The sequence below is a fragment of the Atractosteus spatula genome, chromosome 4, assembly GCF_055471065.1.
Source record: "Atractosteus spatula isolate fAtrSpa1 chromosome 4, fAtrSpa1.hap1, whole genome shotgun sequence".
NCBI lineage: Eukaryota > Metazoa > Chordata > Actinopteri > Semionotiformes > Lepisosteidae > Atractosteus > Atractosteus spatula.
Genome location: NC_142709.1, coordinates 23,602,290 through 23,674,378, shown reverse-complemented (window position 1 = coordinate 23,674,378; position 72,089 = coordinate 23,602,290).

Here is a 72,089-nt window from a genome sequence, read left to right as displayed (position 1 = left end):
TCATGCAGCTCTGCCAAAATCATGCCCTGCTGACTTCAGTCTTTAAAACAGTCTGTGCACAGTTTATCTTCTTGAGGTTCATGAGGTAGACAAACGTGGTTCATTCTGTGCTATAGTTCAGAATATTCTGAAAGTCAACAAAAAGAAAAAGAAACAGTCTAACTGTCTAATTTCATTGATTAGTTGAAAATTACAGTGGGTGCATGAACACAAGATTTCTTCTGTTTCAGAGAGAATGTTGATATTTTGAAACTACATTAAAATTTGAGAATCTGAACAAATAAGCAGCACAAATGTGTACAATATTAGAATTGCTTCTTTGTATGATTGTGTAGACATAAGCTATTCCTGTTCCAAATCCCATCTTGGAAATTGTTTGCAATCTGAAGAACTGAGTTATGATCATAAAAACACAGCAATTAGCAAACTGCATTTTCAGTTTATCTTATAACTGTTCAGAGCAGCAATAGGGTACTGTTTTCATGGATGAGAGGTTTTCAAGCCACTGGTTTTCTCATTTTTGACTAATTAATGTCAGTTAAATGAGTTTTACTATCTTTTTGAATGATAATTAGATGTTTTTTTCTGATTCAGTGCTTGTGTGTCACCACTGGGTATAAATTAGCTCAAGTCTTTCTAATTGTGTTTAAGTACATCCAATAAAACCATGCAACATGAAAGAGATAATTGCAAAAAAAAAATGTTTACAGTGGGTTGTCTCAGATTCTACTCTGATGAACAAGAAAATTAGAAAATATTTTTGGCTAAACAATAACAATTTATCAAGTGAACAAAATATACCAGTATGTGATTAAGCCATTTAACATTATCCAGAGAAAGGTATTTCAGCATAAAACATCCAAAAAATACTCAAAGCTGAATAGACAGGTAATGAAAGGGGGAATACTGAACATTTTTGTTAGCTGAAGAGTAAAGATACTTCAGTTCTTTGTTACAGCTTAATTACTTTCTCACAATCAGCTTTATTTTTTATTCCAGAAGCTGCCCTTTCCCTATAATGTAGTATATCAAACAGTACTAAAACACATTTTATTTCTCAACATTTTATAGAAGGAATCAAGGTGAAGACACAGGGGACTGATGACTGCTTAAAACCGAAAAGGATTGCTGTGTCAGGTGAGCAACATCCTGCATTTAAAAGACCGTTCTTTTAATGCATAAATGCTACTTTTAGCAGCACAAACCAGCACAACTAAGCACTAACAAACGTGGTTGGTTTAATCATGTGTGCTGTTTGTAGCGGGGCCAAGTTAATGGAGCTCTGATAACATCATAAAAATATTTGCAAAGAAAGCATCAGTCATTTTTTAAATATAATTTTTCAAATGTATCACATCTTGGGTTTCTAAGGTTTCTAGTTTTGAGTAACATTTGCAGTGTAAAGCCATTGTACGCTACATTTTAGGCTGCTTGAACTCAGAACGTGCTAGAATAGGGAAGGACTCAAACTGGCTGAAGCAAAGCTTCTCAAATAATTACACAAAGAGTTTAATGAGGTCAGTCACAAATGTCATGGAGATAATGCCCAAAGGGAATATACAATCTACTATGATTTGAAATTTACTTATAAAGAATGTGTTCCATAACTTACTATTCCAGGCCTATCAAAACAGACTGATATTACAGCTGACTGGAGGCTGTTAAAGTCCACTATCATGTGTAAATATATAACACAGGAGAATATATATAAGTTAATGAATTAAATGATTTAATTGTTCAAGGGTTCAGGGGGCACATACTCACATGACTGTGATTAAAAGAATGTTTGGTACATAAAAGGCCTCACAGTGTTAATTGCTGGTGAGATATGAATAGCAAATGGTGTTTTATACTGTATGTTGGCTGCTATGCTTATGAATATAAATTCCTTTACTGCACTCCTCAAGACCTTGTGGGGCAATTGCAATGAACTTTTGAATTAAGCACGCAGCTATGTAGTGATGTGTGCACTTATTCTTCTGAATACCAATCTTTATTTATTATTATTTATCAAGTGAAATTAAAGCTGCTATAATATATATTCAAATTCAGACCCTCAGCTACTGTTCTCGTTTGTTTCATGACAAATTGCAACTGAGTATTGTATTAGTAGTTACGTACCCTCATATTGTATATTTTAGCATAAATTCATGAGCCAGACAAAGTAATGAATTTATATTCATGTGGTCTTCACATTAATTTACTGATCAGGTTAATTGAAATGTTCTTATTCAGAGCCCTGCAATTTGTGCTAATTAGAACAACAACAATGTTGAGCCCTTAGCATCATACTAAGCACAAGTTCAGCTAGTCTTCAACTTTGCTCTGCACATTTTTCATTCAATTTGAGTTCAGAGCTGGAGATAATCTCTAGATACTGCATTAACTAGTCTGCACCTTAGTACGCAGCTGTGTGCTTAATCCAAAAGTTAATTGCAATTGTCCCACAGTGCTCAGTATTGTTTTCCTCTGTGTTGCCTTCCAGATCATGTTTTTTTTTTCCTAATTTAAGTATTTTCCTCTTTATCCTGACTCAAGTGTCCTTCACTTCTTAACTTAGTTTTTGTTTTAATTATTCCTTTCATTTTAACTTCTTGAATTTTCACTGTTTACTGTTCCCTGCTCCTGGTGTTTTGTTTATTTTCACTGGATTACTTCCCTGGTTTTGTATTTTGACTAGTTTCAATACTTCACTTGGGATTGTGTTTTATTGTTGTCTTCCTGGATTACCTACCTGGTTCTGGACTTTGGCCTGTTTCAAGACTTCGGTTGCAGATTGTGTTTTGTTGTTCTTATTTGGACTTATTTGACTCTTGGAACCCACACAGGGCCCTCTACTTGTTATTCTGAGCTGTCAAGATGACCTTTACAAGAACAGGTTTGGTACAGATCTGCAGACTAATTGCAGCAGCCAAGTTTGTTTCAATTGGTCTTAAGGTTGCACAATAGTTTAGCACGGTGCTGCTTGCACCTTTGATAATTTAAAATCACTATGCTGACCACGAAGTATGTTTTTTTATATAAAATAATCAAATATATGCATAGAATTTCACAAAAATACTAAGTAGTGTGCCTATTATTCATATTAATCTCTTAATGACATGCAAAGTATCTTACTATAAAGGGAAAACAGTTTTGACTTTGATGCCCCAATACTTTTTGAGGGCACTGTAACTCAATTAAAATCAAGAATAAAACAGGATGTAAAATATGTTGCATATAAAATAAGCTTTTCAAGTGACATCAGACATCAGGGCACATCAGGGTTGTTAACTCAACTATCTTAGTGAGTTAAGTGGTCTACAACACAGAAATTAAATGTGCCTTAATTAATTTAATTATACATTTAAAATATTTCCAATGTTCCACAAATTTCTTCTGATACAGAATATAAATAGAAAAGCTTGTGTTTGAAGACGAGGTTTCTTAGTAACTATACTGATTATCCTGTGCAGGTTAACTGTGACAGAAAAGGCATTAACAATGACAAAATCTGTATCAACCAATAATAATAATAATTGCTTACACTTATATAGCACTTTTCTGGACACCCCACTCAAAGAGCTTTACAGGTAATGGGGACTCCCCTCAACCACCACCAATGTGCAGCATCCACCTGGATGATGCGACAGCAGCCATAGTTGCGCCAGAAAGCTCACCACACATCAGCTCTCAGTGGGGAGGAGAGCAGAGTAATAAAGCCAGTTCATAGATGGGGATTATTAGGAGGCCATGATTGGTAAGGGCCAATGGGAAATTTGGCCAGGATGCTGGGGTTACACCCCTACTCTTTTCAAGAGCGCTCTGGGATTTTTAATGACGACAGAGAGTCAGGACCTCAGTTTTATGTCTCATCCGAAGGACGGCGCCTGTTTACACTATAGTGTCCCCATCACTATACTGGGGCATTAGGACCCACATGGACTGCAGGGTGAGCACCCCCTGCTGGCCCCACTAACACCTCTTCCTTAGTTTTTTCCCTAGGAGGGCTCCCATCCAGGTACTGACCAGGCTCATACCTGCTTAACTTCAGTGGGTTGCCAGTTGTAAGTTGCAGAGTGATATGGCTGCTGGCCATAAGATTGGCCAGCAGCCCCCCAAGATTGTGGGGTGACCCATGAATTTAAAAACCCATTCAAAATTATCATGCAAATTAATGTACAGATTGAACAGAACCTTGAGACATTTCATCAACAGCTAAAACTTTTACAAGTCTGCATCTGCAAATGCATGTTTTGGACAATTTGGCACATCTTGTAAACTGTTGGTAAATGTACTACATATATGGTGTGATATACCTTTATATATTATTAGAATTATTATTCTACTACCATGAGTATAAAAATGCAGTTTTTCTTTTTTCTTTATTGTCAATCTATGGCCCAGACATATAGTATAAACTTTTGCTTTTTGAAAACCATATGACTAATAAACTCCATACATAGTATTCTAATGAGCAAACCATTAATCTCTGATGTAATTCCTCCATATAGTGAAATGGCTCAAATTGAAACTAACCCTAACCCTAACCCAAACTGAAACTTAAGAGGTTTCACAAAAAATCAAAGCTGCTTAGGATTTACACCACACAAGTTGTTGTATTCTTGTCTGCAGTGAGACATCAGCCGCTAAGAGAAATATGGCTTCTTAAAAAACTTCCATTCAAAGGACTGTTTGGTAAATTACCTCCAAACTTATTACAGTATTCACAATACAAGTAACATTTTTTTCAAAATGGTGTTCCTGCTTAAACTCCTGTACTTTCTACAATATTGGATGTACAATTGGGCAAGATTCATTAACAATAAAACGCAGGTTTAGACTTGCACCTCACATGTAGTAACACTACCACTTACTGTTAATTGTCCTTTAAAATATTTTAAGCCACTGAGCTCTAAAAGCTTGGGCTGTGTACAACAAACACCTAACCTTGAACTTGCAGAAGCTTAACACACTAATGAACATGGGAGAGACATACTAACAAGGAACGTGCAAGAAACGTAGCAAATGTAAAACAAAGGGATTGTAATTGGGAGGTAGAGGACAAGATGTTCTTGACTGGGTTCCTGAGATATTATAATGAATAGCAAAAACATCCATTAGAATGAAAAGCCTTTTGAAATGAACAGCTTTTGTGACGTAAATAAGGTGTACATAAGCAACCACATCTAATTTTTGATTTTTGAGAATTGTTCATGTGATGGTGGACTCTTTATAGTCTCCCTTCCAGCATATTGAATAAAGCTGGCTTTATTGAAACCTCTTTCAAGTTTTCTTATTCCTTGTTTGGATTCTAATGGCTACAAACTTGGTAGGGATTATTCTATCTTCTTTTAAGTTTACTTGAATTTTTAAAGTAAAGTATGATTTCATCTTCCTGTTGCCGTCATCTTTCAATCTCTTTCACAATCTAGATTTTGTAATTTTACTTGCTTGTATTTTTCTGTTGCTCTGCATGGGTAGGTGTTTGTGTGGTTTCAAAGCTCTTTGTAGAATTCTATTTATCTTTTTATTACTTCAAGGTGAATAGGCTTTTCTTTTTTTTTTTGCTTCAGTTATTTGGAAGTGCTTTGCTCCCAAATCCTATCTATGTGTTTTATGGTGAGGCAATTATTTTGAATTTTTATACCAATTTTCTTTGTTATTTGCTCCACTGTGACATTCTATTAGAAATACTGGTTATAATTGTTTTAACTTCAGTTTAACTGAGGTCATAGTTCCTTTATTTGGTTTTCTCATTTTTTCATGCAAATATGTATTCTCATCCAGAATAGAAAATAATCATTCACGCAAATGTTAAAGTTAAAAGTTTTTTAGGTGAAATGACTTTATCATAATAATTGCATTAAACAAATTTGCTGAAGCAAATAAGACCATTATTCACAGCTGCCGGAAAACAGTCTTGAAAGTCCCTCTATTTTACATTATATATTTCAGTGCATTATATATTTGCATGGTCCATCCTTCCAAGTTCATTTGTCCTGTCAGGGGGCCAATTGAAGTCTGACTGAAAAGCTTACAGAGGAATCAGGTGCCCTTTGCAACATTGCTGTAACATTACTGATCTGTGGTTTTTCTACATCATCCAATCACAGTGCCCTTGTTTGATTATATCAGAGATGTAGTTTGATGGGAGTATGTCTTTGCATGGAAATGTTGGAGGAAAATAAGGGATACCTTGAGCCTTGCTCACCCTGAAAAAGGAATTTATGTTCCTCACATTGACTTCACATCTCCACTCAAGAGATATTGACCTGAACTGGGGTCTCCTGCAGCACCATCTGAGCCACCACACTGTTACAATATGAGTAAGGGCCTTCTTTTTATGTTATTGAATAAAAACAAATGTCAAAATAATTAATGCAAAATAATGTTCAAGCTGACAAGTTTGTTTTCTTCCATAGCGTGCTGTTGTCAAAAACCAATAGCATTAATTGTAGAAGTGAATTTATCATTGATTTTTATTGCTGATATTTAGCAAATAGTGATCCAATTTTCAAATATTATTTTTTACATAATAATACTTTCACTTTGCTGATTCTATTTCCCAGTTAAATACACTGAAATCCTTTGAATTACAAAACTAATTCTTACTTTATTTCACAGGTAGTGATGAGTTTCTTTTTTAGTTCCTCGAAGGAAATGCTGATCCGAGAGTATTTGGAACTCAATTTTATTTTGCTTACCAATTTATATATAGAACATACAGTATTGTATACATCCATTCCTAGGTTTACAAAGGTACAAAGTTGAGCTCTGTGTGATTTGTGCCTTCCTCATGGCACTACCTTACTATGTCCATGATTCTCCCGTTACAGTGCACAACTGACACCTGTGGCCTCCCAGCCTCTTGCAGGCATACAGTGTTGTTGGTGAATGAAGCGCCTTTCCTTCAATTCGCTCTCTTACTCCAATATGGGGCTGTTTATGGTTGTCATGTGTTAAGAGATGAGTGCGTAGTATTTGTGCTAAAAATGCATGTCTCTGAAGTCTGCAGATAGATACAGTGGAGTTTAAATTAAGTAATTATTTGTTTATTTAATATTGTTACAAATGGGGGGGGGGGGGGGGGGGCTTTAGTGAGAGGAGTAATAATCCAGGCACACTTGGTTAAACAGATATTTATTACAATGACAAGACACAAACTACACTACACACAACAAAACATAGAACACACAATATACAGATGCAGCCATTCAAAATGCACGGGCGATACCGCATTATTTTCCGGTACGCTGTACGCAGTCTACCGCGAGTTACCGGTAAATACCGCTAGTTACCGTAAATTCTCCTATAATACCGCAAGCAAAATAATAGTATCCGGAATTTCCGCAAGGTGGAGCTAATAAAGCTCAACCTCTCATGTTTGAGCTGTAGCCATCAAAGTCTTTAACGAAGATATTACTAATAGTATTAATAATGAATGACCTTGGACAAGCTGTAAGTGTAAACTCAAAGTATTGCCCTGGTCCACATTCTTTTTTTCATTGACCGTCTTTGTAAAAGTAACACCACAGCATTTCGCAATCACGCATTTTTTTCCAATCATGCAAAGTACAGTAATTTTTGAGAATCGATTCACCATGCCTTTCACATGCTCATAAAAGAGATTGATTTAGGAACATAAACATATTACCGTATGCAAACTGTACTGTATATAATATGTATATGTATATTTAATGTCTTAACTGTGCCCGTTTAAGTATTGAATATTTATATGGAATTTTACCACTGAAGGGAAATCTTAGTGCCTGAGCATAAAAAGAATAGGAGCATACTGCAACGCGTGTGAAGGCCATAAACGATATTAATTTTGGAACTTAAACATACAGTATATGGCTGGTCTCGGTACTTTAAAGAAAACATACACGAAACATGGTTTCATTATGACCAGAATCGGTCTTGAGATATTTTTAACTTGATTTACAGTATTTGAGAGGTATGTCTTGACACCGATACTACGTAAATACTGCTCACGTACTGTATATGTTTCTAGGTTTATATTATGCATTTCATACGGTCAAATTACTTTTGAGCAACTGATAAGAAGCGCGAAACGGTATGCCCAGGGCGTTTTAGTTTTCGTTTTGTTTTAATGCAGTGTGGGGACTCTGCTTTAACTATATCGCCGTGGATTGATTAGAGATATCAAGTACATACAAGTCATTTTTTAAATGTTGTAGTTCGTCTTGTAAAAATGTTACGAGTACATCATCTGTCAACAATTACACAGGTTCTGTTTCCATATTGCGGATTTTGGTTACGTAATATTATTTTCTAATTTCACGTTGTGAATATATGATTTGGGCAAACAGAGCCGCAAAGAAGTACATTATGGGTTGTTGTTTTTTTTTGCAGTTTTATCTAGAACAAGCGATGCTTAAACCTTTGTCTGATTCTTGTGAAACTATCCACACGACAGTTACCTAGGAGTTGACTTCAGTGATGTCACTGATGGGATGTTTCTAAAAATCCATCCACTGTAAAACGTCTTCTCCAGTTGTCCTGCATATGTATTCGCTAATGAAGCTGTTTGTTCTGAGCCTGGTTCTCTACATTTCTGTATGAACCAGCTTAGAGGGCTAAAGACAGCTTGTGTTTAAATTGAGTGTAAGGTAATTTTTGCTTCTGTGTATAATGTTTCTGTAGTGCTTTTTCAGCACTCTCCATGTGACTGCGCTGGTGGCGCTGTGGGTTAGGTTCCTGACTCCCATGTTACATGGTCTGTGATCGAATCCCACTGGAACTATGACTTCTTTTTTTAACAAACATTTCTTTGAAAAAATGAAACGTTTCCCTTGGTCAGAGATTAAATAAAACCTCACTCGCACCAAACAAATTTATATTTCTAAATATCACAACATGATCGAATTTAAGTCTTTTTAATAACAATGAATAGTCACCTATGCATTACAAAATAAACATTTATATTGATTTGAATTGCGTTTTGATTTAAATCGTAAACACGTGTTTAAATATATGTGTTTTAAGGCGATATATAAAAGCGCTGATTCTTGTGGAATGTGTTCCGCCGGGGACTCAAAAAAATTATTTTTTTTAATCGCGTATCCAAGGAAAATTGCGGTATAACTTTGTTGTTGCACAAACAGTGGCATGTTACATTATTAATTTGGGTGTCTCCTCTTGCCAGAAAGCTCTAAATTGCATTTTGAGTGCGGTTTTTGACTTTTTCTAAATTGCAACCCATAAATAAAGCTGATACAGTTTAGACTTACTGTATTTTAAACTGTATTACAGCAGCACATTGGACAATGCAACGTAAATTGCAAAAATGCACTTGGAATCTGTCCAAGCCCTACTACGAAAATTATTTAAACTGCGACACTTATCATTCATCTTTAAATAAACTTTATTTTATATAGCGTTTTAAGCGAATAGGTAATTAGATTGCTCATAAACCTAATCGCTTTTTCTACATAAACACAGCGTGATTGCTCTCTGAAAATGCTTTTTATTTATATTTAGGCTCAGATTTCAACTATAGATCGTATTATTATAAACTTTCTTGGAAAAATGTCTTTTATGTAAACCATGTTTGCTATTAATTCATTTAGGGCTAGAATACGTTCATTGTCTTCCAATCGAGTCGAGTTGACATTGGAAGCTTGCCACGCCCGGACTGTTACACCAACGCATTAGCATGTTAAAGCGATTTCATTGAGGAGCCTAGCTTTCTTAACTAGTAAGTACTGTACTTCCTACTTTGAAAATACCTATGAAACCGGTTTAATTCATCACAGCCAGCACTCCCGCAGAGAGGGGGGTTGTACTCGTTAATGTCTTAGCACAAAGCAGAAACTTCTTGTATTTTCCGACGACATACAAGTGGAAAGATTACAGATTTTAATCGTCTTTTTTCTGAACCACGGAAAATCTGATCATGTTTCTCTATAACAATAATAAAAAAACTTTTATACTAAAGAATGTTACTTAGTAATATTAATCATCATATTACTACCAAAAAAGTCGCCCCATCAACAAAGACATGATTTCATCATAACACCCTGCCAAGTGGCGAGATATGATTCCTTTGTTGTTTTTGCATAAAGGTTTAAACGATTAACGTGTCGGTGTCGAGATTTTTTTTTTATGGTTTGGTTAATAATGCAGTTTGTAAATCCATATTTACCAAACAAACGATAGCTGTAAAGCCTGCTGTTATCGAGGGCAAGCCTGATGTGGAAAGAAGTTGTTACTCTACAAAACCTTTTTCGTTTAAAGCAACAGGTGGGGTCATCTGCCTTTGGGAAATATCATCCCGCAAAGGATATTTTATTCTTAAATTCAGGTTTGGGACCTCGTTAGGACAAATAGGGACTTTGTTAATTTGTTTGTCACACAAATCGTTATCTTCAAGTATTAAGTGCACAGTACAGGGTTCATGTTCTGCTGTCATGGTGGTCTGAAAATGATTTCTTTTTGTATATTATCTCTCTTCTCAGTACACCGTATAGTTCTGGCTGTATGGAAGGTTTTGTGTTATCCTGAGGTATGCCAGACTATAAACATCTCTGAAGACAATTCCTTGGTTTCATGTTTCAGCAGGTTGTTTTGAATGTCTGAACATTGTCTCTTTGCACCTGTAGTTATTTGCAGCTGGGAAAGCTAATGATTATGATCTGGGAATGTATCTGAGATTTTTTTCTCCATAATAAGCAGCTTTGCAGCAGGTTATTTGTTTTCACTGCTTGAGAGGTATTGGAATGCTGCAAGCAAACATGCAGCTGTAAAGTTGAGCAGTTTTTAATATCATGCTCTTAAGAAATAAAGCCTTTAGACAATTAGGAGGTACTGGTATTCACAAGGTAGAAGGTGGTGTTTTCAGAGGCCTAAAGGGAAACTGTTATACCTAATGATTAAATACTTGATGAGACATTTTTTTACTGCATTGTTTATGTATGATCTGTGTATCTCAGCTGAAAAGCTGAGATAAAATAAGATGTATGCATCTAAATAACTGGACCTCAAATAGCAGACCTTTTGAGCAATACTGTGTGTATTTATTTAAAATATTTATAGCTCCTCTGGAAAGTTGGTGGGGGAAAAAAAAACTGATGTGCTGAAACAGTACAATTAAACACGCTCTGCAGAAAAGGTGATGGTTGTTAGGTCAGCTTCAGTTTTACACGTACAGTACACATTTGATTTCATTAAAATTATGAGGTACCCTGTATCTGCAGGACTCAAGAGGCTCTCAGTCATGTCACTTTGCAGTTGATGTCTCCTAGAGGTTCCTAGATTCTTATTGTAAATAAAAGGAACAGCATACAGTGGGACTTTTTCAAAAACGGGGAACAAATTTCAACATCTGACTGCACCGAGCACACAAATATTGGTTCTAGGCTCCTGAATCACCTTTGGTCCCTGGATCATTGCTTTTAACCATTTACACAAGGTTTTTACTGTAAAGCACTTTCACAGCTCAACATAAATGGACCTTCTGGGGCACAGGCTTTAAAGGAGCTTTTTAAAAAAAACAGATTTTGCATTTCCTGTTATAAGCTATTCTTTTAGCATATGACAAGCATGCCCTTATTATGGCGATATCCTCCTAAACATTGGAGAAATAACTCTAGAAGTTCAATTAAAACAGAAATGCTTCAAATCACTTGGGATACAACAAAAAAAGTGGTGTATTATAAAGTGTGTTAAAAATGTAGCTAGTTTGTTTTCATACCTTAGATTATAATAAAACCTCACCATTTAACACCAACAGGTGTTTTCTTGAAGTCTGCTAGCTTCAAAATTTATGGTTTGGCTTTTGTGTATAATGATAGTGAACCGCATTGGAAATGTAGGAAAGTAAGCATTAATAAGCAGGAAAATTAAACCAAGAAACACCTAAAGTACTGGACTATATTGCAGATAAACTACCGATCTACCTTTTAAGCCTGTACAACCTGCAGAACTCCAGCTTTAATTGATTGGACTCAACAGCCTAAGTTTTAAGGTTATCCTTACAAGTGTGGAAAAGCATGGGCGTAATGTTGCAGCCTTCACTGTTGTTTTAGAAGTTTTCTCCAGCTGTACATGAACATTTCTGTCTTGAGTCTTTCTTAACAATATGGTGTAAACAGTGTCTGGTTTCTACTGTGATTATTATTTCATTACTGAAGTAGCCTTTTGATATTTGCACAGTAATTTTTGTTGTTATGGCTGTTTTCATATTCATAGTTTTCTTCTGTTTAAACTTAAAATCTCTCGCATTAAATTGGCTACAAATGCAAGAATTCAACCAGATATTCTTACTTGTAAAATGTATACTGTTGCATTGCAGTTAGTTAATGTAGTTAGTCCATAGTCAGCAATCTAAACTTTATTGTTAAGCTTTAATGATTGATGTTGTACCAGTAACCTTTAGAAATACTATAGTACTTCACAAATGCTTTGTGTGTTTGGAAATCTTTTGAGTAAAAGCCTTATAAAAATAGGTTTAGTTTTTACAGGACATCACAAAGAAAAAGGATGGTATAATTCTTATAATTGCTTAGTGATTTTATTTGGAAGATTATGGACTAAACAGACTTAAGGGATGCCAGTGGAACATTGTGCTATTTGGAATTAATTCCAAAAATCAAGTGACCTCTTTGCTGTACTATTTTTAGTATTATTTATTTAGTATTAATAAAGAATAGATTTATTAAAGTCGTGCGATGTGTAAGCGGGATATGTAAAATAATGTAAAATAAAGTTTTTTATTATTGTTATAGAGAAACATGATCAGATTTTCCGTGGTTCAGAAAAAAGACGATTAAAATCTGTAATCTTTCCACTTGTATGTCGTCGGAAAATACAAGAAGTTTCTGCTTTGTGCTAAGACATTAACGAGTACAACCCCCCTCTCTGCGGGAGTGCTGGCTGTGATGAATTAAACCGGTTTCATAGGTATTTTCAAAGTAGGAAGTACAGTACTTACTAGTTAAGAAAGCTAGGCTCCTCAATGAAATCGCTTTAACATGCTAATGCGTTGGTGTAACAGTCCGGGCGTGGCAAGCTTTCAATGTCAACTCGACACGATTGGAAGACAATGAACGTATTCTAGCCCTAAATGAATTAATAGCAAACATGGTTTACATAAAAGACATTTTTCCAAGAAAGTTTATAATAATACGATCTATAGTTGAAATCTGAGCCTAAATATAAATAAAAAGCATTTTCAGAGAGCAATCACGCTGTGTTTATGTAGAAAAAGCGATTAGGTTTATGAGCAATCTAATTACCTATTCGCTTAAAACGCTATATAAAATAAAGTTTATTTAAAGATGAATGATAAGTGTCGCAGTTTAAATAATTTTCGTAGTAGGGCTTGGACAGATTCCAAGTGCATTTTTGCAATTTACGTTGCATTGTCCAATGTGCTGCTGTAATACAGTTTAAAATACAGTAAGTCTAAACTGTATTAGCTTTATTTATGGGTTGCAATTTAGAAAAAGTCAAAAACCGCACTCAAAATGCAATTTAGAGCTTTCTGGCAAGAGGAGACACCCAAATTAATAATGTAACATGCCACTGTTTGTGCAAGAACAAAGTTATACCGCAATTTTCCTTAGATACGCGATTAAAAAAAATAAATTTTATATATTGCCTTTAAACACATATATTTAAACACGTGTTTACGATTTAAATCAAAACACAATTCAAATCAATATAAATGTTTATTTTGTAACGCATAGGTGACTATTCAATGTTATTAAAAAGACTTAAATTCGATCATGTTGTGATATTTAGAAATATAAATTTGTTTGGTGCGAGTGAGGTTTTATTTAATCTCTGACCAAGGGAAACGTTTCATTTTTTCAAAGAAATGTTTGTTAAAAAAAGAAGTCATAGTTCCAGTGGGATTCGATCACAGACCATGTAACATGGGAGTCAGGAACCTAACCCACAGCGCCACCAGCGCGGTCGTATGGAGAGTGCTGAAAAAGCACTACAGAAACATTATACACAGAAGCATAAATTACCTTACACTCAATTTAAACACAAGCTGTCTTTAGCCCTCTAAGCTGGTTCATACAGAAATGTAGAGAACCAGGCTCAGAACAAACAGCTTCATTAGCGAATACATATGCAGGACAACTGGAGAAGACATTTTACAGAGGATGGATTTTTAGAAACATCCCATCAGTGACATCACTGAAGTCAACTCCTAGGTAACTGTCGTGTGGATAGTTTCACAAGAATCAGACAAAGGTTTAAGCATCGCTTGTTCTAGATAAAACTGCAAAAAAAAAAACAACAACCCATAATGTACTTCTTTGCGGCTCTGTTTGCCCAAATCATATATTCACAACGTGAAATTAGAAAATAATATTACGTAACCAAAATCCGCAATATGGAAACAGAACCTGTGTAATTGTTGACAGATGATGTACTCGTAACATTTTTACAAGACGAACTACAACATTTAAAAAATGACTTGTATGTACAGATGCAGCCATTCAAAGTGCGCGGCACAGACACAGACACAGTGTATACGATATAATTACACAGACAGTACAGATACCGCAGGTATGATGACACGGCATACCGCGGTGCGTGATTGGTTGACCGACAGGGGCACTCGTGGTCCGTTGGTCTGTCGTAGAAAGACTTACTGTAAACGTCTACTGTGCCCGTTGTAGATATTGAATTTTACCACTGAAGGGAAATCTTAGTAGCTGAGCATAAAAAGAAGAGGAGCATACTGTAACGCGTGTGAAGGCCATAAACGATATTAATTTTGGAACGTAAACATACAGTATATAGCTGGTCTTGGTACTTTAAAGAAAAAAATACACACCGGTATTCCATTTCTCCCTAAACATTGTAAGCTTCGAAGTCTTTAACTAACGTGATACCGGAGTCAAGAAGCATACTTTTAGAATTTGATTAAAAGGGAATATAATATGGAATCGCGTATCTCAAGAAATTAATAACGGTATGATTATATCCGTGTACTGCGGCAGGGCTGTGTAGGGCTGTTTCGCCTACCTGATCATGCAAGCTCTCTTGTAGCCTACTGGTCTAGGTGCGTGACTACCAACTAGCAGGTTGTGAGTTCAAATCCAGCTGATGCTGACCTTTTTTTTTAACAAACATTTCTTCGAAAAAATAGGTAAGCGATATTATGGACAATCAGTTGACTTTTATATTTCAAAATATCGCAACATGATCGATATTTGCGATATTTTGAACATATCTTCCCTTCTGACAGCGGTTCCCGCTTCTATTGTGTGTGTGTGTGCAACAGTAAATTTTTATAGAGAAATGGAGGCTGGACAGTATGCATTACAATATAAACATTTATATTGATTTAAATCGTGTTCTGATTTAAATCGCAAACGCGTGTTTAATTATGTGTTTTTAATCATAATCAGGCTAATGCATTTCTACATTTTCTGTATGAACCAGCTTAGAGGTTCATACAGAAAGACAGCTTGTGTTTAAATTGAGTGTAAGGTAATTTATGCTTCTAAAGTCATGGTCAGTATTATTGTACTGTGCTGTACTGTGTCACATTATTTTATAGCGTTTTTATTGCGTTATTAAATCCGGTGGCGCTGTGTTAGTTTCCTGACTCACATTATTTAAACTACCACATTGATCATTCATCTCTAAATAAACTTTATTTTATATAGCGTTTTAAGCGATTAGGTAATTAGATTGCTCATAAACCTAATCGCTTTTTCTACATAAACACAGCGTGATTGCTCTCTGAAAATGCTTTTCCTTTATTTTTAAAGTAGGCTCAGATTTCAACTATAGATCGTATTATTATAAACTTTCTTGGAAAAATGTATTTTATGTAAACCATGTTTGCTATTAATTCATTTAGGGCTAAAATACGTTCATTGTCTTCCAATCGAGTCGAGTTGACATTGGAAGCCTGCCACACCCGGACTGTTAAACCAACACATTAGCACGTCAAAGCCCATTGAGCCAGTATTGGCTTTAGTATCCCCCCCTTCTCCCCTCAATTCAATTCAATTCAAGGTGTTTTATTTGCATGACAGATGGGTACAAGCAGTGTTGGGTATGTATATTGTAACGCTTACGGCAGACAGGCACTGTGTAAGAGCCGGCGCACCAGAGCAGCGCACCGAGGGAGCGTCTGCATTTCTAACTTAGTTTTTAAAATTAGTCAAGCAATATGAAGCATCTCCTTTTACTTAGTGCCTGAGCATAAAAAGAATAGGAGCATACTGCAACGCGTGTGAAGGCCATAAACGATATTAATTTTGGAACATAAACATACAGTATATGGCTGGTCTTGGTACTTTAAAGAAAAAAATACACACCAGTATTCCATTTCTCCCTAAACATTTTAAGCATCGAAGTCTTTAACTAACACGATACCGGAGTCAACAAGCATACTTTTAGAATTTGATTAAAAGGGAATATAATATGGAATCGCGTATCTCAAGAAATTAATAACGATATAATTATATTCATGTTGCAAAAGAACGGACATAAAAACTCCCTTGCTTTTAACAGAGCGTTCCATAATTTCTAACTACGAAAATGCCAGGTGAAAGGATTTGTAAACATATTTTGTTAAAGCAAGTCAGTTTTTTCCACAACACATAAAAGACATTTTTCCAAGAAAGTTTAGCCTTTGTCACTAATGAAACCACTAAATAAAGACATAAATATAGAAATCTTAAGATTTGTTCTATTTAATGTTGGTAGCAGGATGAACTGTCAGAGTGTATATTTTGTCGCAGAGTTGCTGCAAGATGTTAACAGTGAAAAAGGTATTTAGAAATGAGTTATTTCAAGATGAAAATTAGATTAGTATGAAAAGTCATTTAGCAAAGGGAATTAGAGGAGTGACAAACTAGTATACTTTAGATCTTTTTTTCTGAACCAGGGACAATCTGATCATGTTTCCCTATAACAATAATAAAAAACTTTATTTGATATATCACCATTAAAGGTGGCATCTCAAAGCAATACAGTAGATGTAAAAACAGATAAAAGGACCACAGATTACAAAGTAAATGCATATAAGAAAGACAAGCAGTTAGAGGTGCTACCAAAATTAGAAAATGAAGCAGATACAGACACTAAGTCTTCTGAAAAGAAAGGTTCTGAGGTTAGATTTAAACTGGCCTTGGTGTGTGTGTGTTTGTGTCTGTCTGTCCTGTGATGGACTGGCGCTATGTCCAGGGTGTATTCTGCCTTGTGTCCGTCGCTTACTGGGATAGGCTCCAAATCCTCTGTACTGGATAAAGAGATTAGAAATGGAAGTAAAGGCACTGTGTGGATGGAACTATACACAGTGTTAGAAACCCACTATGGAATGGCAGCATCTCACTGAGAATAAAATATTTTATTATTTTATTAAAATATTTTATATCTTAAGGAAACAGCCTTTCCACCTCTCTTGCACATCAGTATCCATACCTAGTTATTTAAACAACTTGCCTCTAATTATAAACATCTTAATATGCTGGCTCTGTGGATCCGCATCAGCTATGTTTGCCCATTCCTTCAATTCATGTGCATCCAACACACAGTTCAATGCCAGCAACTACACATAATCTAAAATACAATCCTTATTTCAGTATCTATGTAAACATATAGTCTGTTAACTTCATCATCTTCATCAAAAGTATGCCTAACCCCATTAGGAAGTGTTCTTGTTATAAGTGTATTCCTCAGCTTTCCCCAAACTATCTTCTTCTTGCCAACATCTCTAGTCTTTTATCCTGCAATAACTCAGCCAACACTTAAATCTCCAAAAGCTGCTTGTCTTAATTTCTTTAAATCACAAATATCATGTGTAAATACTGGCCATGTAATACTCTGCATTGTGGAATAATAGTTTATTTTAAAGGGAACTAGAGAAACTAAGAACTAGAGAAATCTAGTTTTTTTCTAGAATTAATAAATGCACATCCTGTTCACTGAGGAAATTAAATCCACACTGAGCAATCTTCAATATGTTCAGAATATGACAGCAAGAATCCTATCAGGGATGCATTACACCTGTTTTCAAGTCCTTGCACTGGTTACCTATCAGATTTCGAGTCAACTTCAAAATCCTTATCCTCCTTATATACTGTCCTACAACTGTTATTATTGATCTCCGAATTATTGTACTTGACATGACTTCATTCAGCCTTTCCTGAACGTCTATGACAGGCAGAGAGAGTGCTGTTTCTGGTGCGATCTTTTACAGCTGACATTTCACTGTTTTAAACGAACAAGAAATTAGATTGCTCATAAATCACTTATTCTATATAAACACAGCGTAATTGCCCTCCGAAAATCTTCTTTTTCTTGTTCGTTTTAGAGACCTTGATCGAAACTGATTTTAGATGTCAGAAAGGATTTATTTTCTCTGTATTTCCTACATTGCTTTGTCGAGATTTTAACTTTATATCTAACTTTATATCTAGGCTCAGATTTCAACTATAAATCGTACAGTAATTAATAGCAGTAAATACTGATGTTTATACATAAAAAAGTCATGCCTTGGAGTATAGACCCCCAAAGGAATGCCATAGACTCAAACTGCAAAATAAACACATACAGAAAGAAAGTATTTGTATTGTAATTGCAAATCCTGGTACTGTATGAGTGATTGGTATGACTTTCCTCATTACAAATCTCTTATTAGAATTTAAATTTCTCTGTAACTCCAGGTCAGAACAGAGAAAATGTAACTGCCTTAAGGAGTTTACGATTATGAAAAATAGAAGGATAAGCATGATACGTATGTCTTCTGTCATTTTCTAAGTCATGTTACTGAGCACCAAATCGTATTGAGAATATGAATCCATTTAAGGTTTATACCATTAAAGTAACGGTTTATTCCATGCTGAAAATGTTTGTACCAGACTTTTTTGAGGCCTGTTTAATTGTGTCTGAAGTCTGATGTTGTAAATTTTATTGTTAAAAAGATCCATGAAAATGTCACTACTAAAGTTAGCTGGTACTGTTGGTACTGTAAGTGGCAAGTAGAGCTCATATTTTAGATTTTAAGGAAGCAACGGACACAAGGCAGAATACACCCTGGACATAGCGCCAGTCCATCACAGGACAGACAGACACAAACACACACACACCAGGGCCAGTTTTCCCATAAACCAATTAACTTACCAGTATGTTTTGGAGTGCGAGAGGGAGTCATATCACACATATGGAGAAAAACCATGTAACCCAGAGAGAACATGTAAACCCCACACACACAGGATGGCAGGAATTGAACCTAGGACCCCAGTGCTGCAAGATAGCAATGCTAATCAATTTGCCACCATTATAAATGGATGGATATCTTAGTTATCTTTCTAGTTCACAGGTTTGCATGCATAATTTAATTTTGAAAGCCACTGAGACATCAGGTACTACTGTTGTATTTATGAAAAAGAAACAAAACAAAAAATATACTAACAACTGTGCCATCCTACTCCTTAGCTAATACATTTTATTATTCATAAACAGTTAACATTGTTAGCAAAATATTTTGAATTATATTTAACCCTATTTTTTCTTTAGTTTTGTATTTAACTTATTATATGATAGTCAGACTTAATGTATATTTGAACAATGAAAATATATTTTTACAAGATTTTACATTAAGCACTTAAAATTAATATGGTTAATAATAGTAAACTGTAACATGCTGTAACAAGATCGGTTAAACTGCGAAGAAAATGCTTTCAGAGAAAATGTTTCAGGTGTGAAGAACATAGATCTCCAATGCAATTTCAACCAAACCTGTTTCCACACACCCTGCCCCCACTACCATTAGAATATTGTAACGCTTACGGCCGTCAGGTACTGTGTAAGAGCCGGCGTACCAGAGCAGGTGACGTCACCGCCCTTCCCTATGATAGCAGGACTACAGCTACTGGGCTGGAAAGAGATCTCTCTTTAGCTCACGGTGCTGGGTCGCTGCAGAGAGACGCGGAAGTCCCGGGTTCGAGCCCCGGACGGTGTGGGGCCGACCTGATGCGGCAAGGGCGCCCGCCGGAGCCCCCGTTGCGTTACATTGGTGTCAGAAGTGGGATGGGATAGCCCTTCGCCGGGGACGGCGATTTAAGCGGGGGAGAGTGTAACGCTTACGGCCGTCAGGTACTGTGTAAGAGCCGGCGTACCAGAGCAGGTGACGTCACCGCCCTTCCCTATGATAGCAGGACTACAGCTACTGGGCTGTAGAGAGATCTCTCTTTAGCTCACGGTGCTGGGTCGCTGCAGAGAGACGCGGAAGTCCCGGGTTCGAGCCCCGGACGGTGTGGGGCCGACCTGATGCGGCAAGGGCGCCCGCCGGAGCCCCCGTTGCGTTACATTGGTGTCAGAAGCGGGGTGGGATAGCCCTTCGCCGGGGACGGCGATTTAAGCGGGGGAGAGTGTAACGCTTACGGCCGTCAGGTACTGTGTAAGAGCCGGCGTACCAGAGCAGGTGACGTCACCGCCCTTCCCTATGATAGCAGGACTACAGCTACTGGGCTGGAAAGAGATCTCTCTTTAGCTCACGGGGTTGGGTCGCTGCAGAGAGACGCGGAAGTCCCGGGTTCGAGCCTCAGTCGGGATGGGGCCGACCAGATGCGGCAAGGGCGCCCGCCGGAGCCCCTGTTGCGTTACAATATACACAAAGCACTCAAATCTTTCGAGCTAATGATCAGGTGACCCGAGAGAGAGCGAGAGAAACACCAAGGGGTGCGGAACCAGGGAACTATTTACATGGAAAACGGGCGATCTCCCCAGACTGTCCGCCCGTTTCACTGTTACCTGGATACCTCTTTATTTAGAACTCACAAACACTGATTTTTAGTTTAGAAGGATTCAAGTAGGGTTTTAGATGAAAGGCAGCGACCTTAATCAAGCCCAAATCACAATTGAACCCATTCAGAGCCTACATTACATTTTAGCGTTTCATTCTGAGCAGAAGACCCTCACACCTGAAGAAGGGGGAGGTGTTTTTCGCTGGAAATCTCGCCTGCTTCTACTTTACAACCGGAGTGCTGGCTGTGACGAATTAAACCGGTTTTACAAGTTTCAATCACAGACCATGTGACATGGGAGTCAGGAAACTCCACCGGATTTGATAACGCTATAAAAACGCTATAAAATAATGTGACTTGGCACAGAACAAGTTTACAGCACAGTTCAATAATAAATGCTGATCATGACTTTAGAAGCATAAATTGCCTTACACTCAATTTAAACACAAGCTGTCTTTAGCCCTCTAAGCTGGTTCATACAGAAATGTAGAGATCCAGGCTCAGAACACACAGCTTCATTAGCGAATACATATGCAGGACAACTAGAGAAGACGTTTTACAGAGGATGGGTTTTTAGAAACATCCCATCAGTGACATCACTGAAGTCAACTCCTAGGTACTGTAACTGTCGTGTGGATAGTTTCACAAGAATCAGACAAAGGTTTAAGCATCGCTTGTTCTAGATAAAACTGCATAAAAAAAACAACAACCCATAATGTACTTCTTTGCGGCTCTGTTTGCCCAAATCATATATTCACAACGTGAAATCTAGAAAATAATATTACGTAACCAAAATCCGCAATATGGAAACAGAACCTGTGTAATTGTTGATAGATGATGTACTCGTAACATTTTTTCAAGACGAACTACAACATTTAAAAAATGACTTGTATGTACTTGATATCTCTAATCAATCCACGGGTCCCAGCACGAAACGAAACTAAAACGCATACCGTTTCGCGCTTCTTATTAGTTGCTCAAAAGTAATTTGACCTTATGAAATGCATAATATAAACCTAGAAACATATACGTGAGCAGTACTTAAGCACTGTAGTATCGGTGTTAAGACATACCTCTCAAATACTGTAAATCAAGTTAAAAATATCTCAAGACAGATTCTGGTCATAATGAAACCATGTTTCGTGTATGTTTTCTTTAAAGTACCGAGACCAGCCATATACTGTATGTTTATGTTCCAAAATTAATATCGTTTATGGCCTTCACACGCGTTGCAGTATGCTCCTATTCTTTTTATGCTCAGCTACTAAGATTTCCCTTCAGTGGTAAAATTAGATATGAATAGTCAATACTTAAACGGGCACAGTTAAGACATTAAATATACATATACATACTGTATACAGTACAGTTTGCATACGGTAATATGTTTATGTTCCTAAATCAATCTCTTTTATGAGCATGTGAAAGGCATGGTGAATCACTGTACTTTGCATGATTGGAAACAAATGCGTGATTGCGAAATGCTGTGGTGTTACTTTTACAAAGATGGTCAATGAAAAAAAGAATGTTGACCAGGGCAATACTTTGAGTTTACACTTACAGCTTGTCCAAGGTCATTCATTATTAATACTATTAGTAATATCTTCGTTAAAGACTTTGATGGCCACAGCTCAAACATGAGAGGTTGAGCTTTATTAGCTCCACCTTGCGGAAATTCCGGATACTATTATTTTGCTTGTCGTATTATAGGAGAATTTACGGTAACTCGCGGTATTTACCGGTAGCTTGCGGTAGACTGCGTACAGCGTACCGCAAAATAATGCGGTATCGCCCGCGCATTTTGAATGGCTGCATCTGTACTTGATATCTCTAATCAATCCACGGCGATATAGTTAAAGCAGAGTCCCCGCACTGCATTAAAACAAAACGAAAACTAAAACGCCCTGGGCATACTGTTTCGCACTTCTTATCAGTTGCTCAAAAGTAATTTGACTGTATGAAATGCATAATATAAACCTAGAAACATATACGTTAGCAGTATTTACGTAGTATTGGTGTCAAGACATACCTCTCAAATACTGTAAATCAAGTTAAAAATATCTCAAGACCGATTCTGGTCATAATGAAACCATGTTTCGTGTATGTTTTCTTTAAAGTACCGAGACCAGCCATATACTGTATGTTTAAGTTCCAAAATTAATATTGTTTATGGCCTTCACACGCGTTACAATATGCTCCTATTCTTTTTATGCTCAGCTACTAAGATTTCCCTTCAGTGGTAAAATTCCATATAAATATTCAATACTACAACGGGCACAGTAAAGACGTTTACTGTAAATCTTTCTACAACAGACCAACGGACCACGAGTGCCCCTGTCGGTCAACCAATCACGTACCGCGGTACCGAGCGTCATCGTGCGTCACAATGCGCGACACCGTAGCCAATTACCTCCGGTACGTGTCTGTACTGCTCACTTTGAATGGCTGCATCTGTACTCTATGTATGGTATTTACAAACAAGGCGTTTAAGAGGCCTAACATTCTGGTCACCCAGAAAACCCCAGACTGCTACTAAGAGCTGCCTTCTAACTAAATCCAAAACAACCAGCAGTTAAATGTCTCTCTCTGCAACCCGGATGCCACAAAATTAATGGGAGCCTATAACCCTATGCATAAAAAAACACCCAGGCAAGACATTTTTAAATGAGGTATCTTTTCCCCAGGATACCCAATTTCCCTAAAAATGCAGAATAGCACATTCTCTTTAGCAAGGTTCAAATACTAAGCTTCAGTAAGCTTTGGTTTTGATGATCATGAAGTAGGGCCTGGCACAAGCTTCAAGTACCATCTCCTCTGGACTTCTCTCTCTTCTCCTTATTCCCTGCTTCTTCTTGTTTCTTCTTCTCCTCCATTTCCTTTGTGCTCTCAATGTGATCTTATATTGTGTGTTTCTGTACTGCTCCTTGCCAATTATTAAGGCACAACTTACCTAGGTATAGTAAGGTAAACTTTACAATTGTTTCTGCTCAAGGGACCCCCAGACCTCAGCAAACATCCTCTCTCCTTTGAAGCTAGAAGTGTTTACTCTGCTAAACGTCACAAAATTTATCTAAAATCCAAGACACTAAAGTTGTAACAATATTATTTTACATATTTGTTTTATTTATTATTTATTTTGAAGTAACTAGTAAAAGGTTTAGGAATTCACATTGTCACATGGTTGTTTTGGAATAACATGGGCATGTGTGTTTTTGAGTACTATTATATGTGTTCTGAAAAGTACTAAAATGAAGTCATCTTTATGTGACTTATCATGATAATTGTGAGGTTTGTGCATACAAATTCTTTAGACCTTCATCCTTGTAAGGGTAGAGTCTGTGGCAGAGTGGGTTGAAGATGAGTGGATCAGAGAAGTCTAAAAAACACACAATTGCCTATTGCTTACCGAAGGGGTATAAATAAAAAATGCTGATTTCTAATTTTAAAATAATTTTCTATACATCTTGAGGTTTTCATAGAGAAATGTAAACATAAAAAGTTTAGATGGTGACTAGATTCCTGAAGCTCTAGCCTAAACTTTGCCTTGCACTGCTTGTGATGGATTTAAAGGATTACTCCTCTATTCTCTTGTAGGATGAGTGGAACACTCTGCATGAAAAATGGTAGATAAATGGCAGATGGCTGAAGCATTTGGATGAAAGGATGCACAATTTGGTGAGTGCAATTGGACAGAAATAAAAAAGAGAATTTGCAAAGTTAAATTAGAGACTTTTTCACTACACTTAGCAGGTCATATTGTTTAGCATCACTAGATTAGTCCATTTAGTAGCTTGGGTGACAATTAAATTGTTAGTATTGTGTTATACTTAAGTTTGAAATGATTTTGAATCCACGGTAGTGACAAGTAGTCACTTCTAGAGACTTTGTTGTTTTTTTTACTTTGCCCCAGCAGAGTTCATATTTTTCCCTTTCCCTATCACTCAGTGTCAGTCAGAGGTGCAATTTGCTTTTCTAAGTATGGGTATACATTATTGGATTTAAAGTTTATTTAGTGTTGCAAATGTAGTTACTTTCATAGAATTACTGTTCATTTTAGGGCTGAATGTACACCAATGGACAGAGAAAATACTATGTTTATGTAGTAAATATTTACTTCATAAAACTATAATCTTGTATTTGTTAATGTAGTAAGATTTTTCCTGGATAATTTTATCCTTTTGTGCCATACTGCACATGGACATGACAGATGTCTAAAAACACATCTGTTGTTTATATTGTTCTTGACTTAGTTTCCTCACATGTAGAATGGAAGAGTGACATCTGGTGGGTCACATTAGCCCAAATCTCCAATTTGTATTTTACATTTTAGAATAAAAGCAGCACAGAAAACAATGCTATCAACAGCAGCTTTTTCAAAAGGTTAAAGTTAAAAATACTGTATTGTCTCTAAGGAAGTACTTGAACAAAGTTGAGCAGAGCACTTGTTAGTGTATTAAGAAGAAAATCAGTCACAAATCATTCAATATATACAAGTGTATCTGTCCACATTGTAATTCACAACATTTATTAAAACATAGCATGTTTTAATTTTAAGGAGAGAATAAGATCATTTTTAATGGATATGAATATAACTTTATTTTTATATACTGTATGGAGTCCTGCATTACCGAGTATCAGCCTAGTGATTTTGTTAAAATCCACATCAAGACAGGCACAAGATTTAGTGCAGAACTGGGAAAAGCTCCCAATGACCTAAGATAAAAACAGTACATTTTATTTTCTTAGGAGAAATGCATTTAATAAAGAACTGACAATGCTTTTGGCACAGAGGGGAAATTTATAGACTGCAGACAAACTGGATCTACTAAAACAGCTTTAAGATTTTTCATCTGACTTAGCTTTACTGACTATCCCTTGTGGGAAAGCACATCAAACATGGCGGGCTTTATCATCTGTCTGCTTATCATTTTCAGCAGAATGACTGACTGCTTTGCCATTTCTTTTTTTATCTTTGGAGATTTTTTGTATTTATAAAAAGTATTTAGGTCTGCACTAGGCAGGCTATCTGCTGGTACCCTATATCAATTTGGACATGGCTACTGTACATGTCAGACAGCTTAAAATGTTTTCGTCCATTTGTTTTCTCATGAAGATGTGCTTATTTACTGCAATTGTAATGTAAATTTTTGTTGAATGGATAACTACCATGTTTTCAATGTCCAGTTTAGAAAGTGGACAGATGATAAATCAAAGACAAATGTGTCTCTGTATTCAACACTTGTACAAATAGCATGCTGGGTTAGGCTCTGGCTGACCTGTGACCCTGAATTGGAAGAAGCAGTTAGAAAATGGATGGATAGATTTGTACCACTATGGTTTTCAAGTTTAATGCACTATATTTTTTAAGTAATAAAATTATTTTCAGCTTCTCCAACCTTCCCTTTCCATGCACACAAATTTAAATATAGATGAGACTTGTCACTTATGTAATAGAAATCAACATCTGTTCATTATTAAGAAATCATTAAAAATGTAAAAGCAAAGAAATATGGGGTGAGGTATTGTTAAAATTAATTTTGTGTTCTCCTATCAAAAAATGGATTCAACGATTTAACAATTCAAAATGTCTTTGATAATTCATATTGCTTTTGTAATAGCCATTTTTTTAAATAATTTAAATGTTTAACAAACCTAGAAAACCTGAGGAACCCTCTGAACCTCTGTAAAGACTTAGAAAAGTCATGAGACCTTAGTGTCACGCCTGACATCCTTCCCTAGAGGGCGCTCCACTACTCCCTTTATTATTCCTGTAATTGTTGTTAACTCCCGAGGTGTACCTTGTTATGTGTATTATTTAAAGACTATCTCCTCCAGTCCTCGGTGCTCAACATTAGGGTAAGGATGTCGCGAGGCCCGCCTAGCACCAGGATACCCTAGGTCCATCTCCTGAGGGCATAGGCCTCATCCCCGACATCTCCCACTTTCTAAGCCCGGGGTCTGGAGGATCTCTCCCCATCACCCTTGTGTAACGGACAGTTCTTTCTGGACCCTATGCGGACGACACAATCCAGAATAGTGAGGAAACACTGGGGAAAATGTCATGCAGGAATACGGGGATGAAAACAGGGGAGCGTGTCCATGCAGTGCTGGTGACCCGGGGAGGTGTGACCGAGGCTGACAATCCAAAGAAATCCAAAGGGAGAATCCAAAACGAAAGCAAAGTTCCATGGCCGAGTAATCCATCCGAAAACCAGAGATTTAAAACAGGTGGTGGGTCGGGACCGGCGGGGGGAACAGGAACAGGTGTAGGAAGCTAAAAACACAACAGAGCCAGGCGCAACCAGGACCTGGGCTTGCATGATGCAGAGATCAGATGCAGAGCCATGAGTGAAGTGAGCGCCTGGCTTTTAAAGGTGAACTGAAACGGTGTATAAACAAGGAACAGGTGCAGGGGAATGAGGCAAACGAGGAAGGGTTGGAGCGCCCTTAAGAGGAGGGGTTTGCGATCGTGACACCTTGTGAGATCACCTTGTGATCGTGAGACCATGTTTTGTCTGTTCGTGTTTTCCCCCTTCCCGGGGATTTTAACCTTGTCGCATCCCAGGATGGATTACTCGCTGATGGACTCTCGGACTGTGCCCTGACCTGCCTTTGGACCTGTTTGGATTTGGATGCCATTCTTTGTCACCACTGTTCACTGTTTTATGGACTGTCACTATTATTTTGTGCACTATTAAACAACTGTGTGTTTTCCCTTACCATGTCTTCTGTTTTCTCCAGCTCTTACCGCATCGTATAAAGTCTACTACAAGATCCGACACGGACATCTGTCCGTGGTCATAACACTTAGTCACTGATTTTACTGAGTACTGTATGTTGGTATAGTATTTAATTTGCAACATCCAGAAATCTATATTTCTACACATCAGTTTAACAAGGAGAAGTACCTTTTGGGTGGCAAGGTGGAACGGTTAGTATTGTTTCTGAATAGCACGTGGGCACTTGGTCAATTCCTGGTGTGCTATCTGCGTAGAATAGGCTTGTCCTTTACGTGTTCCTCTCAAAGGTCAAAGACATGCTGGTAGGTTAAATTTTACAACAATAACAACAGCAAGTATTCATGGAAAAAGTTAAGGCATTATAGCTTTTTATAAAGTATATAAACTTATACAGTTAGAACGAGCACATCAAAACCTTTCCAAAAAAACACAGTAAGTTAAAGATTTTGATGTAGAAAATGTTCATGAAGAAGACAGAATACTGATGTGTACTTTTTGTATGTACATTAGGTATCATATACTTAATCGTTAATGACATTCAGAGACATATTACAGTACTTCCATTGTTTTTATTTTCAGCTAGAAACATTTCCCTTTAGTTATATAATTCCATATTAACTAAAGGGAGATTTTGGTACAGTAGCTGAAACTAAAAAAAAATCCATAAAAGAGTATTAAAAGATGCACAGGAAAGAAACATTAAATGAAACAATTGTTGCTGCATTGTGATATAGTATGTCTAACATAGTAATGAAAGTTAATGTGCATTCTGAGTGGCTGCATCTGTAATTGAATGTTGACTAGGAAGAACAGAAATCAATACAGATTTGTGAGTAAATGGTCTTAGTCTATGTAGTCTGATTCTTTTAGGAGGACAGCAGGAAAGAAGAATTGGGGAAGAGGTGAGAATAAACACTGGAGATACAAAAGGATGAAATGGATTGGAAGTCTCGTGATGGAAATGGGACAGAAAGGGGAAAGAGAAGGAGGCAGAAAATTGGGAATGTTGAATGTGAGAGAAGAGAATTGGTTGGTGGTGAGTGTGACTACCATTGTTCCAGTGCTCCATGGAGAAGTGGTGACAGTAGGAAAAGATAGAAGAAAACTCTTGGCTGCAGGGAATCAAGTGTTTTCCAAGTATCATGGAGAAGTAGAAATCACACTGCTGCTTTTTCATGGTGGAACAAGGTGTAAGTTGAGCTACAGGCTTTTCAAGGTAATCTGCAAGATGAAGGTTGAAAATGCAGAATGGAAGGAAATATCTGACCCGTCAAAAACAGGTACAGAGTACGAGAAAGAAGTCCAAAGAGAGAGTTCATCAGATGAATACATAGAAGTAAGTATTTATACATGGAAGAGCGAAATTGGTAAGATTAGGAATTTGAATCTTCTCCCAACAAATGTCATATAATGGAAATATCTGGAGTGATGAACATCTCCAGAACATTGGTAGATTGGAAAAATGCCAACACCACAATGATACAATACTGGTAAGTAGCACTGGCAGCTGTATTGCTATCTTGCAGCCTGATTTCAGTGGGTGAACAGAGACAATAAAAATGGTTGGGCTTTGTCAGTGATGGTACGGGAAACCTTTCAAGAAAAAGCATGCAATAGTGCCACTGAGGCCGGGTGGATCCTGTGCCTCAGTGGTGGAAGAAGTGGTTATCTTCTATATGTAAAGTAGATTCTTGTGATACTGGATTCTTCTTTCACCATTGCTATTGAAAGAAGTTCCTGTTCCTTGTCTGGAGATGATTTCATTATTGTCCTATATACTGTACATGTTACATTTTAGTGTATACTTTTCTTTATCTGGGTCCTCTTGTATTTTAATAACTTAATATTTCTTTTCTCTTACATTTTCACATTTAATTTGTTTAGCCATTTGGGATATTGCTTTTATTTAGCTTCTGCTTAACTCACTCTTGAAATAAATTTGTTCTGTGCTCCAAGCAGAGTCTTTATAAACTTTAGCCATCTATTCCCACATTCTCCAAGTCTATACTATCCTTTTATAGTTCTCTTAAGCTCTGTCTCATTTCTTTAAAGTTCACTTTCCTGAAATAGTTTTTTGGACTCAAGTAATTTTCAAAACACACACTATTATGATCACAGTTCCTTAATGGTTCTCTCACCTTTGTTTGCCTCACACTGTTCTGATTGTTAGCAAAGACTAAATCAATACAAGCCTTTCCTTTACAAAGTGTTACAACAGTCTGAGATAAATAAGTGCTGTTTTTTAAAACTGAAATACATGCTACAAGTATACAGTATGTATATTCACATATTGCTGCGATACAGTATATATGAATTTAAAATGTTAAAATTTCATTAGCAACAGATCTCAAAACTGGGCTTGGTCATGGGTGAAAAGGGGAAATATAATATAATAAAGCCTTAAGTCATGACATTTCAAAGTAGAAATCAATACTTTTATATATACAACCTACTATACACATTCAAACAAAAACAAAACAACAAAATGAAGTAAATAGCTACTTAATATAAAAGAAGGATTGAAAAGTCAAGAGAACATTGGTATGCAAATCCTGTGCTGTTGCAAACCTTAATTTAGGGTTCTGTCTCTGTAAGGTCCCTTAGTCAAGTAATTAATTTTCAACCAAAGATTCAACCATGGAGACCAAAGAGGCATTGTTGTATAAAGCTGTATAAGGGTAAAAATCAGGAGTTGGGTTTAAAAACATTTGAAACCATTAATATATCTTTTTGCATGGTCAAGTTGATCATTAAGAAAGGAAAGGCACTAAGATACTCTCTAGATTAATTCAATGGCTGCGATGGGAGAAAATGTCCATAAGTCAACAATATCATGGACACTCCACAGCTTACTTCAGTCTAACCTAAAAGACCTAAAACTGGGATGAGCAGCCAGACAAATGGGCCAAACACAATGCTAGAGCTACAACTGAAAAGCTTAAGAATATGAAAGTGAATGTTGTTGATTGGAGCAGTCAATGTCTTGACTCGAATACTGTTGACATTCTGTGGAATGTCTTGAAAAACAGCTGTCCATAAGCAGTCCACATTTTTATAGCTTGTGGAAATTTGCCTAGAAGAATGGGCAAAATTCGCACCTACAGTAGCTCATGCAAATTGGTAGAGACTACAAAGCAGTAATTTCTGCCTTCAGTAATTGTTTGCCTTCAGTATTTGTTGACATTTACTGTAACTTATTTTACCCTTAGATCTCTGCCAAAGGTGCTTCCACTGCATGAGACTGCATGTTAAGTTCATTAGGCTGAATACAGCATAGTAGTGAGGAATAAAATATATGTAAGCATCATTTTATTTCACAAAATGGACCACCAAAACATGGGTCAGAATACTTTCGCAGAGCAATGTATAATATTATATTTTTTAAAAATAATTTAATAGTTATTTTTTACACTTATGGTACTGAGATGCAGGGAAGCAGAGGGAGGACAAAATATCTTGTCCAAGCCTCAACCTATTTTCAAGCTTCTCCAATAACTAACAGACAATAGATTCTGAACATAGCAGGCAATCTGCTATGCTAGCAGCCATCTCACCCTGCACCTTACAACTGGCAACCCATTGAAGCTAAGCAGGTGTGAGCCTGGTCAGTACCTGGATGTGAGACCTCCTGGGAAAACCTAAGGTTGCTGCTGGAAGAGGTGTTAGTGGGGCTGCACATTGGTGGTGGAGGGGAGTCCCCATTATCTGTAAAGTGCTTTGAGTGGAGTGTCCAGAAAAGCACTATATAAGTGTAAGCAGTTGTTATTATTATTAATTAATCTTACCCCTTTTGCTTTGCCAAAGAATCTGTGATATGCTTTTTCCAAAAGCCTAGTGACTATCCCAATGAGATGCATGTTTAAATTGGGTAAAAGCAAGAAGCATCTGGCAAACAATCTTTAAAGGAAATGATACTGTACATCATTTTCAGCTGTTGGCCCTATAGTTTACTTGCATCTTTTACTGTTTCTTATATGTAATTTACACTTTTTTGTTAGTTTCATAGTTTTTTTTCTATTATTAGTAGCACACATTTCCTCATGTCAATTAAAGGTTTATTTGCTGTCATTTGAGCTGATTTAAATGACACTAAATTATTCAATCTTATACCACTATTTGGTTATACCATTTGACCTATTTATTACTCTATTTCAACACAATACAAACTCACATGCTTGTATAATTCATTAGAACCATCCCTTTCAGTTCTGAGTGACATTTACGTGTGTAGAAAGAATTTGTAGGATCCTTTCACTTAATTGCTATAACACAAGGGAAGTCTCAACTAATTTACAAAGGAAGATCGAAATCCACCATGGTCAAGAGATTAATGAGGTGGCTAATCTTTCCTGCAGCTCACCTTTATTTCTTAATTAAAACCATCCCCCAACTAATGCTGTTATTGGTATTGCTAACGCTCTCCCTTTTTAACAGATCAAATGACTCAAAATGCCCAATACAGATATCTAATTCCTAAGTCCAACCTTTAGTCAGATAATAGTTTATACAGAAGCTTCCTGAGCGTAATGAATGGGCACCCATTACAATTTCATTTTAATAATTTTGTCTCTCTTCATACTGGATGGTACATTTAAACTAATTTAGTTTAACAGGCAGCACGGTGGCACAGTGGTTAGCATTGTTGCCTCATAGCACTTTGGCCCTGAGTTCAGACCTGGGGTGCTATCTGCTCTGCAGTAGACTCCTGTCCTCTTTAGGATGTATCCTGTCTTGCACTCTTTGTTTGTCAGGATAGGATCTGATTCTCCTGCAACCCTAAATTGGATGAAGGGGAGGCAACTATATGGCAAGTGCATTTGTTTACCCAAAGAGTTGTGAGAGTATGGAACAAGCTCATGCCTGGAAGGTTCTCTGAGCACATTTTTTTTCTTATGAGAAACATGAAGTCATTGTAGTGTGATTGTATTTTCATCAATGTAGATCCCTCAAATACAGACACACAAACATACTCTTTTGAACAACTTGAAAATTGAGGTTCAAACTCTCAAATAGTGGATTTTTTTTTCACCATCATAAACAGTATATACTCAGAAACCTATGTGTGATAGTGCAAGCAGAAGCTTTGATTAAAGCCTCCAGCTGGAGTGTGAATTGGACATATCTGACTTACAACTGATTTGTATCCTGTGGAAATTAAATTCCACAGGCAGAAAAGGGCTCATTTGACTGGCACTGCGGGTGATTGGACATTCCAAGGGATCAGTAATCAGTGTATATTAGTAGCCAGGTGTAGAGGATATGATCAGGGATTTCTATTTATGCTCCTGCAGTACAAGAAGAGAAAGTTAGTAGCATAGGCTGTAGTGAGTTTAGTACAGAAGTAGTTGTTTGGCTTCTGTACTTTTTTTTTTTTACCAACAGACATACTTTCATTTAAAGTTTCATTTAAAGTTTTGATATTTGAGAGGGAAGTCCAGAATATATGGTAGAACTTTCTTTTGGGTATATTACTACTGGATTTACTTCTTAAGATCCATAGTCCATGGGGTAATAGATTATTAGTGATTATAGTACTAGTGGCGTTAAGGTGTAAAGGGCTACCCCAAAAACTTGGTGTAAAGGGCTAATCCAAATTAAGTGAACTAGGAAGTCTTGGATGACAAGGGGACAAATTTCTTCCAGTAAAAGGGAAGCCTGGCTGTATAAATGTGAGTTGAGTTACTGTAAGTGTGCCAGGGTGTCCCAGAGTAAGACAAAAAAAAGTTTGTCTTATACAGATGCAGCCATTCAAAGTGCGCGTTACAGACAAGTACCGCAGGTGGCGTCTCGCAGCGTGACGCAAGATGACGCGTGGCACCGCAGTACGTGATTGGTTGACCAACAGGGGCACTCGTGGTCCGTTGGTCTGTCGTAGAAAGACTTACAGTAAACGTCTTTGCTGTGCCCGTTGTACATATTGAATTTTACCACTGAAGGGAAATCATAGTAGCTGAGCATAAAAAGAATAGGAGCATACTGTAACGCGTGTGAAGGCCATAAACGATATTAATTTTGGAACATAAACATACAGTATATAGCTGGTCTTGGTACAGTACTTTAAAGAAAAAAATACACACCAGTATTCCATTTCTCCCTAAACATTTTAAGCTTCGAATTCTTTAACTAACGTGATACCGGAGTCAACAAGCATACTTTTAGAATTTGATTAATAGGGAAGAGAATATGGAATCGCGTATCTAAAGAATTTAATAACGGTATGATTATATTTGTGTACTGCGACAGGGCTGTGTAGGGCTGTTTCGCCTCCCTGTTCATGCGAGTTGTCCTGTAGCCTACTGGTCTACGTGCCGCAGGTTGTGTCTTCAAGTCCAGCTGGTGCTGGACTTTTCTTTTAACAAACATTTCTTCGAAAAAATAGAATAGCGATATTATGGACAATCAATTGACTTTTATATTTCAAAATATCACAACATGATCGATTCTAACTCATTTTTGATAACAATCAACAAACAAACATTTCTTTGAAAAAATGAGACGTTTCCCTTGGTCAGAGATATAAATATATAATATATAAATAAATTAAATTTAACTAGCATGTGAAATAGCGTGTGAAAAAGTGGTAGTTTTAAGCTTTTCTGCTAATATAATATGGAATCGTGTATCTAAAGAATTTAATAACGATATGATTATATTCGTGTACTGCGACAGAGCTGTGTAGGGCTGTTTCGCCTCCCTGTTCATGCGAGTTGTCCTGTAGCCTACTGGTCTACGTGCCTGGCTAACAACTTGCAGGTTGTGGGTTTAAATCCAGCTGGTGCTGGACTTTTCTTTTAACAAACATTTCTTCGAAAAAATAGAATAGCGATATTATGGACAATCAATTGACTTTTATATTTCAAAATATCGCAACATGATCGATTCTAAGTCATTTTTGATAACAATGAATAGTCACCTTCTTCCCTTCTGACAACGGTCCCTGCTTCTGCTTCCTGCTTCTATTGTGTGTGTGTGTGCAACAGAGTAAATTTTTATAGGAGAAATGGAGGCTGGACAGTATGCGTTACAATATAAACATTTATATTGATTTAAATCGTGTTCTGATTTAAATCGCAAACGCGTGTTTAATTATATGTGTTTTTTAATCATAATCAGGCTAATGCAACATAAATTGATACAGTATCTTTGTCTTCTAAGTATCTTAATAAACTTTCAGCATAGCTTTCTACCCGTTAAGATTTATATTTCTTGGGATTTTGGGATCAAACGTGGAAGGATTAGATTGTAATCGTTTTTATTTGTCAAATACGTGATTGTATTTCTGAATGTTATGTGACACCTACAGTAGTTCACTGCTTTAAATACATCGAATTAAGAAAGTTATGTGTACTGTAGCACCTTAGATCTTTTTTCTGAACCAGGGAAAATCTGATCATGTTTCTCTATAACAATAATAAAAAACTTTATTTTACATATCACCTTTAAAAGTGGCATCTCAAAGCAATACAGTAGATCGAAAAACAGTTAAAAGGGACCAAAGTAAATACCAGACAAACGCAAACGCGTTTTTAATAAAATGCTTTTATTCATTCAGCAGGGAGTGAGAGGGACATCCAGCAGAGAGAGACACACACACCGGTTTCCATTGACAAAATTGTTTTTTTTTCAATTCCTCTTCTCTAACAGGAATGTTTTGTTTGTGGACAGACTGTTAGACTAGAGGAAAAGAGCGCCTCCTTCTACGAAGCATTTCGTTGATCCGATCACAAATTCTTTTCCAGTCGCACGAAGTAAGGGTTGAGAATCTCCGATTCACCATGCGACTAATGGTTTCCCGGAGATTGCAAGGCAAGGCACTTTTGCCTCTGGACCCATCGAAATGTACAGACGTGGTCCACCCCCAGTAAATTTCAAAAGTCACAAGATTTCGAAACACGAGGGCGGCGTAGCGGTCGGCTCTTGCTTTCCCTCCATCTCCTGAGTGATGGGTAGCAGTTGGATATCTGGGAGAATTCTTCGTCCCACTGGCGTCTGTGAATTCCGCTCTGTGAACGGTGCTTCCTGGGGGGAGATAGACGGCGGGGACAGCATCAACAAATTCCTGCGCGGTGGTGAGTGGAGAGGCCAGGATGGAGTGTCCTGAGGCGGTGTTTGCTCTGCGGGGGGCTGAGCTTCCGCCAGGCATTGCAACCTGCGCGGCGGGGAGAGGCACTTTTCGGGAGACAGCTGCTCAACTGTTTGACTGCTGGAACATACTGTCTCCTTCCTCTGCATTTTCAGGAGTGTCTCTAGCCTCCCAATCCTCCCCAGTAATGCATCGTACTGCTCCCGCTGCTGCCGAAATGTCTCCACACAGATGCTGCTTCTACATGTTGGCACCCTGGCCAGTGGCCGAGAGTGGAGACCCACGGCCTGTGGCAAAATAACAAAATTCATGTAAGAAATAAAGTCACACAGTAGTATTCATCAGTCGCGGAACAGACGTCAAAATAAACTTTTCTTTTTTTCCGTCTTACCGCTTTCTTTTTTACTGTCCTGGTGGTAGATTTCGAAGATCGTTTCGCCCGTGCGGTGTTTTCTTGAAGAACAGGCTACGAAGAAATAATTATAATTGAATTTAAAATTCAAAACGGCAATAATACCTTGTAATATGCGCTGTAATCGCGTATTTCAGATGAAGTCTGCTGTATTTGCTTACCCTTCGCTCTTTGGAAGCTGGGGCGGCAGAAGCACCCCGTCTCTTCCCGTAAAAGGTCTTGGTCTCCATACTGTACTGTGGTCGCTGTAGTGCAGGTTCGCAGTTTTTTTTGTGATGGGAGCTCACCCAATCCCTTGGTGTATTTATGCTATATTCACATGTACGGCTAGAATGTTCATTGTCTTCCAATGAAAGGTGGGTGCCTTTTGCCGAAGTCGGGAGACATTAGAGGCTTGCCACACCCGGACTGTTAAACCAACGCATTAGCACGTCAAAGCCCATCGAGGACCCGGGCGCAATAATTGTTTTGTCCCTTGATTTACTGATCTGCATTAATTATGGAAATCGAGTTCCTGCTCTGTGCAGACGACCTGGTCCCGCTGTCGCCCACAGAACAGAGGCTGCGCCAGAACCTGGCACTGCTGGAGCAGCACTGTCAGACCTGGGCGCCGACAGTCAAACTGAACAAGACCAGAGTTATGGTTTTCCAGAAAAAAAGCCAGACCTCAGGGAAACAGGTACAAATTCACACTTAACAACACATTAACACCTAACAACGGGAGCAGGGACGAATTAGGCCAGTACCCACTATTGTTAAACATACAGAAAAGGATATTAAGTATTGAATATTAGTATTGGCTTTAGTATTAGCCATACAGAACATTAAAGTGCCCCTTTTCCATTCAGTGGGTGCCTGAGCCGCTGTGTCCTATCTTCTGACAGTCGCCGTTGTGAATGTCTGTAGAGTGTATCTTATTTTTAGTACTATATTTTTGTATTATATTCCCTATTAATCAAACTCTAAGAGTATGTATCGGCTTGTCCCCTCCTCCTGCCCCTCTCTGTGTACTTTGAAAACCAAGTAATAACTTAACTATATGTGCAAACATTTCATATGTTGCTGTTGTGAATGCCTGTGGAGTGTATCTTATTTGCCTTGCGTCCTGGTTATCTCGCGCGCCCCCCCCCGCCCCAATTCAATTCAATTCAAGGTGTTTTATTAGCATGACAGATGGGTTCGATCAGTGTCGGGTATTTACTTTGCTTTGAGATTCCACCTTTAAAGGTGATATATAAATTTTTGACTAAAATAAATTGATATCTTTGTCTTCTAAGCTCTCTGTGTACAGTAGAGCCTCCTGTCCAGCCAGCACATGTCCACAGACATTCACAACAGCGACATATCTTAAAACGTTTGCACATATAGTTAAATTATTAGTTGTTTTTCAGGAAGTTAAAAAAAACACTTGAACAACTTATCCAGTCTCTCGAAATAAAAAAACTAATAATAATGTAACATGCCACTGTTTGTTCATGAACAAAGTTATACTGAGTTTTCCTTAGATACGCGATTAAAAAATAAATAAATAAAAATTTGAATCCCCGGCGGAACACATTCCATAGGAATCAGCGCTTTTACAGTATATATCGCCTTTAAAGGTGGCTTCTCAAAACGCTTTACAGGATAAAGACAACAAGAACAGCAACAACAACAATATTGTATTTCATTGCACTTTGAAAACCAAGTAATAACTTAACTATATGTGCAAACGTTTCATATGTTGCTGTTGTGAATGCCTGTGGAGTGTATCTTATTTGCCTTGCGTCCTGGTTATCTCGCGCGCCCCCCCCCCCCTCGCTCAATTCAATTCAATTCAAGGTGTTTTATTTGCATGACAGATGGGTACAATTAGTGTTGGGAATGTATATTTTGATATTTACACTCGGCACGGCACCGAGGGAGCGTCTGCATTTATAACTTAGTTTTTAAAATTAGTCAAGCAATATGAAGCATCTCCTTTTACTTTTAAGTCCCTTTAATAAATTGAGCACAGCTTTCTCACCACTTAAGATTGCTTTTTGATACCATCCTTACACAAAGCAGAAACTTTCCGATGACTCACAGTACAAGTGGAAAGATTACAGATTTTAATCGTCTTTAATTTTGTTACGTTATACGTTTTAGGAACGTTTCATCTAAACAAACACCACAAAACTATTCTCGATTGTATTTCTGAATGTTATGTTACACCTGCAGTAGTTCACTGTTTTAAATACATCGAATTAAGAAAGTTATGTGTAGCACTTTAGATCTTTTTTTCTGAACCAGGGAAAATCTGATCATGTTTCTCTATAACAATAATAAAAAACTTTATTTTACATATCACCTTTAAAAGTGGTAGTACCTTTTTTAGTACTATATTTTTGTATTATATTCCCTATTAACCAAACTCTAAGAGTATGTATCGGCTTGTCAGTCAGGTCTTTTTTCTCTATTTGAATTGTCGTTTACACCTCGCACGACTTTAAAAGCTAGCAAGACAGGTTTCGATTCACATTAGCTGGCGAGCCTTGTTAACAAAAAAACTAATAATGTAACATGCCACTGTTTGTTCATGAACAAAGTTATACTGAGATTTCCTTAGATACGCGATTAAAAAATAAACGTTCCATATGTTGCTGTTGTGAATGCCTGTGGAGTGTATCTTATTAAGCTCTAAATTGCATTTTGAGCGCGGTTTTTGACTTTTTTTAAATTGCATTTTGGGCGCGGACAGCACATACAAGGGTTAATGAACTGCGCCAAGAAATTTAAAATAGTATTCTTTAGGTGTGAGGGTAGGAGTGGACCGCAGCAGGCATAATCAGCAAACCAGGAAAACAAAAAAATAGGACAGGTGAGATGTGTATCCAGAAAGCGAGTGATCAGAAAAAGGAAATGGTGTTACGCCCAGGTTTTCGACCCAATTGTTTTAACTTGCTAATGCATCAGACACATTTCCTGGCGTATTGTGTTTTAAATAAAATAGGAGTGTCTTTCCCTGGCATTAGCTCATCAGTATGGTATAAGTTTTATCTGTACCATACCATACAGTATATAGGTACAGAATTCAAGCTGCACCACTGTATCGCTTTGGTAAGGGGACGGACAATGACCAAAATCACGAAGACTCTCTCACACCAAATAATGAAGATGAAAAGAAACGGGAAGTCAACACGGGACATTGTACAGCAGTTGGCTTCGATGGACATCTTCGTTTCTGAAAGCACAGTGAGACGGCATTATAAAGGGGAGAGGAGGCAAAGAGAATCTAAACCGAGGACGATTCAAAGGTAAATAAATTTCTAAAAATACCTTTCTTGCATGTAAATACAACTACGCACATTATTTTTAAAACTAACTGCTGATCTCTTTTTTTTCAAGTCCTATTGTGCGAGCTATCGACAAACTGACTGATGAAAATGATGAGCTACCGGCGATGCCAGTCCAAAGACGGCTATGGGCTGACCTCGGTGCGAATATTAGCCCCACATCAATAAGAACAGTACGCAGGAGGCTTGGATGGAGATACAGAAAAAACAACACATGCCCCATGATAAGGCTAAAAAACAAAGAGGAAAGACTCAAGCAAGCACTCCAATGGATTGAACAGGGGGAGGCATTTCAGGATGTACTTTTTACCGACGAAACAACAGTGGCTCTGGAACAGTTTTCAACAATGGCATTTTGTAAAAAGGGGAGATATGTGGACAAGCCAAAGCCCAAACATCCACTGAAGGTTCACGTCTGGGGGGGTATATCTAGAGGAGGCCCAGGACCACTTCTTATTTTTGAAGGAATTATGGACCGTGTATTCTTCGAGGAAGTCGTGGTCAACAGCATGCTGCCCCATATATCAGGGAGCAGTTTGGATCAAGGCACCGTCTCTTTCAAGACAACGATCCGAAACACACAGCAGCAAGGTCGAGGCTTAAAGCAGAAGGAGTGAACTGGGTGAAAACTCCAGCCGAATCCCCAGATCTAAATCCGATAGAGATGGTTTGGCATTCGTTGAAAGACTACGTTCGGAAAACCGCTAAGCCCGTCACAAAGCAGGAACCGATCGATGCGATCTATAAATTCTGGGAGGAAGAACTGACCGAACAAAATTGTAACAATTTTATTAACAGGCTGTTTCGTGTTCTTCCTAGGATTGTTGACCAGGGCGGGGGACATTCGGGAATGTAAGTCTGAGAAAGACAGTCTCACATTTGTGGACAGTCTGTCCACAAACAAAACGTAAAAAAAACAATTACTTTTTGTCAATGGAAACCGGTGTGTGTGTCTCTCTCTGCTGGATGTCCCTCTCACTCCCTGCTGAATGAATAAAAGCATTTTATTAAAAACGCGTTTGCGTTTGTCTGGTATTTACTTTGGTCCCTTTTAACTGTTTTTCGATCTACTGTATTGCTTTGAGATGCCACTTTTAAAGGTGATATGTAAAATAAAGTTTTTTATTATTGTTATAGAGGAACATGATCAGATTTTCACTGGTTCAGAAAAAAAGATCTAAAGTGCTACACCTAACATTCTTAATTCGATGTATTTAAAACAGTGAACTACTGTAGGTGTAACATAACATTCAGAAATACAATCGAGAATAGTTTTGTGGTGTTTGTTTAGATGAAACGTTCCTAAAACGTATAACGTAACAAAATTAAAGACGATTAAAATCTGTAATCTTTCCACTCGTACCGTATGTCATCGGAAAGTTTCTGCTTTGTGTAAGGATGATATCAAAAAAGTAATCTTAAGTGGTGAGAAAGCTTTGCTCAATGTATTTAAGGGACTTAAAAGTAAAAGGAGATGCTTCATATTGCTTGACTAATTTTAAAAACTAAGTTATAAATGCAGATGCTCCCTTGGTGCCGCGCCGGGTGTAAATATCAAAATATACATTCGTCCCGGGCACAGGCCGAAGAGCGCCCGGCTGGGGTGCCCGGGGAAGGGCAGGACACTAGTGAAAGGCGGGGTTTAGGAAGGCGTACAGTCTGGGCAGGTATAGATTACACTCTAAAACGTATTACAATCTAATCCTTCCACGTTTGATCCCAAAATCCCAAGAAATATAAATCTAAACGGGTAGAAAGCTATGCTGAAAGTTTATTAAGATACTTAGAAGACAAAGATACTGTATCAATTTATGTTGCATTAGCTTGATTATGATTAAAAAACACATATAATTAAACACGCGTTTGCGATTTAAATCAGAACACGATTTAAATCAATATAAATGTTTATATTGTAACGCATACTGTCCAGCCTCCATTTCTCCTATAAAAATTTACTCTGTTGCACACACACACAATAGAAGCAGGAAGCAGAAGCAGGGACCGTTGTCAGAAGGGAAGAAGGTGACTATTCATTGTTATCAAAAATTACTTAGAATCGATCATGTTGCGATATTTTGAAATATAAAAGTCAATTGATTGTCCATAATATCGCTATTCTATTTTTTCGAAGAAATGTTTGTTAAAAGAAAAGTCCAGCACCAGCTGGATTTGAACACACAACCTGCGAGTTGTTAGCCAGGCACGTAGACCAGTAGGCTACAGGAGAACTCGCATGAACAGGGAGGCGAAACAGCCCTACACAGCCCTGTCGCAGTACACGAATATAATCATATCGTTATTAAATTCTTTAGATACGCGATTCCATATTATATTAGCAGAAAAGCTTAAAACTACCACTTTTTCACACGCTATTTCACATGCTAGTTAAATACTTCGATGCTTAAAATCGTTAGGGAGAAATGGAATACCGGTGTGTATTTTTCCTTTAAAGTACCGATTCCTGGAATCTGACTGGCTGACACCCTTCTGAAGTGGTTCCATAAAATCTGGTATACGGAAAAGAAAGCATTGATAAAAAAAGCCTGGATTCTCATGTATCTCATACAAGTATCTTTTAATACAGTCTTTGCTGTGCTCTTGAGGATCCTTGTGGTATTTTGAGCTCTAGTTGAATGATAAGTGTCGCATTTTAAATCATTTTCGTAGTTAGAAATTATGAAACGCCCTGTTAAAAGCAAGGGAGTTTTTATGCCCGTTGAAGTAAAACAAAATGCCTGACAAAGTATGGCTTGGACAGATTCCAAGTGCTTGTACAAATGTGCTAAAGAAATTATACTTTCAGTATACAGCTTGTCCAAAGTCATTCATTATTAATACTATTAGTAATATCTTCGGTAAAGGCTTTGATGCATAAATATTTCTGATAAAGGTAGGTTGTGTACTTTTGTCCAACTGAGCAATCTTGCTTTCATAAAATATACCAACATTTTAATGACTGATGATTAACATGCTGTAATACACAGTTCAAAATTAAAGGCTCAAATGCTGTACATGAGAGGTTAAGCTCCCCCTGGCGGTTTTACAAGGTGACGCCGGATGGTTTCCGGCAGAGCGTCAAATGACGCGGGATTAACCACGTGACACTGCGTGACACCGCGTGATACCGCGACACGCCCACTGGGGTATGCCGCGAAATACCTCACCCATTTTGAATGGCTGCATCTGTATATTAGAGAGAGATGGAGAGAGGAATTTACCCGTTCCTGCCCTCCTGATTATACTCAAGATTTAAGATAAGATCTGCAGGAGAGGAAGATGAATTTAAGAGGTTGTGCTATTAATACCTCTGAGTGATGCACTGATCTTTGGAGTGTGCTGGGCTCTTCTGGTGTTCCCCTTTCATTCATTTTGGAGCCCAGAGGACTTCTGTCTACAAGACACAGTAACAAACTGCATCCAAATGTGCATGTGTAATCTGGTGATATGCTGATTCAGAGCTACAAATGTGGTTCATGGGTAAGCATTCTCCACACTATCATATGCATGTAAAAACTGAGCTATACTCAAATACATCTTTATTTTCCCATTTACTTCATGTTGCTATTGCAGATTTTCCATTCCATGAAGTATTTGGAATTTATAGATGTTTGTTTCGTAATTGCAATTCAAGCACTAAAACCTTAGCACTTAATGTCTCCACTAAAACCTAATCTAATGTTTTTTGTTCTGATGCACATAGTCAGTTTCTGAGTGTTAGAATGGAAGTATAATTTGGAAACCAAGGTACCACAGCCCATGGCAGCGGTGTGGAATATTGTTTTAGGTCCTGAAACAATAAATGACGTGTCAAATGCTGTTGTTTCAAGGTAAATTATGGGGGAGTTGTTCCTAATTTACTTACTGAAATACAGGGTACAATAAAGACTAGAAAACATACTCTTCACAATAAAAATATAATGTAGTGTCTACCACGTGAACATGATATTCATGAAAAAAAAATATGAGGGATAAACTTGACTATTATCTCAAATCATGATCGTGAAGATTATGGAGAACTGAGTAGCTTTTATCATCTGATATTTCTATGTCTTCAGATTGTGTTTTCCTTTTGATTTGCTTTTATATAAATTTAAGATGTACAGTAAGAGTGAATACAAATGTTTGACTCTTAAGGTTGAACTAGGATTTGTCTTAAGACTTGGATCTCTGACACTACTCCTACACTTTGGAGTGAAGGAATCACATATATTCTTTATAAGAAGAGTAATATATATTCTTATTCTATTATTTATTATGCTATTCATAATAACATCCTTATTCTTTATAAGAATAACATTTAATTACAAATACTCTTGTTGCACAATATCATTTTCAAGCTCCATTTCTTCTGCTTCAATTAAAACATTTCACTATTTTTACAATTTGAAGTACAATTTGGATACAAAAGTTAAAAAAACACCTCACTTTTCTTTATCTATGATTCTTTATCTATTCTTCAAAGGAATAGTTCTGCAGTTACAACTTGCAAGAGCTCTTAATTACAAGGAAGCCATGAGATCTCTGGCCAACACATCCTGATCTTGGCAGGGATCAGCTAATTGTATGCCATTGGTAGTAGGCCTTTAGTGACATGACATGGGCTCAAACTAGCAACAGTATGTTTTGTGTATCAACCTCTACCTATTACCCAAGCAATTCTTTCTAGTGTTTGAGCCTCTTGGGGTCTCCTGTGGTTTTATAATGCAATATAATCCCAGCTCTTCAATGTAGTTCAGGTGTGAATATCTTCAACAGCCAGCAGTGCTCTAGCAAGCACAATTCCATCAGAGACAAAAGTTAGAATACTAACACATTTATGATTCATCCCAAACAATTGTGAATTTTTCTTACTTCCATGCATTTAATTACAAATATACTTCTTGTTGCATATGTACAAGATTACTTTCAAACTCTGTTTCTTTTGCTTCAATTTAAACATTTAACTATTTTAACAAATTGAAGTAAAATGTGGACACATTAAGTAAAAAAATATCTCACACTTCTTTATCTACAATGCCTTATACTAATTTTTGTTTGGAAAAAACACTCTGTTGATGTCAACTTAGTAGTTTCTTTGAAATACAATTTACAAGTTCAAGGGGAGTGCCCAAGAAACATTAAAAGAGTTCTAGATTCTTACACAGTATTAATACTTGTAATATTTGATTTAGCGATGGAGAATTCAGAGTCTATCTAAGGTAATATCAAGACGTAAAAAAATAATTAACAAAATGTCTGTAAGAAGAGATTTGTGTAAGCATTTCTGCATAGAACAATTTATTTTATAGTGAAGACAAATACAGCGTGAGAGTGGTACTGATACTCTAAATTGTGTATGCAGACTTTGACATGTAGTGCACCTTTTGGTCTTCTTTTATCCAGTAGTAATAGGTTTAAAGACACAGAAGAAAGCTAGGGGTAGTTAATGTCACAGCTGGCTGAGCATTCTATTCATTAAACTGACAGGCATGTTTTTCAGTTCAGCTTTCTGCCAGCTATTAGACCACAGAAACAAATGAGCTATAGTATTTTTCCATGGATTATGTTATATCTGTAATACTATTACTTAAAAAATACTGGCTAAATTAATGTGTGACATTTTATGAATAAAATAAAAAGTCAGTAATAAATGTTGATTTTCAAATTAAATATTATCAGACATAACTTTGCAAAGATCTTAAAAGTTTAAAATATTTATGAAAATTAATTAAGAACAAAGTCTAATCACTGTCAAACCAAAGTATTCATTGTTTTCACTTTTTTTTCCAATGAAAATGTCTGCTATGCAAGTAACTCTAATATAACTTCATATGTATTGTGTTTTTTTAACAACATACAATCATTTATCTTTACATTCCAACACATCAATTCAATGAGTTATAGAAACTGTGTTTTAAGTGTAGTTTTGGATGTTTCTCACACATTGCACATTCGATTTACTATTCAATATTTTCAAATTATATGTGCAATAATATGTCTAATTTTATCTTTATAAAGTAAGCCTATATCTCATAAACATTAGTTAAACATTTGGGGTCAATGCGTCCATTCTAAACTTTACTTACAGTATATGCATGCATAATGCATATTTTAATGTTCTGAAATGTTGTCATGCATATACTTTTTTGTGGTACAGTTAAATATTATTCTAGTATTTTATAACATACCTCAGAGTGGTATCCTTCAGAGGTTTCTTATGTGGTTGATAAGTGTTGAGGGACTGTCTGACTTAGGCAATGTCAAAGTGGTAGAGTGTACCTTTCATTTCTTGATGATTGTGTTGACTGTGCTAACAGATATTCATGTTCTACCCTTCTTCTCATCTTCACTTCTAAATGATTTAATCTCTGCTTTGCTTCGAAAGCTCCCTAGCCTTCACGGTGAAGTCTTAGAATAAGGGACATTAAATTTTATTCTTAAATCATGAGACAAAACTATTTTTGCACACAGACAGATGTCACTCAATTAATTCTGTGCCTTGTTAAGGTAATTTTGTGCACTTAATTTAAGCTTGCCATGGAAAGAATTTGAATACTTATGTAATCATGACTTTTCCACTTTTTTCAAATCCTTTTACTTTCTTTGTTTCTTCTTTGCATGTGTAGAGTATTTGTGTTGTGTACAGATGTAGTCACCCAGAACATGCGGTATTTCTGCCAAATACTGTAAACATCCTGTGGTGCGCTGCGGTATTTAATTCACTGGCCAAAGATGATCAATAGGTAGCACTTGTGGAGCATTAGATGTTAGTGAAATGATTGCATAATTTAATATCTACTGTACTTGTTTAAATCCACTTAATATGCAATATTAATATGGAATTTTACAACTAAAGGGAAATTGTGGTAGCTGAACATGAAAATAACAGGAGCATAATGTGTGAAAATGTCATCAACGATCTTAATTTAGGAATATATTATATATAATGTATATGACTGGTAGTGGTAGCTAAAATAAAAAGAAAAACCTTTTATATGAATACTTGCACTATTGCAGTAGAAAACCATGTACTTTCTAGAATACAGATGCAGCCATTCAAAGTGCGCGTTACAGACACGTACCGCAGGTGACGTCGCTCAGTATGACGCAAGATGACGCGGGGCACCGCAGTACGTGATTGGTTGACCGACAGGGGCACTCGTGGTCCGTTGGTCTGTCGTAGAAAGACAGTAAACGTCTTTGCTGTGCCCGTTGTAGGTATTGAATTTTACCACTGAAGGGAAATCTTAGTAGCTGAGCATAAAAAGAATAGGAGCATACTGTAACGCGTGTGAAGGTCATAAACGATATTAATTTTGGAACATAAACATACAGTGTATAGCTGGTCTTGGTACTTTAAAGAAAAAAATACACACCAGTATTCCATTTCTCCCTAAACATTTTAAGCTTCGAAGTCTTTAACTAACGCGATACCGGAGTCAACAAGCATACTTTTAGAATTTGATTAAAAGGGAATATAATATGGAATCGCGTATCTAAAGAATTTAATAATGGTATTCGTGTGCTGCGACAGGGCTGTGTAGGGCTGTTTCGCCTGCCTGTTCATGTGAGCTGTCTTGTAGACGTGACTACCAGCTGACAGGTTGTGTTTTCGAATCCAGCTGGTGCTGGTCTTTTCTTTTAACAAACATTTCTTCGAAAAAATAGAATAGCGATATTATGGACAATCAATTGACTTTTATATTTCAAAATATCGCAACATGATCGATATTTGCGATATTTTGAACATATCTTCCCTTCTGACAGCGGTGCCTGCTTCTATTGTGTGTGTGTGTGCAACAGAGTAAATTTTTAATAGCGTTTTAAGCGAATAGGTAATTAGATTGCTCGTAAACCTAATCGCTTTTTCTACATAAACACAGCATGATTACTCTCTGAAAATGCTTTTCCTTTATTTTTAAAGTAGGCTCAGATTTCAACTATAGATCGTATTATTATAAACTTTCTTGGAAAAATGTATTTTATGTAAACCATGTTTGCTATTAATTCATTTAGGGCTAAAATACGTTCATTGTCTTCCAATCGAGTCGAGTTGACATTGGAAGCCTGCCACACCCGGACTGTTAAACCAACGCATTAGCACGTCAAAGCCCATTGAGGGTATTGAGCCAGTATTGGCTTTAGTATTCCCCCCCTCTCCCCTCAATTCAATTCAATTCAAGGTGTTTTATTTGCATGACAGATGGGTACAAGCAGTGTTGGGTACAGATGCAGCCATTCAAAATGCGTGCGTTATTTTGCGGCATACCCCGGTGGGCGTGTCGCGGCATCACGCAGTATCACGCAGTGTGACGTGGTTAATCGCGCGTCATTTGACGCTCTGCCGGAAACTATCCGGCGTCACCTTGTAAAACCGCCAGGGGGAGCTTAACCTCTCATGTACAGCATTTGAGCCTTTAATTTTGAACAGTGTATTACAGCATGTTAATCTTCAGTCATTAAAATGTTGGTATATTTTATGAAAGCAAGATTGCTCAGTTGGACAAAAGTACACAACCTACCTTTATCAGAAATATTTATGCATCAAAGCCTTTACCGAAGATATTACTAATAGTATTAATAATGGATGACTTTGGACAAGCTGTATACTCAAAGTATAATTTCTTTAGCACATTTGTACAAGCACTTGGAATCTGTCCAAGCCATACTTTGTCAGGCATTTTGTTTTACTTCAACGGGGATAAAAACTTCCTTGCTTTTAACAGGGCGTTTCATAATTTCTAACTACGAAAATGATTTAAAATGCGACACTTATCATTCAACTAGAGCTCAAAACATCACAAGGATCCTCAAGAGCACAGCAAAGAGTGTATTAAAAGACACTTGTATTTATCAACGCTTTCTTTTCCGTATACCAGATTTTATGGAACCACTTCAGAGGGGTGTCAGCCAGTCAGATTCCAGGAATCGGCACTTTAAAGGAAAAATACACACCGGTATTCCATTTCTCCCTAACGATTTTAAGCATCGAAGTATTTAACTAGCATGTGAAATAGCGTGTGAAAAAGTGGTAGTTTTAAGCTTTTCTGCTAATATAATATGGAATCGATATTGATTTAAATCGTGTTCTGATTTAAATCGCAAACGCGTGTTTAATTATATGTGTTTTTTAATCATAATCAGGCTAATGCAACATAAATTGATACAGTATCTTTGTCTTCTAAGCATCTTAATAAACTTTCAGCATAGCTTTCTACCCGTCAAGATTTATATTTCTTGGGATTTTGGGATCAAACGTGGAAGGATTAGATTATAATCGTTTTTATTTGTCAAATACGTGATTGTATTTCTGAATGTTATGTGACACCTACAGTAGTTCACTGCTTTAAATACATCGAATTAAGAAAGTTATGTGTAGCACTTTAGATCTTTTTTCTGAACCAGGGAAAATCTGATCATGTTTCTCTATAACAATAATAAAAAAAACTTTATTTTACATATCGCCTTTAAAAGTGGCATCTCAAAGCAATACAGTAGATCGAAAAACAGTTAAAAGGGACCAAATTAAATACCAGACAATCGCAAACGCATTTTCAATAAAATTATTTCATTCATTCAGCAGTTTGTGAGAGGAACATCCAGCAGGGAGAGACACACACACCGGTTTTCATTGACAAAATTGTTTTTTTTCAATTCCTTTTGTCTAACAGGAATGTTTTGTTTGTGGACAGACTGTTAGACAAGAGGAAAAGACCGCCTCCTCCTACGAAGCATTAATCGCGTATCTAAGGAAAATTGCAGTATACCTTTGTTCATGCACATCAATATACAGTACAGTATCTCAATTTGTATTTCGATAAAAAAAAAAATCGTTTGCCCAGCCACTACTGTTGTTATTGTTTTTATCCTGTAAAGCGTTTTCTTTTTCTGCGTTTTCCATTTCCTTTTTCTGATCACTCGCTTTCTGGATACACATCTCACCTGTCCTGTTCTTTGTTTTCCTGGTTTGCTGATTATGCCTGCTGCGGTCCACTCCTACCCTCACACCTAAAGAATACTATTTTAAATTTCTTGGCGCAGTTCATTAACCCTTGTATGTGCTGTCCGCGCCCAAAATGCATTTAAAAAAAAGTAAAAAACCGCGCTCAAAATGCAATTTAGAGCTTAATAAGATACACTCCACAGGCAAAATTAAAGACGATTAAAATCTGTAATCTTTCCACTTGTACTGTGAGTCATCGGACAGTTTTTGCTTTGTGTAAGGATGGTGAGAAAGCTGTGTTCAATGTATTTAAGGGACTCAAAAGTAAAAGAAGATGCTTCATATTGCTTGACTAATTTTAAAAACCAAGTTATAAATGCAGACGCTCCCTCGGTGCCGCACCGGGTGTAAATATCAAAGTATACATTCCCAACAAGAATTGTACCCATCTGTCATGCAAATAAAACACCTTGAATTGAATTGAGGGAGAGATGGGGGTAGTGGGACAGAGATACTGTAGACAGACTCAAGGCAAATAAGATACTTATGGGTACGCAGGCATTCACGACAGCAACATACGAAACGTTTGCACGTACTGTATAGTTAAGTTATTACTTGGTTTTCAAAGTGCAACGAAATACAATATTGTTGTTGCTGCTGTTCTGGTTGTTTTTATCCCGTAAAGCGTTTTGAGAAGCCACCTTTAAAGGCGATATACAGTATACTGTAAAACCAATGATTCTTATGGAATGTGTTCCGCAGGAGATTCAAATTTTTATTTATTTATTTTTTAATCGCGTATCTTAGGAAATCTCAGTATAACTTTGTTCATGAACAGTGGCATGTTACATTATCATTCGTTTTTTTAACAAGGCTCGCCAGCTAATGTGAATCGAAACCTGTCTTGCTAGCTTTTAAAGTCGTGCATGTGTAAACTGTACTAGAGGGCATGCAAGTTACTCTGCCCCTTTCGGCTGCAGGGAGTCCCTCTGCTGCAACACACAGCAGACAGAACGGGAGACTATTGCCTTTCATATCTGACACCAGTGAAGTAAAAGGGGTGTCTAAAGGGGTGACTTCAGACCACATTTTAGTTACTTTATTTTGTTTACTTTTAACATTTCTGTAATTTACAGTAGATGTCACAATAGAAGCCCGAAGCCTATTATACTCAGTCTAGCCTTGGATCCTCTGAGTCCCTTGACTCAGTTATTGCATATTAATTTCTTGAGATACGCGATTCCATATTATATTCCCTTTTAATCAAATTCTAAAAGTATGCTTGTTGACTCCGGTATCGCGTTAGTTAAAGACTTCGATGCTTAAAATGTTTAGGGAGAAATGGAATACTGGTGTGTATGTTTTCGTTAAAGTACCGAGACCAGCCATATACTGAATGTTTAAGTTCCAAAATTAATATCGTTTATGGACTTCACACGCGTTGCAGTATGCTCCTATTCTTTTTATGCTCAGGCACTAAAATCTCCCTTCTGCTTTGTGTAAGGATGGTATCAAGAGCAATCTTAAGTGGTGAGAAAGCTGTGTTCAATGTATTTAAGGGACTCAAAAGTAAAAGAAGATGCTTCATATTGCTTGACTAATTTTAAAAACCAAGTTATAAATGCAGACGCTCCCTCGGTGCGCTGCTCTGGTGCGCCGGCTGTTACACAGTGCCTGTCTGCCGTAAGCGTTACAATATACATACCCAACACTGCTTGTACCCATCTGTCATGCAAATAAAACACCTTGAATTGAATTGAATTGAGGGGAGAGGGGGGGAATACTAAAGCCAATACTGGCTCAATACCCTCAATGGGCTTTGACGTGCTAATGCGTTGGTTTAACAGTCCGGGTGTGGCAGGCTTCCAATGTCAACTCGACTCGATTGGAAGACAATGAACGTATTTTAGCCCTAAATGAATTAATAGCAAACATGGTTTACATAAAATACATTTTTCCAAGAAAGTTTATAATAATACGATCTATAGTTGAAATCTGAGCCTACTTTAAAAATAAAGGAAAAGCATTTTCAGAGAGTAATCATGCTGTGTTTATGTAGAAAAAGCGATTAGGTTTACGAGCAATCTAATTACCTATTCGCTTAAAACGCTATTAAAAATTTACTCTGTTGCACACACACACACAATAGAAGCAGGCACCGCTGTCAGAAGGGAAGATATGTTCAAAATATCGCAAATATCGATCATGTTGCGATATTTTGAAATATAAAAGTCAATTGATTGTCCATAATATCGCTATTCTATTTTTTCGAAGAAATGTTTGTTAAAAGAAAAGTCCGGTACCAGCTGGATTCGAAAACACAACCTGTCAGCTGGTAGTCACGTCTACAAGACAGCTCACATGAACAGGCAGGCGAAACAGCCCTACACAGCCCTGTCACAGCACACGAATACCGTTATTAAATTCTTTAGATACGCGATTCCATATTATATTCCCTTTTAATCAAATTCTAAAAGTATGCTTGTTGACTCCGGTATCGCGTTAGTTAAAGACTTCGAAGCTTAAAATGTTTAGGGAGAAATGGAATACTGGTGTGTATTTTTTTCTTTAAAGTACCAAGACCAGCTATACACTGTATGTTTATGTTCCAAAATTAATATCGTTTATGGCCTTCACACGCGTTGCAGTATGCTCCTATTCTTTTTATGCTCAGCTACTAAGATTTCCCTTCAGTGGTAAAATTCAATACCTACAACGGGCACAGCAAAGACGTTTACTGTCTTTCCACGACAGACCAACGGACCACGAGTGCCCCTGTCGGTCAACCAATCACGTACTGCGGTGCCCCGCGTCATCTTGCGTCATACTGAGCGACGTCACCTGCGGTACGTGTCTGTAACGCGCACTTTGAATGGCTGCATCTGTATGTATATTGTAACGCTTACGGCAGACAGGCACTGTGTAACAGCCGGCGCACCAGAGCAGCGCACCGAGGGAGCGTCTGCATTTATAACTTGGTTTTTAAAATTAGTCAAGCAATATGAAGCATCTTCTTTTACTTTTGAGTCCCTTAAATACATTGAACACAGCTTTCTCACCACTTAAGATTGCTCTTGATACCATCCTTACACAAAGCAGAAGGGAGATTTTAGTGCCTGAGCATAAAAAGAATAGGAGCATACTGCAACGCGTGTGAAGTCCATAAACGATATTAATTTTGGAACTTAAACGTTCAGTATATGGCTGGTCTCGGTACTTTAAAGAAAACATACACACCAGTATTCCATTTCTCCCTAAACATTTTAAGCATCGAAGTCTTTAAGTAACGCGATACCGGAGTCAACAAGCATACTTTTAGAATTTGATTAAAAGGGAATATAATATGGAATCGCGTATCTCAAGAAATTAATATGCAATAACTGAGTCAAGGGACTCAGAGGATCCAAGGCTAGACTGAGTATAATAGGCTTCGGGCTTCTATTGTGACATCTACTGTAAATTACAGAAATGTTAAAAGTAAACAAAATAAAGTAACTAAAATGTGGTCTAAAATCACCCCTTTAGACACCCCTTTTACTTCACTGGTGTCAGATATGAAAGGCAATAGTCTCCCGTTCTGTCTGCTGTGTGTTGCAGCAGAGGGACTCCCTGCCGCTGAAAGGGGCAGAGTAACTTGCATGCCCTCTAGTACAGTTTACACATGCACGACTTTAAAAGCTAGCAAGACAGGTTTCGATTCACATTAGCTGGCGAGCCTTGTTAAAAAAACGAATGATAATGTAACATGCCACTGTTCATGAACAAAGTTATACTGAGATTTCCTAAGATACGCGATTAAAAAATAAATAAATAAAAATTTGAATCTCCTGCGGAGCACATTCCATAAGAATCAGTGGTTTTACAGTATATATCGCCTTTAAAGGTGGCTTCTCAAAACGCTTTACGGGATAAAAACAACCAGAACAGCAGCAACAACAATATTGTATTTCGTTGCACTTTGAAAACCAAGTAATAACTTAACTATACAGTACGTGCAAACGTTTCGTATGTTGCTGTCGTGAATGCCTGCGTACCCATAAGTATCTTATTTGCCTTGAGTCTGTCTACAGTATCTCTGTCCCACTACCCCCATCTCTCCCTCAATTCAATTCAAGGTGTTTTATTTGTTTGACAGATGGGTACAATTCTTGTTGGGAATGTATACTTTGATATTTACACCCGGCGCGGCACCGAGGGAGCGTCTGCATTTATAACTTGGTTTTTAAAATTAGTCACGCAATATGAAGCATCTTCTTTTACTTCTGAGTCCCTTAAATACATTGAACACAGCTTTCTCACCATCCTTACACAAAGCAGAAACTGTCCGATGACTCACAGTACAAGTGGAAAGATTACAGATTTTAATCGTCTTTAATTTTGTCTTTAATTTTGCCTGTGGAGTGTATCTTATTAAGCTCTAAATTGCATTTTGAGCGCGGTTTTTTACTTTTTTTTAATTGCATTTTGGGCGCGGACAGCACATACAAGGGTTAATGAACTGCGCCAAGAAATTTAAAATAGTATTCTTTAGGTGTGAGGGTAGGAGTGGACCGCAGCAGGCATAATCAGCAAACCAGGAAAACAAAGAACAGGACAGGTGAGATGTGTATCCAGAAAGCGAGTGATCAGAAAAAGGAAATGGAAAACGCAGAAAAAGAAAACGCTTTACAGGATAAAAACAATAACAACAGTAGTGGCTGGGCAAACGATTTTTTTTATCGAAATACAAATTGAGATACTGTACTGTATAATGATGTGCATGAACAAAGGTATACTGCAATTTTCCTTAGATACGCGATTAATGCTTCGTAGGAGGAGGCGGTCTTTTCCTCTTGTCTAACAGTTTGTCCACAAACAAAACATTCCTGTTAGACAAAAGGAATTGAAAAAAAACAATTTTGTCAATGAAAACCGGTGTGTGTGTCTCTCCCTGCTGGATGTTCCTCTCACAAACTGCTGAATGAATAAAATAATTTTATTGAAAATGCGTTTGCGATTGTCTGGTATTTAATCTGGTCCCTTTTAACTGTTTTTCGATCTACTGTATTGCTTTGAGATGCCACTTTTAAAGGCGATATGTAAAATAAAGTTTTTTTTATTATTGTTATAGAGAAACATGATCAGATTTTCCCTGGTTCAGAAAAAAGATCTAAAGTGCTACACATAACTTTCTTAATTCGATGTATTTAAAGCAGTGAACTACTGTAGGTGTCACATAACATTCAGAAATACAATCACGTATTTGACAAATAAAAACGATTATAATCTAATCCTTCCACGTTTGATCCCAAAATCCCAAGAAATATAAATCTTGACGGGTAGAAAGCTATGCTGAAAGTTTATTAAGATGCTTAGAAGACAAAGATACTGTATCAATTTATGTTGCATTAGCCTGATTATGATTAAAAAACACATATAATTAAACACGCGTTTGCGATTTAAATCAGAACACGATTTAAATCAATATCGATTCCATATTATATTAGCAGAAAAGCTTAAAACTACCACTTTTTCACACGCTATTTCACATGCTAGTTAAATACTTCGATGCTTAAAATCGTTAGGGAGAAATGGAATACCGGTGTGTATTTTTCCTTTAAAGTGCCGAATCCTGGAATCTGACTGGCTGACACCCCTCTGAAGTGGTTCCATAAAATCTGGTATACGGAAAAGAAAGCGTTGATAAATACAAGTGTCTTTTAATACACTCTTTGCTGTGCTCTTGAGGATCCTTGTGATATTTTAAGCTCTAGTTGAATGATAAGTGTCGCATTTTAAATCATTTTCGTAGTTAGAAATTATGAAACGCCCTGTTAAAAGCAAGGAAGTTTTTATGCCCGTTGAAGTAAAACAAAATGCCTGACAAAGTATGGCTTGGACAGATTCCAAGTGCTTGTACAAATGTGCTAAAGAAATTATACTTTGAGTATACAGCTTGTCTAAAGTCATCCATTATTAATACTATTAGTAATATCTTCAGTAAAGGCTTTGATGCATAAATATTTATGATAAAGGTAGGCTGTGTACTTTTGTCCAACTGAGCAATCTTGCTTTCATAAAATATACCAACATTTTAATGACTGATGATTAACATGCTGTAATACACAGTTCAAAATTAAAGGCTCAAATGCTGTACATGAGAGGTTAAGCTCCCCCTGGCGGTTTTACAAGGCGACGCCGGATAGTTAACCACGTGACACCACGTTAACTGCGTCATACCGCGTGATACTGTGACACGCCCACCGGGGTATGCCGCGAAATACCTCACGCATTTTGAATGGCTGCATCTGTATGCTTAATTGAGAATATGGAATGACATAACTAAATAAGTTAATAATAGAATTATTTTAAGGATCTAAATATAATATTTTTATAATCCACTTTTTACATATTCTACTTTTTTGTAGACAGCTGCAGCAATTTCTTTGACTCATTCACCTATGATTATTTTGGAAACATTTTGACATGTACGTTTCATTTGGTTTATGTTATCAAACTGCCCTTTGGTCCAGTGGGCTACTTGTGTGAGTCTTAACCAGAATGCCCACACTTAATTCCCACTCAGGGCATAAGTTTTATTTTTAACAAATAAAGACTCCTCTAAAAATGAAATTGTAAATAATATGTACACTTCAATGACTTTTAAAAAATATATACATATATCACAACATATTAAATGTTAAAAAGATATTAATAAATTAGAAACATAAATGAGTTAACAAATGTGAACACTGTCACCTGTGTGAGTAAAAACCAGTTCAACTGGATTAATTCAATACAATACAAAATACTTTATTCATCCCGAGGGATCAATATAAGACAAGCTGTTACAACAAGCCTTAAAACAAAATGATATATATTATAACTAGAATCAAGAATAATTAAGTGGTATAAAAAGACCACTGAAAGCAAAGGATAATAACATATCTGATCACTATTAAATTAATATTTTTATTAATAATTAATAATTTCAAACTGTTATTTGTCACAACCTTCGGTTTCTTATTAAAATGGCTATTGTTGAGACAGAATATTTCAGATGTCAATAATCTTGTGAACAAATGACGCAGAGCCTTCAAACCAGAGACATTTTAAAGATTGCAATTTGTGAAAAAATTCACAAGTTTCATTTAAACAACATCTAGTACCTGGTTGCATTTTTAGAAACCTTAGTTTGAATAAAGTGGATCCCAGGTGTAAGTGAGTCATAACATGAGAATTACTATTCAAAACCTACTGTATGTATGCAAAACACCTGATCATATAAATCAGAATAACACAAACTCATTGGGTTCAACCTCTCTTTAATTTGTGAAATTCTTTCTGCATTTTCTGTTTTTACCCAGATAAGAATAAACTACATATGCAGTTATTTTGACAGGAGGAAAGTGTGCTGTGCTCAATAGCTTTTTCACCATAGCACATATTATGTTATATTTTTCATGCATCAGTCGAAGCATTTTAAAGTTTGTCAAAACTTTTTAAAAAAGTAACAAAATACTGTAGGCCGCACCCATAAATGTCCCGGATAAAGGGGTTAGAAATTAGATGAACTGGTGTATTTCTACTAAATCATTCCAATTTAAATGCAATATGGAAGATATTATTAATCCCGCTGTGTTTGCGGAATAGATAGTTTTGCTTGGGGGATGGAGCTGAATTTACATTATTGTGCTCTTCTTTGTTGTTTTTATGTAATGCCCCTTATCAAGAAACAATCACTTATAATAATTTATCAAGATACACACACTCACACTGGAGCCAATTTTAATTAACCTCCCAGTATGTCTTTGGACTGTGCAGTACTGTGTATTACAGTTTATCATACTGTGCAGTAATCAACTGCAGTATGATATAATCAGTATATAAATATTGTATATCAATTATACACAGTAAATACAGTAATGGTACTGTATGGTTTTAAAACTGATACAGTACAATGTGTGAAATATATTTTTTATAATCAAAATTTAAAGTTAAATTGTTACCGGATTACTTGTTGCTGAAATTTACATTAAGATAAAATTTTCTCAATCCAGATGTAAACCTGAAAAAGGCACATCACATTCACAAGAAGCTGTAATTATAAATGAGAAAGGCCAAAGTAGGTCCATTTTATAAAAAAATGGCTCCACCACAAAGCACTCAAGTAAAATAAGTGCAGTTGATTTACAGTGCTCCCAGTTCCCCCCACCAGAAAAACAAAACCCAAAAAAGGAACAAAAATAATTCTTCAAATAAAGATAAATCCTCCGTTTCTAATTGCTTTCTCTCTGATTTAAGCCATACTACCTGACTCACCAAAAACAACTACCCTCTTAGGCTGAGGAGCCAGTTTAAATAGCATGTAAGCCCCTCCCCCTTTGGAACAAACCATTTATCCATTTCATATGCCTGTGGTTTTTCCCATCTCCATAAATAAACCTTGAGAAGGGTAGTTAGGTTTAGCCTTCTGAGGCCACCATAGGTTGACCCCACCCTGGAAGTACCAACACCAAACAAACAGTAAGTATCATCCATTTTGAGAGCGCTCTCCATTCACACCACAATACTCACTCATACCTGTGTTTAAGTATGTGTTTTATGTATGTGAATGTACAGTATATGAAATTAAGTAATAGCACTTACTAGTCAAGTCCTGGGTGTGCACCCTCGGGAACTTATCTAGCAACCACTCAATGGAAGGTGTATGAATAATGTATTTCCCAGGCTCCTCTGTCACAAACTATTTTATATATATGGCTATGTAAAAGAAAACCAAAGCAATGGTCTCTCTGGAATTTGAAAATGATAATACATTATAGCTTTTTATGAAACAAGCTTTATGAAGTAAAGTTTATAAACTCTATAATGTTAGTACAAGCACATTAAAACTTTTCCAAAATGCCCACTCTTCATTAAAGAGTTTAAAACTTTGATGCATAAAATATTTATGAAGAAAGTGTAATACTGTTGTGTATTTTTATATTTATATTTTATATTTATCTACTGTATGTACATTAGGTATATATTATGTAATACTTCTGTTTTTCTTTTCCACTACAAAAATTTAGCTTTATATTTGCTTAATGTGGACGTAAACCTGAAAGAGGCACATCATATCACAACAAGCTAAAGTATAATAAACTCCTTTTATATATCCAAATGAGCAATTTAGTTTAATAAAATAGACCTACTTTTTAATTAATTTAATATTTAACATACTGTAATACACAGTTTAAAATTAATAAAAGTCTAAAGAGTATACAGCTTACATTATATAATTGGAAAAAGATTGTCTCAAGGGGCTCAGCACTGAACAGCATTTGAAACCAGGAGTTTTCTGGAGACATTCCCAATGCTTCCATATATCACGTTAAGCAATCACTGTGCCACCTTGTGGTTTTACAAAATAGTGTAGTCCAAAAACAGATTTTAAAAACAAATTCTGTGTGTATGCATGCTGCAAAGTACTGCTGTGTCCGGCATGCATTCTAAATGGCTGGATCTGTAAATATAAAAAAATCAATTTCTACTTCAAGGCATGATTCCAAGCTTTAAAGCAACAAAATCTAAAAACCGTGAAGGGGTCTAAATATTACTCAACAGTGGCCAGGCCATTGTGCATTCATTAATCTGGTCTCCATAAGAACAAAATAATAACAGCAATAGATGTACATAAAAAAAGCTAAGGAAGAAGGACAGTCATCATTATCACCTATCATCATCATCAGAAGCTGTGCCATTTGTTGTCTTATTTGTTCTGAATTTCTCATTTCCTTTATTGTGTGATCCACAGGCTAAAATGTCTCTCATATTGTGGTGATGCGTTTGTTTAGAATACAGGAATTAGTTCCCATTCATTTGTGCGCAGGGAGCAGTTCAGAAACAGAAATTAGGTCCTTTTTAAGATCCATTTTTATTATTAGAATATAAGTTCTCTCTTTGGAGTGTTACGGTGTTTTATGTATTAAGATTTTAGGAGTAAAATTCAAGGATATTATATGTGTATAAAAGGCAGTGCTCTGAAAATTGCAGCACTTTGTGTTAATAAGTCTGGGTTATGGTCTTGTCATGCTTGTTATTTATCATTAACATTTGTTTGTCCTGTCTAAATTAAGGCCTGATTATTATTCTAATTTCAAGATGTGATGGAGAATAAGAAAACACATGTATTATATAATGCTCTGTTATGCCAGACTACAGTCTGTGAAATATTTAAGTACTTTATTTGCTTTTATTAAACTTAGTTTTTGGTTGCATTGTGAGCTGAAGTTAGGACTTAATTTCTATATTGATTTAATAACCTCCTTATTTTGTACTTTATCACTTATGCTTTTTTTAATGGATTGAACGCACTAAAGTAAAATTTGTGAGTTCTGCTTAATACACACAATTGTTTAAAGAAATGCTTTCTATGTTAAACATAGTTTTATGAAGTGGTGCCAATGTAAAAATGACCAATCCTTAAAATGCATCCCAGTAAAGCCAATTCCTGGGATGTCAATTACAAATCAGTGTGCCAGGAATGTGCAGTTACCTTAATGAAACCAGAAGTCAATATTGCTCACTCAATCTGGAAAAGGATTTTCTTGCATACTCAATAAACAGAAGTTCTCTACTAAAGCACTCTAGAAATGTTAAGCGTATTACAGGCAGGTATCCCAACAATGGCAGTATGAATAATAACACAACTGCAACATCAGCCTGGATAATGTGGCCTTTATAACAACACAAGGTGACATTTTATGTTGTATTCACGTTGTAGGTATCATTTCATTATATTATGCTTCAACAATCATGCCATTACTGACATTTTTGTAATTCATAACTGATTGATACTTGATTCTACGACTAAAGTGAAATGCCAGCTTTGAATACAGTAATGACAGGACTTGTCTGTTGAAATAAAGCACAAAATAGTAACAAAGGCATAATAAAAACTTGACTTCACTGCACCTCTATGTCCCATTTAGGTTTTCACTTCTTCATTTATAAAGCTACAATTGCAGCCACTCAGAAAGCGCAGTAGAACTCATTGCCATGTTAGACGTGTTTCGCTATACTGCAGTGTAATTCAGCTCTGTGATTTACTGGCCAAAAATTATTGATATGTGGCACTTTTGGTGAGTTTGATGTTGGTGAAAACATTAACTTTATTTAATTCATAATAATGGAGAATCAATATTCCCAGAGGGGCTCGACAGTAGTTGGGATTTAACCCAGGCATGTAATCATAACTAAATGGAAATTTTGGTATCTAAAATAAAAAGTTTCTGGACATCATTAACAATATTAATCTATGGATATAAATGTAATATATTTGTATAGTTCGTAATGGTAGTGTATTCCACCTTCTTTGCAAACATCTAAATTAGGTTCTTTAACTCGTTCACTGGTGGTTATTTTGGAAATGTTTTGACAAGTTCTTTTTAACTATATTTTGCTGCGGTTATTGTTATAATGGAAAATGAAACACTCATAATTTGTAATGTTGCTTGCCCAAAATGAGCAACATTTTGGTACAGTAGTAAAGTGTTTGCTACAGCTGGTTAAAGTTTTGATTCCCAGTGAGGGCAAAAGTTTTATTTTTATCAAAAATACTCTTCCTATAAAAATAAAATAGTAAATAATATGTATACTATATTGAAATTTTTATTATTTTTATATACAAGAGTAAGTTAAATATGGTAAGAATATTAATAATAAATTAATAGCTTGAATGAACATGAATAAGTTAGCAAACATGAATACAAGACAAGAGTAAAAAGCATTCTCAACAACCCTCAAACCAAAATAATATAAACAATATATGTATATTGTTACAAACGGGGGGTTACGAAAATGGTGAAAATCAGGATTGACCGGTCGGTTTAGTCGATATGTAAAATTATTCATAACCCCCAACTCGTAAGTGATTTTAGAGGCCTATCATCTTAATCACCCAGAAAACCCCCACATTTCTACTAAGTATTAATGCTTAGTAGCAATAGCAGTTGCTGTAGAGCAAGGCCTAATATTGATCCCTGAGAAACACCAGACTTAACAAGACCAATTACAGACCTATACCCATTAAGAGAGATCAAGTGACAGCGATCAGTGAGGTAAGACTTGAACCATTTGAGAGCAGTGTCAGAAACTCCAAACAGTCTCAAGACGAGAAAGTAAGATGTCATGTCAACAGTGTCAAAAGCAACACTGAGATCAAGAAGGATGAGTACATAAAGAGAACTGGAATCAGAAGCTATTAGAAGATCGTTAGTGACTTTGACCAGGGCAGTTTCTGTGCTGTGAAGTTGATGGAAGCTAGATTGGAGGGGTTCAAAAAGGTTGTTTGTTATGAGGTGGTTATGTAACTAAAATGTGACAGCATGTTCGAGAATTTTTGCAAGAAAGGGTAAGTTGGAGATGGGGAGAAAATTAAGATTGTTGAAAGCCACGTTAGGCTTTTTTTGGCACGGGAGTAATTACAGCAGTTTTGAGGACTGGTACAATGCCAGTGCTCAAGGATTCATTTATAATATTGAGGACAATGGGACATAGAGAAGAAAAACAGGATTGAAATAAAGAGGTGGGAATGGGATCTAAAATAGATGTGGTTAACATTAGTGGTCTTATGAAACAATCACCATTCTTAAATAGTTCAAGTAGTAACCCATAGAAGGTTCCACAACCACAATGTGGTTCTTTTCTCCTCTTTTCAGCATGGAATTAACCTTTGCTTTTTCCTTATCATTTTACTTCCTGCTTTTGTGGATGACATGGCTGGAAAGCCCTGCAGTGAAAACTGCAAAAAGTGGAAGAGGGGTGGTAGCTAAAAATAATGGAAGGATAATAATACCCCTGAATTTCATTAACACTATTAATTCATGAATAGTAAATAATAAAAATAATAAACTATATATAGCTGGTAGTGGTAGCACAAAAATGAAAAATAAGGTACAGAACAGTACTCCACCTTCTTTATAAACATTTTCTTTAGTTGTTTATCTGTTCTAGGAAGGAAAAGTTGTGGGTGCAAGGCAGGATACTGAAAGAGTATGCCAGTCAGGGATATTACTGTAAATTAATATTATATATAGAATAATTGCCATATAATATTGCCATATAGAAATAATTGGAATAATGTTCATATTATATTCTAATATGACTGAAAACAGTAACAGAATTCCAGAAAGGGCACTCCAAGAAAGTATTGAAAGTCAAAAATATTAATGAAGTGTCAGGCTGCTGTAGAAGGATTTTGAAAGGAATGGCAGTTCTTACAAAAAGTATCAAAATGGTGAAGGAACAGCAGCCAACTTCCTATTATGAATGGTTTTGCTATTTTGAGGTTACAGCACTAAATAAATTAATTCATCCCAAAGTACCGTTAATAAAGTTCTTAACCTTCTTGGGCCACAGATTAAACAATTTTCATTTCATACCGTTAGAGCATAAATTTGCCAATCAAAATAATATTATTTGTTCCTGTGATCATCCAGTCATTCAAAACCCTTGTTTTGTCTCAAAACCATGGGGTATTGCTGCAATTCTAAAATTCATTTGCTAAATGATGTAGTATGTATAGCCTGTTGCAACTGGGCTGGCAGCAGCTCACTGCCTGACATCGCCATTGGAACCCAGGGCATTCCAATTAGTATTTGCCTATCCACCAGCTCTGCGAAGAATGCATTTGGGCATTCAATTTATCAATCAGGCAGCCAATCTACTAATCTAGCTTCTGATTAATACAGTGTGCTTGTTTAAGGCTTAATTCTCTGCTAAACCTACACTCTAACATTGAGCTCCCTAGAGCTGTGAGACCATTACCTCTATGCTTTTCTCTCCTGTTTACTACAACTTTAATCAAGTGAAGATTCACTTTAAGTTTTTCTCTGACAGCCCTTGACCATCTCAACCCATTTCTTCACTACCCTCACCCCTAAAGCCTTCACTCAGTCTTTGGTAGCCTTTCTTACTTCCTGATTGTCAGCCTATCTCTCTGCTTATCTGTCACCTCTAGCTGCCTCAGTTTTAGTGCCTCCTCGACTCTCAATCAATCACAGATGCAGGAAGTCCTACATTTAGGTTTTGGCAAGATTTTGAGAAAAATATATTGGTGCTTAATTTGACAGCACAATATTGTTTTCACTAGATTTTAATCTATAGGTCTGCAGAACATTACATGATATTTCTTTTGCATAAGCATTGTGTATTTTAATTGTTCAATTGTTTCTATGACAGCAGAAAGATTTAGCACATTTCAACCTCAGGGACAATTTATCTAAAACTGCATGAAAGAGCTAATCTGTATTACAGTATGTTTGCTAATAGGATCATTATCCTAAAATGTGAATAAACTTCATCAATAAGATGTCTCACCAAACACTTCATTCTTTGAGAATATGGTGATATATTTCCTTTTTTTCATTTTTTGTGATGTTTAATTTAATAGATCAAAAGGCAGGAAATACCTTAAAATAGAATTTAGAGTATTTATTGTGATGGTTATTAAATTTGAATATAATAATTCAAATGCATTTGTAATTTAAATCTGTTTTTAACTTTACTATAGTATATATAATGCTGAATGTATATGGGGCAGGGAGAGCATGTACAATTCTGCCTTTGTGTTAAACTTAAGTGCAATAAAATGATTGGTGAAATTTAAAACTTCTAAGTATCATTTATAAAAAATAATAAGTAAGTTAACATTTGATTTTTCCTAAATCCACTATTCCTATAATTCAGGGTGTATTCTTTGACATTAAATTCCTGAAGCTTACTTCATCTTAATTACAAAATATAGTAAGTTAACAAAAAGCAAGGTGATAATTCAATGACTACAGATGCAGCCATTCAAAACAAGCGGGAGATACCGCATTATTTTGTGGTGCGCTTTACGCAGTCTACCGCGAGTTACCGTAAATTCTCGTATAGTACCACAAGTAAAATAATAGTATCCGGAATTTCCGCAAGGTGGAGCTAATAAAGCTCAACCTCTCATGTTTGAGCTGTCGCCATCAAAGTCTTTAACGAAAATATTACTAATAGTATTAATAATGAATGACCTTGGACAAGCTGTAAACTCAAAGTATTGCCCTGGTTCACATTCTTTTTTTCATTGACCGTCTTTGTAAAAGTAACACCACAGCATTTCGCAATCACGCATTTGTTTAAAATCATGCAAAGTACAGTAATTTTTGAGAATCTCCAATTCACCATGCCTTTCACATGCTCATAAAAGAGATTGATTTAGGATCATAAACATATTACTGTATGCAAACTGTACTGTATACAGTATGTATATGTATATTTAATGTCTTTACTGTGCCCGTTTAAGTATTGAATATTTATATGGAATTTTACCACTGAAGGGAAATCTTAGTAGCTGAGCATAAAAAGAATAGGAGCATACTGTAATGCGTGTGAAGGCCATAAACGATATTAATTTTGGAACATAAACATACAGTATATGGCTGGTCTCGGTACTTTAAAGAAAACATACACACCAGTATTCCATTTCTCCCTAAACATTTTAAGCATCGAAGTCTTTAACTAACGTGATACCGGAGTCAACAAGCATACTTTTAGAATTTGATTAAAAGGGAATATAATATGGAATCGCGTATCTAAAGAAATTAATAACGATATAATTATATTCATGTACTGCAACACAAGAACAGTACACGCTGTACGATGTCTGTTGATAATGTTTTGTAGGGCTTTTCAACACTCCTCATGTGACCTTGCTGGTGGTGCTGTGGGTAAGGTTCCTAACTCTCCCATCACATGTTGGGTGTTCGAATCCAGCTGGAGCCATGACTTTTTTTTTAACAAACATTTCTTGAAAAAATAAAACGTTTCCCTGGGTCAGAGATTAAATAAAACTTCACTCGCACCAAACAAATTTATATTTCTAAATATCACAACATGATCGAATTTAAGTCTATGCATTACAATATAAACATGTGTGTTGATTTAAATCGCGTTTAAATCGCCTTTATTTAAAACCCATAAATAAAGCTGATACTGTTTAGACTTTCAATTATTTAAAACTGTATTACAGCAGCACAATGCACAATGCAACGTAAATCACTATATTTGTCTTCTGCGTAATAATGTTCACCTCTCTGTCCAGCAAATTAACAGTAGTAATAATAATGAACTTTATTGTATATGGCGCCTTTAAAGGTGGCTCCTCAAAGCGCTTTACAAGATAAAAACAATAACAACAATACTGTTAGGCTGGGCAAACGACTTTTTTTAAAGAAATACAAAATTAGATATAATGATGTGTTCCGGCTTAGACATTAACGAAGAGCATAACACGGGGGCGGCGTAGCGGTCGGCTCTGGCTTTCCCATCTATACCGATGCACTGCAAGTACAACCCCCCTCTCTGCGGGAGTGCTGGCTGTGACGAATTAAACCGGTTTCACAGGTATTTTCAAAGTAGAAGGGGGCAAGATTTCCAGCGAAAGACACCTCCCCCCCCTCCAAAACCCAGTAAGTACAGTACTTACTAGTTAAGAAAGCTAGGCTCCTCAATGAAATCGCTTTAACATGCTAATGCGTTGGTGTAACAGTCCGGGCGTGGCAAGCTTCTAATGTCTCCCGACTACGGCAAAAGGAACCCTTCTTTCATTGGAAGACAATGAACATATTCTACCCGTACATGAGAATATAATGCTGGCGCGTGGGCGCAGTGGGGTGCTGTACCAGCTTTCAAAAAGTTGTTTTTTTTTTAAAAGTCAATTGAGTGTCCATAATATTGCAGTAAGTGAAAAGACCACAGGCATTCTTCCTCCCCCTACATTCTCAGAGTAGAATAGAATTTATTATTAGCACAATTTATTACAGTGCTAAATTTAATATTATTGATTACTAATAATTTATGCTAACACCTAGCTTTCTTAACTAGTAAGTACTGTACTTACTGGGTTTTGGAGGGGGGGAGCTGTCTTTCGCTGGAAATCTCTCCCCCTTCTACTTTGAAAATACCTGTGAAACAGGTTTAATTCCATATTAAATTCCATATTTAATTCCTTCACTTCTGCATAAGCTTTCTGGAGGAACAGTGGATGGGATGCGGCTCTTTCTGGGAATACTGCAAATTCACAGGTGCCTGACTTGATGGAATTCCCCCCCCCCAATCCTCTCTCTCTCTCTCTCTCTCGCTTGCCCTCCCCCCTGTGTATTGTCTGTTTAGGGCAAGCGAGAGAGAGTGTGCTGTCCTTTGACAAAACAAGGCTCGCCAGATAATGTGAATTGAAACCTGTTTTTCTAGCTTTTAAAGTCGTGCGATGTGTAAGCAGGAAAACATCATTATATCTTACATATGAAAAATACATAATATAGCTCCCAAACAAACGCAAACGTGTTTTTAATAAGATGCTTTTATTCACTCATAATCTGACAATTTCAGGAAGACTAAGGAAGGACTAAGGGAATTGTCATCTGTTGTTGAAGCTCTGTGAGCTCGGTGACTTTGAGACCACTTGTTATCCCAAGTTGTTTGAATCGCCACAATTCAAATAGAGAAAAAAGAGCTGACTGACAAGATTTAAGGTGTGGCTGTCAATGTTGGATTAAAAAAAACACGTTGCCCGACGTTAGTTGCACTGCTTGAAAAATAATTTTATTTCGAGAGACTGGATAAGTAATTCAAGTGTTTTTTTTACTTCCTGAAAAACAAGTAATAATTTAACAATATGTGCAAACGTTTTATGATATGTCGCTGTTGTGAATGTCTGTGGAGTGTATGTTATTTGCCTGTCCTGGCTGTGCTCTCTCGCTTGCCCTCCCCCTCTCTCTCCCAATTAAATTCAATTCAAGGTGCTTTATTAGCATGACAGATGGGTACAATCAGTGTTGGGTATTTACTTTGTAATCTGTGGTCCTTTTAACTGTTTTTACATCTACTGTATTGCTTTGAGATGCCACTTTTAAAGGTGATATATAAAATCAAGGCTTTAACTTGCTTTAACTCCGCAAGTCTGAGTTCTTGTGTCCGTCCTATCCGAACTCAAAAGTATTACAATATGTATCTTTATAGCAGGTGGTGTACAGCTTTTTAGTATAGATTACACTTTTCTAAAATGTATTTAAAAAATAAAACGATTACAATCTAATCTTTCCACGTTTGATCCCAAGATCCCAAGAAAAATAAATTTAAATGGGGAGAAAGCTATGCTGAAAGTTTATTAAGATACTTAGAAGACAAAGATATCAATTTATGTTGCATATGTCTGATTGTGAATCAAAAAACACATATATTTAAACACGTATTTGCGATTTAAATCAATATAAATGTTTATATTGTAATGCATAGGTGACTATTCATTGTTATTAAAATGACTTAAATTCGATCATGTTGTGATATTTAGAAATATAAATTTGTTTGGTGCGAGTGAAGTTTTATTTAATCTCTGACCCAGGGAAATGTTTTATTTTTTCAAAGAAATGTTTGTTAAAAAAAAAAGTCATGGTTCCAGCTAGATTCAAACACCCAACATGTGATGGGGGAGTCAGGAACCTAACCCACAGCGCCACCAGCAAGGTTGCATGAGGAGTGTTGAAAAAGCCCTACAAAACATTATCAACAGACATCGTACAGTGTGTACAATTCTTGTGTTGCAGTACATGAATATAATTATATCGTTATTAATTTCTTTAGATACGCGATTCCATATTATATTCCCTTTTAATCAAATTCTAAAAGTATGCTTGTTGACTCCAGTATCACGTTAGTTAAAGACTTCGATGCTTAAAATGTTTAGGTAGAAATGGAATACTGGTGTGTATTTTTTCTTTAAAGTACCGAGACCAGCCATATACTGTATGTTTATGTTCCAAAATTAATATCGTTTATTGCCTTCACACGCGTTACAGTATGCTCCTATTCTTTTTATGCTCAGCTACTAAGATTTCCCTTCAGTGGTAAAATTCCATATAAATATTCAATACTAAAACGGGCACAGTAAAGACATTTAAATCTTTCTACGACCGACCAACAGTGCACCACGAGTGCCCCTGTCGGTCAACCCATCACGTACCGTGGTATTTTCCATCAACGTGCGTCACGAAGCGCGAGGCCGTAGCCAATTACCTCCGGTACGTGTCTGTGCCGCGCACTATGGCTGCATCTGTATAAGTCAAAAGCTTTTTGACTGATGCATGCAACTGAAATAATGCCAGCGATAAAGAACTATTTTGTAGGCATTTTTGTGTTTTTTCACATTTTAAAAAAAATAATTTTGCGAAGACTGTGTGTACAATGACATAATAAGGTGAGCAGAAATTCTTCATGGCACACATTTATAAGTTTTTAAATCTTAGAGGTTTCTTGAGCATGGCTGTATAATGGTTAGCATTGCTGCTTTGCAGCAGTGGGACTCTAGGTTGAATTCCAGAACTTGAGTGCTATTTACATGGAGTATGTATGTTCTTACCATGTTTTTGTCAGGTGCTCTGGTTTCCTCCCAGAGACAAATCCAATCCAAATCCAAAGGCATACTGTACTAGCAGGTTGATATGCTCCAGGGTAAACTGTCCCTGGCTTGTGTATTTGTGTCCCACCTTGTGTCCATATTTTGCCATGATAAGGATATACCATGTCCCTGGATGGTCATAGATGAAGCACTTAGAAAATTAATAGATGGATGCATTTTAGGGCATAATAAACAATGTTTATTCAAGAACAGGAGTTCATAGCAGAAATTCTGAATTATTGGCTCTTGAATAGCTAGGTGAAAATGGCATAACAATCCTTAATATATATCACAGTAGGAGCAAATCAAAACAACATACTAATTATTATTATTGTTGTGGTCTCGTATTTGCTTTTAAAAACTATTTAAAAAATGGCACAACAGAACCTAATAACTTACATTAAAAAACATCTTTAAAAGCCATGTTACTGTTATGGTAACAGTAACACACAACCACGTATTTATCAATCAGTAGTTAATCATCAGAAATAGCAGTTTCCGGCACGCTGCTCTTGATTTGTTTGAAAGCTTAACAGGCATGTTATCTGTAGAACCAAAGCCAGTTATTGACAGTCTTCTATAGTGGAATTTATAGCAGCAATATGCTTAGATTCCACTATCCCCATTTAGAATCAATGACAAATCAAGCTAAATCAAGCTAAGCAGAGTAGGTTACCCTTGTTGTTTATAGGACAATTACATAGATTATAGTGCTGTCTCCTTTGTCTAGCGTGCCTAGTAGGTCAAATCTTATATATGTATTTGTTTAAAAATATGCCATATTTCATATGAAAAACACTTAACCCTTTAAAGGGTACATATCTGGTAGGTGTTGTAAACCATTTTGTGGACTGGAGAAGGTCAAATGGATAGTTCTCACTGAGAAAGCAGGCAGGAAACTTCAAAACTAATCTAATTAGAGAAAAAAATCTGGTATTACTTTTGGAGAAAGTAAGCCAAAGATCTATGAAATGTATTATGGAGTGGAAAAGAAATGAAGTAGAGAAAACGCAATAGAAGGCATGAAAGTGGGCTGAATGCAACACACAGTAACAGGCTTGTGATTTAAAAGAGGCAGAGAAAAGAGTAAAGTAGGTGTTGTGTGGGATAAAATAGAGAGGGACTGAATAATATGTAAATAGTCTATATATGTTAATGGATTTTAAGAGAAGATGTGTGGTGAAATAGAGGGAGACATAAGAAAGTGGAGAATTAAAGTGACGAAAAGGTAGAGAATCGTTAATAAGGCTTGGTGCTAAATCACTGGAATATTGCCTGCAGAATAAAGGCGATATAAAAGGATGAAAAAAATCAGGCCTAAATCACACGGCAGATTAAACATTTTGTATTTCCTCTCAACAAAGTGCTGCTCACTGTGGGATTAGAACAAGGGCCTTGAAGGAATAATGTAAGACAGTCAGAATGTGAGAAGGAAAAAGAGTCAAGAGTGGAGGATGCAAGAGAATTAATTAATAACAGAATAGATGAATAAGGGGAAGACAGGAGAGAGGCTGATAGAGATTAAAGAGAAGAAACTAGGTGGTGAGAAACTAGACTTAGTGCTCAACTCCATATGAGCAGGCATTCACAAATCGGTGGAAGGAGAAAACTAAGAATAGTAACAAAGTCTAAGGATGGGTTTGAGGTAGAGAAATTAATACAAAATTCTCCTAATACAGGTGAGAGATGAAGAGGAGTAAATCTTAAGAGTGAGGAGGTATTGAGGTAGTGGGGAAATGAGGAGGAGGAGAAGAGGAGCAACAAAAGAGCAGAAAGGATGAGAAATGTTAGGATACAAAGAACACAAGTCCAGTTCCTCAGACCCAACGTAGCATGTTTGATTTTTGTGTATATATTGATTTATGCTGCTTTGTTGCCTCAGAACTCAGATGGCTTGCCATATAGTTTTCCCTGAAAAGAGAACAATGTGCGAGATCTAAGGTCAGAGGTGTCCCGGAAAGGAAAATGGGTTTCTCTCCAGTGTGCTTTGTGACCCAGATATCAGATCAAAATATTATATCATATCAAAATGCTGTGCATAACTCACTGAGCAGTAATGGCTGGCTGAACAAACTAACGAGCAGGAGACTCAGCATATATTTTCCTGGGATTATAGAAAATAACTGGGGGGCAGGAGGAGAGTGTGTAGCTCTTGTCTCAGCTAAAATAAGAGTGTTAGAAAGTTGGTAAGCAGGAAATATGACCAGAAAGCCCCAGTTCTATGGAAGAAGAGTGTTAGATTCTGTCTGGAACTGGCTTTTCTGGAACTGAGTTATGTATGGCATGTTTCCACTTAAAGGACAAAGAGGGACCTTGGCAGGGGTAAGTACACATGAAACTTTCATGAGTCATTATTTAAGATGTGAAAGAAGAGTAATTGAGTGATGTAATATGTTAACTATTTTGGAGCTGTGTGATATGTAAATGGGACAGAAAAAAATGTAAATAGTGTTGTGCAAGTGAGAGAAAATCATGTACAGAAAGGTCCACAACAAGCTTACCTAACGGATTGGGGCCTGTCTGTTACAATGACTCAATGTGATAGTCTAGTGACTAAAAGTCTCCAGTCACTACAGTGCTCGACTTCTAGTGATTGATGGCAACCTCACTGCATAGTACAATATTGAAATCTTGAGACATTACTTGCTGCCCTTCCTCTGGGCTTATCCTGATATGATTACATTCCAGCAGGACAATCCTCATATGACTTTCTTCTGAGAAGAGAATGTGACAGTTATACTGTGGATTTCAGAATTCAATTGAACATATGAAGAATGAGCTTGGAAGACATGTGCCAATCAATCGGTCAACGTTTATCAAATGCACAACGATACAGCGTGTAGCAGTAGTTGCTGGCAATTAAATGTCTTTTCTGCAAGCTCACGGGGGGTAAAAATAACAAAATTAAAGTTACAAAATAAGGTTATGTAATGATACATAATAGTGCAATAGAAATTGAATAAAATAAACTCAGACAGAGCTCAATATAAATAGAGCTGTGATGTGTCCAGGGTGTATGCAATACATAATGCCCAAGTAATGCAGTATGCGGAATACAATGAAAACTGTATGTCCATGTAGCCATTACGGGTGATTTGCTGAAGGAACTGCAGCTTGGCTATTTAGCAGTCTTATTGCCTGGAGGTAGAAGCTAAGGGCCGTATGGAGGACAGTGACAATAGCATCCTCTGTTGACCTGTTCTAACGATACGCATATTGTAGTGGGTCTAGGGTGTCAGGCAGTGAGTAGGTGATGTATGCTTTGACCAACCGCTCAAAACACTTCATGATAACTGAGGTGAGTGCAATGGGGTGGTAGTCATTCAAGTAACTGACTCAGGGTTTCTTAGTAACAGGGACGATGGTGGTTTTCTTAAAGCAGGAAGGAACTATAGACTGAGCTAGAGAAAGATTGAATATGTCCGAGAAAACATCT